General features: G+C 42.9%; 1 protein-coding gene across 1 annotated transcript; it reads left to right on the forward strand.

Moving 5' to 3' along the window:
• Window positions 1–30,823: 30,823 nt before the first annotated feature.
• LOC138249544 (platelet glycoprotein Ib alpha chain-like) lies at window positions 30,824–45,032 on the forward strand. Its single transcript, XM_069203494.1, has 2 exons — window positions 30,824–30,845; window positions 44,491–45,032. The coding sequence occupies exons 1-2, from the start codon at window positions 30,824–30,826 to the stop codon at window positions 45,030–45,032; spliced, it is 564 nt and encodes a 187-aa protein (XP_069059595.1).
• Window positions 45,033–72,089: the final 27,057 nt, after the last annotated feature.

Raw genomic sequence — 72,089 nt, forward strand, 5'->3', positions numbered from 1 at the left:
ACATGACCCCCTCCCTAGGCTGATCTCGACCCCGGGGACCCCATCCCACGGGGCCCAGACATCTCTCTTGGGTGCCCCGTTGAGCACCCAGTGTGCAAAAGGACCGTGGGGGAGCCTTAAGGCCTCCTTGATCCCAGCCGGCTCCCCACCTCCTTCCGTAGTCGGCATTGCTTTTGCACACCGGGAGATGCTAAACATGCAGCTCCTTGTCTGCAAAAGCAGTTGTTTCATCTATTTTCCTGCCCATGTGTCTGCAGTCACTGAAAGAGATGAAGCCTTCGCTTCCAGCAGTGAGAGCACTTTGACAGCTCTTGCCCGTTGGAAGCGAAGCATTTGCTTTGACTTGGTGGGAGCTGTCAAAATTCATGCCATGTCAGAGCAAACAGCTATGTCCCAGTGGTGGGCTCCCTGGGGCATAGCAGGAGCCGGCCCTGGGGGTGGTGGTCCCCAGGGCCATTATTGGCTTCATGAGGGGGGGGTCACCTGGCCCCCCACAACATTTTACCTTAGCCCCAGGGAGGTGGTGGTCTCTGCACATTTTTGCATCACAGCCCTGGGGAGGTGGGGATCTCCTCGCTGTTTGCGACATGCAAAAAGCACATCGCGATGCTCATTCCCATTCTGAGAGTCGGTAACCTGGTTACCGACTCGCAAAATGGAAATGCGAGTCGCAAATAGGAAGGGGTGTTTCCCTTCCTATTTGAGATTCGCATCACGATGCAGAATTGCTTTGTGACCGCGAACGCAGTCGCAAAGCAATTCGCAGTTACCACCAGTGTCACACTGGTGGTAACCCATTCGCAAAAGGGAAGGGGTCCCCAAGGGACCCCTTCCTCTTTGTGAATGGCCCTGAAAACATTTTTTTCATAGCAGGCAGTGGTCCTATGGACCACTGCCTGCTCTGGAAAAATGAAACAAAACCGTTTCATTTTTTCGTTTGTATTGCAACTCGTTTTCCTTTAAGGAAAACGGGCTGCAATACAAAAAAAAAACTACTTTATTTAAAAGCAGTCACAGACATGGTGGTCTGCTGTCTCCAGCAGGCCACCATCCCTGTGAGTGCTGCGAATCGCAAGGGGGTCTCAAATTGCGACCCACCTCATTTATATTAACGAGGTGGGTCTTTGCGACCCCCTTGCGATTCGCAGATGATGTCAGGGACACCATCCTGCATCCGGGTTTGCGACTCTCAAATTGTGAATCACTCAGACTCGCAATTTGCGAGTCGCAAACTCGGAATTTCATACATCTGGCCCTATGTCCCTAGTTATCTATATTTTTTAATCTCAAATTACTCCAGAACTACTGAATGGATTTACACTAAATCACAAAAAGAACACTTTCTAGGCCAAGAGCTAGCTTTCTGCCAAATTTGGTGTAATTCCGTTCCGCAGTTCGGGATGTAATTGTGTCTAAAAATCCTTATGGAAGAATAGTAAATCAATACCTCTGTCTGTGCCTTTATTTACTCTACATTTGTTTTCAATATTTTGGTCACAATATTGTAGCCACTTGATATTCCTTTCGTGATTCCAAACTACAACACAATTACTGAACTGCTACCAACAGAATCATTAGAGAGAGAAGTGAAACATTGGGAGCTATGGAGATCTGATTTTACAATTTTTTCTTTACTGTTGGAAGACATTTCCAGAATAGAGGAGTTTTTTTAATCTCCTATAGCGCCCAATAAATCTGTCTACTGCTCAGGGCCCCATTCTTTTTTTACTCATAAGTGACTAGTTTATGAATTCAATAACCTTTACTGCTAGTGACAACATATGTTCCTCATAGTACTTTCCATGCTGATGGACACACAGGCTTTGTAGCTTTCTGGTTGTCATCTAATCAGAAGCGCATGTCATATGAGCAATCTTCAGAAGCTAGAAGCGAAATTGCTTCCACGGGGTTGTGCATCTGAACATAGTTATTTGGTCAATATCTAAAAAATCACCACCTTCCAAAAATGTTGAATTCAGGCTATAGATATGTGGTAAGGTTTTCGACAAAACCATAGGGTCCCACTCGACACTTTTCAGATTAATAAAGGTCACTAGATTGATTAGACAAGTAGATTTACATTCACTGGAAAGGAAGTTTTGGAATGCAGAGGGTTCCATAGATAGCATTAAAGGTTCATGGGCACTGCCCACATGCTTTTGAGATGGGAGACTGCCCATAACTCTTGTTTTTAATGTGTCAAGTGTATACAATCACAATAATGTTCATATGAATTTCTAAAATTGTCAGTCACTAAAAATACACATCTAGGTTTCCTTCCAATCTACTCCCTACTTCTATGAATCAAGTCATCAGGTAAAGTTAGGACTGCGATTTACATTTAGTTTTGAGGCTTCTGTTGTAGAAACTAAACAATCTTATCTCTTAGCTTAATAAATGGAGCTGCTGGCTATCAGGCCACTTACTCGGTAGAACTGTGAATGAACAATTAAGATCAACACTAAAACACATGGTTAGTCCGCCTGATGGAACAGCTCTTCAGACTGAGGATATCGAACACAAGCCACATTCCAGGAAATTGTAACAACATAAGAGCTACAGAATCTGAACTAATGAGCTCTGTGAATGAAAGATCATCTAGAGATAATATATTGAAGTTTCCAGACACAAATGGGACAGGTAGTCAATGAACTTGATTTCAATCAGAGGGGGTATGTGGAAGCACATCACCCACAGCAATTCCCCAATTGTGACTAGTTGACAATGATCAAGACGGCTGCTTGCCTGGACGATATTATCTGAATTAGCAATGTTAGCAATACAAGTAGGGTTGCATTTCAGTTGTAATTTCGTTTGTTTGGGTGAGGTAGACCTGAAATCGATGCTCAGTAGACCATCTGATGTGACAGTGTTTTGCTGCTTACAAAGCTGGAGGTAATATAAGATGATCTTTAAAGGTCTGGCTGAAAGAGGGGTGGCTTATTCTAGCCACTTCCAAGTGCAGATGTGCCTGCGCTTGGCGGTGCCTATGCCCCTCCAGAGCTTCTAAGTTGTGCTCGTCTATGCTGGGCACGGAACATTCTTTGTTATCAGGAAAACCCTGAATGAGGAGCAAGCACAGGGAGAGTGGCATCAATGGAATCCTATTACATACAGGCTTAGCTCCTATAACATCTCAGACTTCAAGTAAGAAGAGTGATAGCAGATGGTAGGGGAAATCAAAATGACGAGGGCTCTGTGTCACCAATCACAGAAAAGGTTCTGGATATCCTAGTCTTCACTAGAAGTGCAAGCCACCACCTAGCTGCAATCAATGTTGAAAGCAGATAGCTGGACGGTTGTGGGATGGATGAAATGAATAAATGAATGATGAATGAATGAATGAATGAAGAGAGCACACAGCTAATCCACAGAGAGAGTCACGGCGCTAAAGAGGCATAGCAAGAAGAGACTGCAACCACCCACACTAGTAAGATGTAAATGGGTGGTTTTGAAGCACTTTCCTGGATGAAGGTTCATGAGATATGGTGCAAAGTAAGAGCTGGTTTTATTCTTTAATTGCACAGACAGTGAATGGATGCCCCCCTTCCTGATGTGATGGAATCTACGCACCTTACCTAACATGGCAGATGTTAACCAAACAGTTCCAGGCAGTCCTATCAGTGAGATACTACAGGCTACACTTATGAAAGGCCTGGGACATGTAGAGGCTGATTTATGAGCCCCTAGTGCCTCTTTGCGTCACATTAGCATTATATTTTTATGCTAGTGTGGCCCAATGAGGCCAAATTTGCTGCACCAAATTTACACTGTGGCGCAATGCATGCTTTGTGTCACTTTGTAACCCTTTCCACTACATTATGCCTGCACCGGGCACAATGTATGTAAAGGGGACATTCCCCCGTTAGGGGGGGCTGAAAAAATGGGGCAAAGGAATCTAACAAATTTCTTTGTGTCATTTGTTTCTGCACTTTTAACGCCTGCTCAGAGCAGGCGTTAAAAGGAGGCACACCATTGTTTACAATGAGCCTCAATGGGCTTTGCATGATTAGCGTCAACATTTTTGACACTAATCCTGTAAAGCTCCGAACTAATGTCAAAAATGTTGATGCTAGTTCTCTGATTACCGCCATGGTGCACCGTATCTTAGATACGGCACACACATGGTGGTGTTAGGGGTCGTGCTACATGGAGCAAGGGAAGTGGTGCTGCACTGGGTGCAGCACCACTTTTATTAAATCTGGTATTAAGTCTCTGAAAACTCAGCCTCCACTAAAGGTCTCTGGGCACAGAATGGCAGGAGAAATGGATGGGAGGAGCAAAGTGATCAGGGTACTACACCTCATAAACCACAACACTTGTTGCTCAGCTGAGTCATTGCTATATCATGCAAGACCCCCATTGACATGATAGGAGCATAAAGTCAGGAAGGAGCCAGATGTTGGGACATGTAGCTCCTGATGTTTGTCCTTCCAGCTATTTCCCATGAGTTCATCTTCCCAGATTAGTTATAGCTTCAGGCGTGGAGGCGGAGTGCAGAAGGCAGGGTTTAAATTTTACCTGCTGGAAGCTCATATAACAAGTTTCCGTTTGATCAAATATAAAATCTATGCACAGGTAAAACATGTGGTGAAGCCGTCCTCTGTAACAAGATATCTGAAGTAGTATTTACCCCCTATGGTCACCCATTTGTTGAAGCTCATTTGGTATGTATTATTTTCCAGGACTCTGCTTCCTCGTGCTCTCTAAAGAAGATCGGGAGGGAAGGCACAATAAACGGGCACTTTGAGAGAAAAAGAGTTATTAGGACAGGTTTGTAGACTCATATTAAGTTGACAAACATAATTAAACGAGCCTGGCCTCACTAATACAACATAATTCCTAACACCCCACCTACCTTAACCCCCCCAAACAAAACAGTACCCCAACTACCCCCAAAGCCAAGCAAACACTCATTCGTCCTAATTACCTTCCTTCCTACTCTGCCCCACAGAACTCCACCCCAACCATCTGTCCCCTGCATTCCCTGAGCCCCGCTAACCCAGCCAGGCCCCCAACCCTTCCATCCTGTCTTGTGCTCTCCCTTTTCTGCATCCTGTACTAAGTGACAACTAAGTCTGCCAACCTACCCAAAATCTAAGACTAATCAATCCTCTAATTTGAGGGAGGGAGTGAGGGGAACACAATTGGACAACGCATAACTCCAGGACCACCTGTGGTAGAATGGGGATTGACCTAAGTGATAGTGACCTAAAATATCACCCTAACCCCGCCCCTGAATCTATACTACCCAAAGGCAAACCCTGCATGCCCTGGCTTGTCCCACCTGCCCAAATATCCCTGGGGGTGGCACCCCAGGACACCACTTGGCAGGAAGGCATAATAACCAGGCAATTTGAAAGTAAAAGACTGCTTTATTAGGACAGGTATGCAGATTCATAAACAACCCAGGCCTCACTAATACAACAGAATTCCTAACACCCCCACCTTTAAATTCCCTCCCAGACAAAACAGTACCCCAAAGTCAAGCAAACACTCATTCCTCCTAATCACCTTCTTTCTTATTCTGCCCTGCAGAACTTCACCCCAACCATCTGCCCCATGCATTCCATGAGCTCCACCTACCCAGCCAGGCCCCTAACCATTCTGTCTTCTCTTGAGTTTTTGCTTTTCTGCCACCAAGAAAAAAACTTGCACAGATGTTTTTTTTTGTCCTCCCTGTCCCACAATCTGGTCTGCAGAGAATCTAAAGTGTTTTTGTAGGAATGACGCCATTATGGACTGTCGCCAAACAATCCTACCTAAATGAGAGAAGGAGAAAACAACTTAGGAATGTGACTGTCAGCAAAACAGCCTTTGATGTGCAAATTCATAAGCGTAGAACAAGGTATGTTTAAAGAAAGGAATATTTCATAGGAGGCTGTCGCTAAACAGCAGTCAATATCAGCCTTTCCTGTGCAGCAGACTAGTTAAGACATCTTTTATCTCCAAAATGTATGTCTTTATCTAAAAAAGATAAATGCATCCCATCTTGCAACAATTCAAAATAATAAATAATGTCTCGTTTTCTAACCATCCCAATCCTTTGGTCTTACAATTTCTGTGCATGTCCCTATTTACTTCCCTTCTTGCTTTCTCTACAGCTGCGTTTTTGAAAGCTCCCCTCCATATCCTCCATGGAACAGAAGGTGTTCAAATTATGTGCATTCCAGACCATGACCTGCTTATTATATCCAAATCTTCCCTCCTGGCTTTAATCGACCCCAAACCAGATTCCTTGACCAAATAATTTTCCCTGAAGGTATCAAGTTGAAACATCAGGACAAGGCCTGTTACCAATCAAGGAAGTAATTGACCCCACTTCATCCCCCCTAACTCCACCAATTCAAATGGACATCCTTAAATCAAAACCCCAAATTGTTCCCAGATGGCCGCTTCCCAGCATGCTTCTCCGCCCACTTCACAAAGGAATGCCTTATGATTCAAATAGTTAAGGTCGCCCAAACTGGTCCTGCCACACAACCTAGAATAAGCAAGAACAAATAGCCTTCCTTTTAAAACCTGTCTAAGCTTCTAATGTAGCACAGCCAGCAGTTAGAGGGCCATCTGTCCAACATTCTCACGGACAGAAAACCCCAATCTCGCAGTTCCTGATGCTGCAGCAATATGAAATGAGTGTATCCCAAAATTATCTGGGATTTCCCCACTAAACAATAACACTTTTCTCATACCTGCTAAAACTTGACCTGCTGTCAATCTAGTTCCATCCTGGTGCCAAAACCGAAAACCCCTTGAGTCCCTCTGTCTGAATTGATACCATGCCTCTACTGGGCATGTAAGGCCCCTAATGCTGTGAAACAGAATGTGGCTGCCCTTACCTGTTTGATCCATCTTGGAATGAGTTAAGAAGATTCTGATAGTCTCACCTGTCAGCTTCACAAGCTTGACCGCCAATCCGCCTTCCTTTTTGCCTCCCAACAGCAAAATTGGAGTAACAGTGCTAGTGCAAACCTTGAACTAACTTAATCAACTTACCCATGGTTATCGGTTCTCTCACCACAGACCTCTTCGGGAATTCCCTTGCCCACCCTGCCAATATTCATTTCCTCAACTCACCTGCGGACGATCCATAACCCCAAAACAGCTTGCCATAAAAAATAGTGGCCGCTAATATCCCGCTATGTTAGTGGTAAGTACCTTTTTGTCTATGTTAAATATAATGAACCTTACTTCTTCATTGTGCCACATCTGAAAAGCTTTATCACAATGAGGCCTAGAACAAGCTCCACTTCCCAAAACCTCAGCCTAGGCTCTTCTGTATGCATCCCGGGTACTTGGAGCAATAGATTTTTCTACTAGGTCCAATATCCTCATTGTGCCAGGTCTCAAACCTCCTGAGGTACCATTGTCTTCAGCAGAAACCGCTCTGGGCACCAAACCACAGAATCTCTGCCACTGCAAATGAGATTAAGCGTCCGCAATGTTATTATCTTTACCTGGCACATGCTAATCTCAAAAACAATGCTGTGCTTAAAGCATCCTAACATGAAACGCTGTATGAGTTTGAGCAACCTCGTGTCTTTCACTCTCTGGCCATTAACCTAATCAACCACTGTTCTATTGTCCACGTAGAAAAGCACAGATTTGTACGCTAGTTGCTCCCCCATACTGCTAGAGTGAACTAATAAAGGAAAGAACTCAAAGAAGTCAATACTCCTACCTTCTGTCTTCCAGTGTTGCAGCCATTGTTCCACACACCATTGTCGCATAGGCTCTCATTATTCTAATGAGAATACTGGATTTTGAGTGGCAGAATCACCTGCGGTGTGGGAGACTGAGTCTAACCCACTACAGGTGACACCTGTCGCTCCAATCTGGGTTCTGCTCCGGCTAACTAGCACTGCCTCATCTCTACCCAAGGGCAGGGATGATTGGGCAGCTGAGCGCATGACCTAACAGGTTTCTCAGTGAAGCCGTGGTCACTCAGGTCTCATCCGTTTCTCTCAGTTACATTAGTCTCACATACACAATGACAAACAGAAGCAGTATATATTTCAATAATGCTTTAATAAAGCGACTGCATCTTAGGTAGAATAGCGTGGACTGCAATAACCAGGACGGTACAGCATGACAAGATTAAAATTGTGACAAGGAGAGTAAAACATAAAAATAATGCTACCATATTGTCACTAGAGTTAACAGACTAATTCCTACCTAGGCTATGATAGAGCACAGCGTGTTAAGCTCTAATTCTGCCCTCCAAGTTCCCCTGGGAAGACATCATCCCCAATACCTGAGCAAAGGCCTGAAGTCTGTAAAGACAGCTGTAGCGAAGCATTCGGCAATCACCATACAGTCGTGGTTCTCTGGCTGGAATCTCCCTCTAACGTGTAAGGGACAGGGAGGTGTTTTTATAAGAAAACACCTGGTGTTCTAAGAAAATGTCCCTAAGTAAGGATGTGTATTTTCTATGAATGTCAGAGACTAAACTTATACCACGTTCACCCGTAACCTATCTCACTGCAGCCTTGAAAGAAGCACAGAGTGAGCAAGAATGTCTTGTTTGAGAACAGAGTGCTGGTCTGGGCAAAAACAGTCAGATAGGGAGAAAATAAAACAAGACTGTAAAAGTGGCTACTGTAACAAGAATAAAGCAAAGCCGAATAAAATACATCTAGGTTAAAGTGCACATCGACAGGCCTAGTATGTTAAAATAACGTGCATGAAGCTCTAAATAAAATGGCTACACAACACCCTCCCCTTGTCGGGTGAAGGTGGTTCAAAGCCTAAATATTCCTAAAAGCTACTAACCTCAACCCAAGATATATATGTAAAAATGTCAATAATGACAAGATAAAAGGACAATTTAAATCTGTTAACTTGTGGCATATAAGGGACCGAATTTCAAGAGCCAGAGTTATTTTTAGAATTTCCAATCGATTCCGGGACAATGGAGGACAGGAAATTTTCCACTTCGGCAGGTGTTAAAGTTGGAAAGGCATCGCAGAGAAGGACCAAGGAGCAGTCCTGTTCCATAGCCTGAGCCTCAGCCAAGGCAACATTCTGTGGTGTGCCCAATGATGAGTGAAGAGCCACATCCTCCAGGAAGGGCAACTCATAAGTAGCTTCCTGCAGCAAAAGCACCCTCAACGCGGATGTCTGGTAATGAGCCCTCAGCATGAATATCAACAGATCAGCATCCAAAGAAAGCAAGCGCTGCGTAGAAAGACAAACTTCCAGTGCATGTTCTAAAGAGCACCAGAGGCACCGAAACATGGGCTGCACACAATGTAAAACCGGAGGCAGTCACACTCCAATTGCTCCAGGAGTGTTGCTCCAAAATACTGCATCATGCGTTTGTGACACAGCTGCGCTGATGGGAGCGCTATCATTCCTTCTAGTTGCGGCGGGGCAGCCATTGCACATAAAGAATAGCAACAGCAAAACACCAACTATAATAGCCAAAGTTATTGGAGATCCCCTGAAAATACTGGAGAATATTGAGTGGATGGCTGATGGTATTAAACCGAATATGGAGGAGAAGGTGTGAACGAAACCAGAACCAACAGCCTTAAAGAAATGTGCGATTCCAGTAGTACCAGACGCATTAAATATACATCCCACAAGTTCACCAAAGTGTCTCGGAAAGTTGGTACTTAAAAGGGACTGTACCTCTGCTGACGACCTTGCCACCTGAAGTGCGTAGGTCTCGCGTGCAGATGTAAGAGCCACATGCTTTTGAAACAATAAAGCCTTGAGTCTGCTCAACTTGTCAAAATTAACATTAGAAATAGCAGTATGAGGCCGAATGTCTGCTACCTCTTTTGCTTTAGTGGGAGGAAAAAGTACGTTCCTGCAGCATGTAACAATCTTAGAGACCGAAATAACATAAACTATTCCGGCTCACATCCCACAACAGTCTTCCCCATTGAGGAGAACATAGCTGCTGTTTGAAAGCACCTGGAACGTAGGTCTAATCAAGGGGACCTGAACTCCCTTCAGATAACAAGCCAAGTTTGCTGCAGACGCGTTACATGCCTCATGCAAGGACAGCAGTTTACAAACCATCGAATGGCTGACAGAAGTCTTGCATTCATCACCGCTAAGAAAGACTTGTTTCATGCCACTGAGACATTTTTATGCGAAGGGTAGCTTCCACACCTCATGGATGCAACTATATCCCAGTTTTTCGTATCTGCCTACCGGAATGTGTTTTAAACAGGATGTGAATTGTAATGTGGAAATAGGCAGATTAATGACCCCGTGTATTAACCACTCAGCAGATGGTATTTCAGCCACAGTAAAAGGCATTTTTTCGAATTTTTCGATGTTTAGCATGACGTAAGTCATTTCTTTCTTAGCCATTAATTGCTGTTGTCGCGTTAAATTAAAAGAAGAAAATATTTCCCTCGCACTGACATATTGCTGGGGAACGTGACCCGCCTTCAGTGTTTGAAGCGTCCAACCCAACTGCATGATGGACCTTAGCTGACTCTGTTCATGATGTAAGGAAGACATATCTGTTTGTATAATGTCTATAGCAGAAGAAACAATGTTATTTAGGGTATATATTCAGTCGGACAGGATATTAATCCCATTATCTACAACAGCTAACACCTTCTTCAAATTTTCCTGGTTGATTTGCCTTAACCGGGCAGCTGTTCTTGTTCTGAAAGCTTTGAAATTTCATAATATACTTCATATAAGAAGCGTTTGCTCCGTTGTTTTCTGGGGCCTAACAGGAGATCTTGTAAGTCGGTGTTATTAGACAGGAGACTGGGGTGTTCTACAACTGCGTCTAGTGAGGAAGTCTTTAACCATTGCTGGCAGAGTTTCCCTACACTGTACGTTGTTACTATACCTGCATTTTCGGACGATATATAGTGAGGGTCCAGCCTATTTGTTCTAAAACCCCCAGAGGAGTTAATAAAACGTTTGTGATACCCATTGGTATCTATTGGCCACAATAACCACCCACCAAGACGTGTCAGTGAAACATTAAATGTGCCATTCTGGACCCATCCATCGAGCTGATCTTCAGTTACATTTATATATTTTTGCCATTTATTAAATTTTGCAGGGGTAGGTCTACTGGGCGTGTTCAATTCCTTAATCTTTGCGAAGCTTAAACAACTAGTTTGCTGTACACTTTCATTTAAAAATATCAATTGAACAGGTATCAGGCATGCTCCAAATAAAGCTTCCTTCCCCCGTATTTGCCAATGTCTAGTTCTCCACACACTCTTCAAGTCAATCGACTTTAGCCAATATTCATAGCCTTCTATAGTCAACCGGGAAACAAAGGAATCCGAAAATATTAATTTCGTATTTGTCAATAGTATGCGTATGTTTTCTGTAGGTGGCAATTTAAAATAATACGACTGAGCATTTTTAACATTGTGCCCAGAAAAATATATAAACTTTTCAGAATACATTTTAGAGCTCCCTTATGGTGGAGTCGGACAATGTTCCCATTGTGTATAATTAAAAACAGTATTTGGGCTGCTTGCTATGTGGATGAAATGGTGCCCATAATAATTATAGCAAAACATATCACCATAATTTTCTCTAGATTGATAAACATCTTCGTTTTCAATACAGTATAATACTGCAATTCAGTCATCATTGAATCAACTGTTTTCACATCCCAATCACCAGAAACAACCCCGGGTATTATTATATCGTTCATTGAAAGTTTAAACACATATGGTATTTGAATGACCTCCGTAGGTCCGTATATATCAAATATTACTTTATCCCAAACAATCCCATCAGGAATTGGTAGAGTGGAAATGTTCACAAAAGACAAGTCTCTGCGGACCTTGTGAGAAGAAAAATGTGGTTTTAGGACCTCATCTACCTGTTCAAATGCTGATTGTTCAGGAAGAAAATGACCATGTATTAATAAAAAGAAAGTGATGACAAACCCAATCCAAACCAGGAAGGCTAGTACAGTCAAAGAAAGCCACAGATAGTTCCATGGAAGAATGAAGTAAGTTACTTTAAGCCAATTTATCAGCTTACGTGGTTTTGACAGTTCAGGTGTCGAAGAGGTGAATGAGTCCAAAAAGTCATCATTGATGTTGGCAAAGTATCCAGAAGCAGTTTGTACAAAGGCTGGAGCCATGTTTGTTGGTGGAGTTGGTGTTTCCCGTGGTGCACCGAATAAATAGCACCATCCGTCTGTGTCAAAGCGGTATCAAATCGATCAGTAACTTCCGTACTATTTGATGTCAGTGGAACTAATGCAAAATCATTTTCCATCCTCCCCAAGCCCGGAGAGGTGTCAGTGTTGCTGCTTACAACTTGTAGAGGAACTTCTTGACCAGTAGTGAGAGGGATTCGGGAACTACTGGCTGTTCCTTTTGGTCAGCTTTGCAGGATCGGCCACATGGTGTAGTTTGACAAAACGATTTTCTTTGGCACCTGCCACCGGTGGTAGAATGACAGTTCTGGCACCATGTATTCCCAAGACTGGGACTGGTGCATGAAAACAAGGACCAAATTCCTTTTTCACAGCAACCTTTTCACGTACTAGATCTCCAAATTTAGGAGTCCAGTCTGTAGGCGTTACAGATACATCCTTAACTCCTATGGAGGCAGCACTGGCAGAAGAGTTGTCGTCACAGAACTGTTGTAATTCCTGTAAGACAGTGACACATTCATTTATGTCAAAAGATGTTTTTGCCACCTCCGCACTAGGACCATCAGGATCTGGAACATACATTTGAGTTCCAAACAGGCACTCATAAAAAGTACAACCCCTCCAGGGACCTTCTAGGCAGATTGTTAAGGGCTTTCTGTACTCCATACAGGTGATTAAGCCAACTAAGACCTGTACCTGACTCTGGCTGTTAAGGATTGCTTTAAATCACGGTTTAATCGCTCCATGACACTATTTCCCTCAGGATGAAATGGAGACGAGTACTGCAGTTGGACCCCTAACTAAGCCATGGCGTCCCTGAAAGCCCTTGAGGCGAAAGCAGGGCCCTGGTCCAAGTGGAAAGCCGCAACTGCATATGTACAGATAAAGACTCGCAAATCTTTAATAACAGTCCGAGCGTCAGACGAGCGTTGTGGCCACACCCATAGAAATCTGAAGCAGGAGTTAACAGCGACTAGGATATTTTTGTATGCACTATTCGGTGTTAGGGGACAGCAATGGTCCAAGTACACACATTGTAACAGTTTTATAGAAATTAGGAGGGGTGTCTGGGGTGTGCATTTAGCAGTGGAAACTTTGATTTGTTGGCAGATGTCACAACAAAGGACATACTGTTTGGCCTCCTTATATAGGCCTGGCCACCAAAAACGGGCTTGTAGCAATGATATTGTAGCTGCCACACCAGCATGGGCAGATGCTGCCCCTTCCTGCGCTGCTTTAATCAACTTTGGTCTTATATCTTTATTGGGAATTTCACGAAACCATACGCCTGGAATCTTAACTTTAGCATTAAGCCAGCCTCCCATTCGGTAGGAAAATTTAGCAGGAAATGCTTTTGGATAGGGTGTACCATCAGCCGTAGCTTTCAAGTCAGCCCATATGTCTGCGTCCTGTTTCGCTCCTGAGCGGGTTACTGCAGCAACAGTAGCCTTAGCAACTGCTGACTTTGCGGCTTCATCAGCCAGTGTATTCCCATCCATGTGTATTCCAACGCGCTGGTGTCCAAGTGTATGCACAACATGGATATTTGGTAGCGTTTCCTTCAGATCTGCTACTTTCCCCCACAGTAATCTGTGTTTAATGGTGTTGCCTTTAGAATCTCTGAACCAATTGTGGCCCCAATAATGCAGGTATTCATTGAGGGACTGGACACAATAATACAAATCACAAACAATCAGTGTATGAGGTGCAGGATCCGTATGTTCCAGTGCCATCACCAGAGCTTTCAGCTCTGCGAGTTGTGCTGTGCAATCCCCTAGGGTTTGCGTAACTGTATGTAAGGGACAAAATGTATTATCCTCCATGTAGCCACTTACGACTGCGCAAGCAGCGGAGTATTGGTGCTTTGTGCCAATTGCAGGTTGTGCGGAGCCATCGGTGTACATGACTCTATGATATTGTTCAATAGGCAGTGTGTTTGCCGGAACTGGATATTCTAGTTCGTATTGCAAAAATTCTTGAGTTTGTAATTTTGGGTCAAAAATGTAATCTACATCAGTGGCTGTCAAAGACGTGGCCCACTGGATCAAACGTGGATGTAATGCTTTTGCATTAAGAACGTTGGCTTTTGTGGAAGCCTCTAGGGCTGAGATAGGAGAAACAACAATAATGCTTTTGCCCTGGGCTAGAGGTCTTTCTTCAATTACAGCCATTTGAACAGCAGTGAGAACTTTCTCAGTGGGAGCAAAGAGTTGTTCTGCTGCAGAGAATAAATGTGATTTGTATGCTATCGGGATGGTCTCACCTTCATTAAAGGTTACATAGATGAAACCGATGGCACCAGCAATTACTTTGATGACCAAGTGTGTTTTTGTTGTCTCTTGTGTGTAGATGTTGTGCTTCAAGCATGTCTGTCTGTAAATCTCTGAGAATGCGTTGGTGTTCGACTGTCCAAAATTTACTTGAAAAGTCAGGACGTATTAAGTCATATAAGGGTTTTATGCGTGACTCATAATCTGGAATGTAAGTTCTGCCAAAATTTAGGAAACCCAATAGAGATTGGAGTTTTTAATTGTATTTGGAGGTTGTAATTGTGCGCATTTTTCCAAGAATTGCGGCTCTAGGCTCTTCCCTTCACTCAATAGCTCATATCCCAGAAATAGGACGCTGAGGAAGGCCATTTTTTTTTTTTTAAGTTTAATTTGTAGCCAAATTCAGCAAATCCCACAACAATGCGGGCTACCCGTCTTAAATGATGTAGTAATTCATCATCCGTAAGATAGATATCATCTACATAGGACAATTTTTCAGGGTCAATGTTGTGTAAAATTGCAGTCACACAAGCTGCGAACAGTCCTGTGTTGTTCTTGTACCCCTGAGGTAAACAACAGAATTTTTTCTGAGAACCTAGTGAACTGAAACTTGTTAAGTCTCTACTCTCAGGTGCTATATTCTGGAAGAAGAAACCATTGGAAATGTCCAGTGTTGTTTTGTATTTTGTGCACACTATGTTGTTCGTAAGTGCTGTGCTATATGAGTTTTGTATAGCAAATGTGCGTTTATGACTGTTTAAGTGTCTGTAGTCTAAGATTATTCTATATGAATGGTCCGGTTTAGCAACAGGGAATAGAGGATCGTTCATTGGGGGGGACGCAGAGTTCAATTACGCCCTGGTACTCTAGTTGTGTGAGGATTTCTCTCACAGGTGATTTCGCATCCTGTTTTATTGTATACTGAGGTTGAGGTTCATTTTTAATAGGTATTACGTGGTAGGGGGATTCTTTATCCCATCCTACATGGCTGGGATATATCGCAAGTGCCTGCGCCAATGCCCAATCAATGGCGTAGGATTCAGCAAGTTCCTCCAGAACAAGGGGCGAGAAAGAGGGTTTAATAACCTCTTCCCCATATGGGCAGGTACGGACAAATTCAGGTGGCCAATCTTGTTCAGCCAATAACATATCATATATATTTACCGTGCGATCCCAAAAGGTTGCATCTATTGTGCGTTCAATGTCTCCTTCTAACTGTAATGTTACTTTATACACCCTATCAGGCGTGGAGACTTGCATGTCCGCAGTTTCTACTTATAGAAAGTCATCAGTTGCTTTCACCTCCAGATGCTCTAGAAGACTCTGGCGAACTATTGTGACCTCTGCCGCACTGTCTAGCAGCACTAGTGCCCACTTCCTGTTCTTCAAGAGGACCCTCTTCTTGAGCGGCATGTAGTATTGCAACTGCTGCCACCTTTATCTTTTTAAATTGGGGTTTTTGTTGAGGAGGTTTCTCTTCCTTTTTTACAGAAACCACTGATGAGCGTTGGGATTCCTGTCTCGGTTTCACGTACTCTGTTCTTTGTTCCGATCGCCCATCAGATCTATCAGGTGTTTTTATACTATCTCTATTTTGGAGATTATATCTATTCTGTGGTGCCTCCATGCGAGAAGATTCTCCCCTCTTTTTTAGGGGTTTGCTGTTTTTTTATCCCAGCGTTTCTTATTACCCTCTGGAGCTTGCTTGGAAAAATCTTTATTAGATTTGCCCTGAAATTGTGGTTTAGTTGGACTGGACCCTAGACTATCTCGAACAATGCTAGAATAGGTCTCTGCGATAATCCTGGGCAGCTCCCATTCCTGATCCTGTTGAGGAATATCACAGAGCTGCATGCGCACTGCTAGTGCGACTGCTTCTTCTTTAAGATTGCTTAAAATAATGGAGGATACTGTGGCAAAATTGCCCATCAGTTGCATCCACAAGTCTAGGGCCGGGCCAGCCCCGTATTCATCTTGAATTTGCTTCAACACTTGCGGTAAATTGGCAAGTTTTGGTGTACCATGTGCAGTAGTATAGAGCACGGCAAACACTGTGCCCCAAGTATTACAGTTATCTACTGTGGGGACCATCCCAAGTGGCAAGCACATCATTAGAATTCTATGTTTATCCCAAGATCCTTATGGGGAAATACCTCTTCCAGTGCATTTATTTATGGTGCTAACCAAAACTGAGTTTCCTCTCGTTTGGCGGGTACTTTACCCATAATTGAATGTACAGTTGCAGGGTTAATACCTGGCATCACTGCATGTGGTTGCGCTGGAGCAGCACGTGCTGGGTTTGCATTCAATGTCTGCATTAAAAACTGTACTAATCGTCTGTATATTGCTGTCAATTCAGTATATAAACGACAAACCTCAGCTACTGATAAATTTGCTACTGCAGGTTGAGGTGTATAAGTGTACAATAAAAGCCAGGTAGGACCATCATTACTTAGAGGACATAACCGAACTGGTAAGATTGTGTGGGGTAGGGCACCATCAAGCTAAATATTATGTTCTTGATAAGATAGAGGTATTTCTAAATATGCATATGCTCTGTATTGTCCAGGTATGTTAGCAAGTGTATAGTGATGAAATGTGTTTGTGTTCCCATCCATATGGGACCCAAGAATAAAATAGTTCTGTTCTATAAGCTGCATCTGCGTCAACAACAAATGTGACTGGACCCCCTTGGGCCGGTAGGCCATTTGCCAATAAATGTGCAGTCAGTGGTTGTCTCATATTTACTGCAATTGCTACCTGTTGCGGATTCGCCATAATTGATGATAATTTTGTTCAGAGAAGGCACACCAAATAAGGATTATCCTTTTAGAGTTCAAGCTTGAACCACCTCCAGCATCAGATAGGATGACCTACTTAGCCAAGGAGGAAATCCTCAATACCACGGACGTCTCTCAGTAGATAGTACAGAGGTGTCATCAGATAGAGAGACAGAGATACTCAGGAGGACCTGATAATTAGAGCCTGACCAAACATTGGCGGCGCCATGTCACGTAGGCTCTCATTATTCTATGAGACTACTGAAGTTTGAGTGGCAGAGTCACCTGCGGTGTGAGAGACTGAGTCTAATCCACTACAGGTGACACCTGTCGCTCCAATCCGGGTTCTGCTCCGGCTAACTAGCAGTGCCTCATCTCTACCAAATGGCAGGGATGATTGGGCAGCCGAGCGCATGACATAACTGGTTTCTCAGGGAAGCCGTGGTCACTCAGGTCTCATCCGTTTCTCTCAGTTACTTTAGTCTCACATACACAATGACAAACAGAGGCAGTATATATTTCAATAATGCTTTAATAAAGCGACTGCATCTTCGATAGCAAAGTGTGGACTGCAATAACCAGGACGATACAGCATGACAAGATTAAAATTGTGACAAGTAAAACATAAAAATAATGCTACTATATTGTCACCAGAGTCAACAGACTAATTCCTACCTAGGCTATGATAGAGCACAGCGTGTTAAGCTCTAATTCTGCCCTCCAGGTTCCCCTGGGAAGACATCATCCCCCATACCTGAACAAAGGCCTGAAGTCTGTAAAGTCAGCTGTAGAGAAGCATTCAGCAATCAGCATACAGTTGTGGTTCTCTGGCTGGAATCTCCCTCTAATGTGTAAGGGACAGGGAGGTGTTTTATAAAAAACAGCTGGTGTTCTAAGAAAATGTCCCTACGTAAGGATGTGTATTTTCTATGAATGTCAGAGACTACACTTATACCACGTTCACTGGCAACCTATCTCGCTGCAGCCTTGAAAGAAGCACAGAGTGAGCAAGAATGTCTTGTTTGAGAACAAAGTGCTGGCCTAGGCAAAAACAGTCAGATAGAGAGAAAATAAAACAACACCGTAAAAGTGGCTACTGTAACAATAATAAAGCAAAGCTGAATAAAATACATCTAGGTTAAAGTGCACCTCGGCAGACCTAGTATGTTAAAATAACGTGCATAAAGCTATAACTAAAATGGGTATAGAACACCATCTGCTGTCCCAAAATACTCCGAAGCCTAGGGAACCTGCAGCATTAAAAAATATCTGAACCTGCTACTGAAAATCCTTCTCCATTAACCATATTGACACCCCATTGAAACCTTTAAGGAAGACTAACCACACTTCTAAATCCACCTTCAAGGCTGCAGAAAGTCGCACCCTGTGGTGAGGTGGATATGCACCTGCCATCACAAAACCTAATCTATGACAGAAGATTCTTCCTGCTCTAACTACCCGACAAGCAAAATTGAGATGACCCAATAACTGCTGCAGTGCCTGACTTGTATCTTGTAAGGCCTGGTGTAACAAACTGACCAATTCTTGAAACTTTGCAGCTAGCGAACTTGCTTCCATCCCGATTGTGTCTAACTGTATTCCCAAGAATACAAGTTATGCACTGGAGCCTTCCATTTTTTTAGGGGTCAATATGACCCCTAACTCTTCTGCCATTGCATGAAAAACCTGCATTGCAGATTCGTAAACATTGGTATGGGCCCCACCTATAAAAAGGAAGTCATCTAGATAATGAGTAACTCTTTCATGACCATTATGAGCACTAAAGCACCATTGCAAGAAGGAACTGAGCAACTCAAACCTGCAAGAAAAAGCACAACCCAGAGGAAGAACTTTGTCAATATAGAACTGTTGTTGGAAGTAAATTCCCAGTAGAGGAAAGGTGGAGGGATGCACTTGGAGGAGACAAAATGCAGATTTGATATCACATTTTGCTAATTCAGTACCTACTCCAGTCTGATGAATGAAAGCCATGGCCACATCGAACGAAGCGAACTGTACTGCCGAATCATCTCTCGCAATTAAATCATTTACAGAATCTCCATCAGGCCAAGACAGATGGTGGATAAGCCTAAATTCACATGCCATTTTCTTAAGTAATACCCCAAAAAGAGAAACCATAAGGTCAGGCAAAGGCCAAGAATTGAAGGAACCTGCCATTCTGCCTTTCAAAACTTCTTTTTTCAATTTAGCTTTATCCACCATCAGATGTTGTCTAGCTGAGAGCAAATTTTCTGCAAAGCGTCTGATCCTAGGGCCCTGATATCGAAGAAGACAAAAACACAACTCAAAACACCACTGTAGTGTCACCGCCGCCTCTCTGTATGGATAGAATGCCTGCCAGTTCTTCAATGTTTCTAATTTAACCGGAGTAAAAAAAACCATTTCTGAAACCAGTGAACCTCCAACATCTGCCATGGGTAGCTGGCCCTCTTTGTTGCTGCTACCCTAACACTGAGGTACCTTGTGTCTCCCACCACACTGTTGAAGTTCCAGGAAGCCCCAGAGGCACTACCTTGTCTCCTGTTCCAGTTTCCCACCCCTCCTGGGTGGGTTTCCCTTGAAAGGCTGGTTAGGTACTCCTAAACTACTGGCTGTATGCATGGTGGGTTGTGGCCTCTGTGGATACATGCACCGAACCCACAACTCATTATCAACATCTCCCCAGCGTTTATCCGGCTTCAAAACTATTCTAGCCCTAAGCTTCTCAACATAATGAAGCCAAGCATGAGCTTTTCTAATGGTATCCATGTATTTAAGTATGACCACTGACCAAACAGGGAGTTTCTCAAAGTAGACATTCACAAAGATAGAAAACGCAGCGGTCCACGTGTCTATGTTAGTTGGAACCCTTTGGCGTCTAGTTAACTCCTAAGCTTCTTCCCTAGAACCTTATTTTGCCTGTAGCTCCCTATGCAGTAGATTATATAGCTTGATAAACTCACCTTTCCAAAATGTTTTCCTTTGTTGCATTAGAAAGATGAGCCCCCAATCGCATGGACACACCCATGTAAGGAAGCCTACAGAAAATGGCTGTTTTATCAGACTCCCCTTTTGTCCCTTCAGATTTGCTGTCACACTTCAATGAGTCCTTTTCTTGTTTTGTATCCGTCCCTTTGGCCTCCCCCACAGCACCCCTGTCCTTCATACCTTTTGTCCTCTCTGCATGATGCCATTATCTATTTTATAAATATCCAGTTTTGATCCTGTCCCCTTCCTTTTCCCCCTCCTCAACTTCAGTGCCAACCCCTTGGTCAACTCCTAAAGGCACAGTCTAAACATCAACATTCATGGCATGTAGTTTATGTCCAAATGCCCAACCTTTCCACCACTGCAACTCACCTATTTGCAAACAATGCTTTTGCTGTGTCACATCTGTGTGGTCCTGTCCACGTTGCACTGAAAATGTTGATAGTTGCCCAACTGATTTGTTTTTCTAGATCCCTTCCTATAGAAGGATAATAGTACAAGAGAAATTAGTGTTCCCCTCCCCACCTAAACTCTTATTTTTTCCTACATCTCGGTGTTTCCAATGTGGAATTTCCCGTTCTTCCAACTCCTCTTCATCCTCCTCATTGTCCAACTTGCTTTCCATTTCCTGATCATCCACCATTGCACTCACTTCAGGCCTCTCACCATTCCTCGCCCCCCACTGTAAAGTCCCCAATCAATGTTAATGCCACTAGTTGATTTTATTTGTGGAACTCCATCCCTGGCCATCAGGAAGGTCACCTCAGACCTATCCCCCGCTTCATACCGGGTTCCAGAGGTTGCTCCCAACCTCCTTGGCTGCCTGTCGTCACAGCTCTGTAACTTCTGTGGCATCATCCCCAAGCTGCCCATCAGGTCGCCCCAACCTGTGGGATGGGTGGTCCTGGGTCCTAACTTAGGTTGTATCATCTGGTCACTACCTTGATCTAATCTGTGATCAACCTAAACCCATCTACCTTTTCCAGCTCCTTCTTTCCCTACATATTGTGAACCTACACTTCTACCTGTTGAAACTGATCCTGCCCACTATCCTCCATAACTCAATTTTTGTAACTGCGGTTCCATCATGTCATGTGGGCTGCCTTGCTGCAATTCTTGCCTCATGACTCTCGGGGAGATAATATGTGTTTGGAGCAAGCCAGAATGATCCTGCCCCATTATATTCATATCCTGGTGTTTTACAGTTTTTTGTCTTTCTTTTGTAAACTGTACCTCGTTAGTATTCTTATCTCTGGGCTCGTGCGCTGCTGATCAGCAAAAGACTGTAGTTCTTCTTCCCTATCAGTGGTTCTCACGTCATGTGTACTTGCGTCTGAATCATCGCACGAGCACACTGCTGCCACTCTGTTTTTTGTAAAGCGCTCAAGCCAGATGGCCGCTGCTTTACACTGGCAGATCTCTGACATTCCTGAGCGTGAACCGGAGCCCTGGGTTGCCCTCCTGTGTACTCTGGCTATTCCATGGTAAGCTGCTGTTTAATCTCCCTTCCTTCCACCAACACTGTCTCCTGGGGTTGATCTTTGTGCGCTATTTTTGCCCTGAGTGCTGCTTATGATAGGAGCATGCCAATACTGCACTGGCTACCCCACTCGACGCTGAGTGCTTCGGGTGGGTTAAGCCCAACCAAGCTTCTGAAAGCATGTGGGCTGCAACAAATCCTCCCTCCCTACCTCAAACACTGTTAATGTCTCCCTCATCGCCTGACTTCTGTCCACCATATTAACCTTAAAATGCAGCTTATTAAAACAGATAACATTTACCTCACCACCTCGCTGAGTCAAAAAGGCCTTAAACCAGAACACGGTGATGAACAGATGTCAGGGCACTCATGAATCAAAGCTCAATCCTTAATACATGTTTTTAGTCCAATATTATTGTTTAGTGCAGGTATCAACAGATTAGCAGTCGGACCGGGATTTGTGAAAGAAACAGAACTCAATTTATTGTTGAGATAGAAAGTTCATCACAGCAACAATAGCCGTCCTTGGAACAAATATCCATGGAGCAAAAAACAGCCAACACGTGTTTCATCCTATGAGACATTAATCTCAAAGACTTCATCAGGGCTTTACTAAAGAATCGTAAAGCTAGTGAATCCAAATCATCTGACAAGTCCAAGTATCTTATTTTGTCAAAATAACTGATTGTCAAGTAATATTGAACCGTAACGTGTAGAGCAATCTATCAGTCATGAAATCATAATGGTAAGAAGACGCGTTCAGATAATCATGCGGCGTTCCTGTGTATCAGTGAGACAAGTAGAACACAATTGGAAAATGATGAAGCAGAAAAAGAAAGGCTAACAAACATTCATATATCATGTAACAAAATCGTATAAGGCAATGTGATTTTAGTAAAGAAAAATAATGTGTGTAGAAAATGTGCCCACAAAGTAGTTCGCCATTGGTATAAACGAGCTTGATTAATCATGACGAATCGACAATGTAGTAATCCGTCATAATTGCAGATGTATTTTATGATTTTCTCGTTAAAACTGTTATATGCTTAGCTTAAATTTTGCAGAGGCTTTAGCCTAGTCGCCCGGTCTCAATTTTAAATGCGTAGTTTTCTCTTGTATTAACAAAGACATGTCTTATATCTTTAAAGCTGTATTTTTCCAGTAGAATGACTAATACACTTATCTCAAGGTTTCGTGCTAGGCAAGTTTCATCCCCTTTGAAGCAAGGTCAGTTTCTGCAGGTGCAGACAATAAAGACAGTGATACAGAATTAATTGGCAAACTTTGTTGCTACTTGTGTTCCAAAACTCCAAGGACACCTTATGCATAAATGAGTACTAAGAGAAAGACACTATTCATTGGTCAAAGAGAAACTACCCCATGGACCCTCCAAAGGAAGACCCTGAAGGATTTGGAACGTTTTCTTACTTAAACTCACCGGACAAAGAGAAGTCAGCCATTTTCTTTGATGCCATTTTGAAGTCAGATTCAAGACGCCATTTTAAATGACACTTTGATGCTTTTTCTCTATCCCAGAGAGAGAGAGAGAGAGAGAGAGACTTTAAAGAATTCTCACCCTAGAGACTTTAACTTTAACTTTACCCCGTCTTGCCCATACGATAACTTTTTGCCCCATTCTCCTTGCTGCTGCAAGGAAAACGTGACTTAAACTCTGCCCCTTTGAATTCTGCCCCATGCTGATCAAACGGGTACCTGAAGGACGAAGACTAACCTGGAATGTTGATTGTATTTGGTAATTATGAAAGGATAAATGTATTATTCATTGTATTTTCCTTCTTAGGTACCAACTGCTTATTTTGACAGAGCCTAAGCTAGAAGTTTTCTAAATTTATGTTGATTAAATTCTTTTGCATGAAGCCCCACATGCCAATGCTAGTCAGAGGGTAGTTGAGGTATTCATTTGATGCACCATGTTGAATTGAAATCTTGTTATGCTGACCAATGTATGCAATTAGTCAAATTCAGTTACTTTTATTAGTGATTTGCATTGCTATAACCGAGTGCATTATAATCCAGATTTTGCGTAGATTGCGTTTCTTCCGTCGTTATGGACCGCTAGTAATGTTCGTATACGTAGATCATTTGATTTTGAGACTTACTTATATTGTATTAGCTTTGTTAATATAGGGAAATAAACTCATTAACCTTTAATAAACAGGTGTGGTTATTCATGACTGAAAGGTCATGGTGTGTTTAATTACTGATTTTCAGTTTGAATAATTTGTTGATTGACTATTAATCGAGCATTGGTTATTGGTTATAAATGATTATTGATTATTGATTTGAGGGATCCGACAATTCTTTGGAAGAGGAGAACCCAACCCGGTCAAAAGGTTCACCGACCTCCGGCGTGTCCAAGTATAAGTAATTTATACGTAATAAGTAATATAAAAGGAATGGACGCGCTATCAGTAGATGGTAGCAGAGAATGGTTTGGCCCTTTGAGACCCCATCCGAACAATAGACGGATTCAAGTTAGAATTTTCTTGGATAAAACAAGTTGGAGAGATGATGATGCCCTAAATCGCCAATGACTTTCCCGGAATCTCGGAGCTTGCGAATGGAGGAAATGGAGGTGAGAGAATGTTTTCGACATTTCTAGTGACGGTATGAGTGAAGTTAGGGTTTTGCGCTTGCATAGCTTATGCCGCAGATGAATTGTGAAGTTTATGAGGATTTAAGGGGGTTAAGAACTCCAATCAAAATTTTAGAGGAGAGATACTCCAAAGTGTGAGAGTAGGGAAGTCGTCGAACTTCATATGAGTGTAGCGCTTTGTGCAGGAAAAATTGTCCACGTGTTGTTGATGTTGAGACGGGCCCTGCGAGGTCAAGAGACTCCGGAGTATGTTGAAAAGTGTATGAGACACTTGATTGATGTTGTAATTTGTTCGGTTTAATAGGTTGATCGGGCGTGGTCAACAAATCAGTACGAATGTTGAGGAATAAAAGAACATTTTTGACTTTGAGATTTGACGAATTCCTAGGTGCACTAGAATAGTTCATTGATCAGTTGAGAGTAAAGTTTGCAGGTCAAATTTTGCTTGCGAAAGTGGGAAACCGAGAAAGATGGAATAACTGCCGAGGCTAGTGAAAAATCCCTAAGGTTTCTGAAGCGATTGTATTACCTTCCTGTAGTAAACTGACAGATTTGTTTTCTTCTTTTTGGTTAGTGCTCGCGATATATTGCAGAAATTTGTTTTGAGTGAAGTTGAATGAAGGAGGACAAGCAGCGAGACCTTATCAGCCGCAGTGTGTGAATGTGACGTCACTAGGAGCCGCGCTGGGATAGGTTGGTTGGTGAGAAGGGTCGCGCACGGATTGGACGCAGTCCGTGAAGCACAATTGGTGGGGAAAGGCAAGCGAAGAGTATTCTGGGAATTAAAGTCACTTATTGATTACATTTTGAGAAAATAAAAGATAGAAAGATGACATTTTTCAAAGCACTTAAGAGTGCCTTGAGGGGAGATGTATATATTAAAGCAAATGTAGGAGAAGAAACACCGCCTGAGGATACACCGGCTTACATTGTAATTGAAGAAAAGGGTGTCGCACCACGTCTTTGGTTAAAGCAATGGTGTAAATTAACAGAAAAGCATGGAAGTGTAGCGTTTCCTATTCATGGGACGTTTAATTTAAGAATTTTGGAGAATTTGAGATTTGCGCTATACGACATGAAAATACCCCCAAGACCAGCACAGTTTGAAGCATTAGCAATTTGGGAACAAGTGGCTAGAAGGCAACTACAAAAGAAATTTGAGACAAGTGAGAAAAGTAGAAAAGACACTAGCGGATGCTAGATGGGATAGTACTCAAAAGGTTTGGAGATCAGACATATTGCAGGGAATTAAATTGTTTCCAGCAATTACTGACAAAGCAGAGATGGAAGGAAGGAAAGCTACCCATAAAATAAACAGGAGTCAGTCCGGAGATAGAGAAAACAAGAGAAACTCAAAAAGGTCAGACAAATCAGACGATGAGGAGTTCATTCTGCAATTGCTAAATGACCGTCCACCACCATATGTGGAAAACGAAAATGGCCCAAGCACTAGTACTGCCCCTCCAGAACCAATACAGGGTACTGTAGACCCGAATTTGAGAATATTGCAGAGGCAAAGTAATCCCGATATGCCTTTTATACCAGAAATACCACAAATTCAGAGAATATATCCTGACATGACTAAACTGAAACCTGTTAATGATTATCAGCCACAGGTCCAAAGACGCTATTATGATGAGCATAATTTGGAAATGACTTCTAATTTAATGGTGCAGGGAGGACAGAATTACCAAAGACCGACATTGATTCAACCCAAATCAACACAAATTTTGATGCCTCAAAAGCAGATGTAAGAAGTGCCAAAGTACATTCAAACAGCAGAAAACCAGTTATACATGCCAGCAATGATGAACCATAATGTAGGAATTAACATGCCACAGAATTTGGGGAACAGACAGAATCTGGACGCAATATCTTTGCCTATCACTGCAGGTCCACCAGTACCATTATATATACAGGCAAAGCCGAGTGTGTGCGATCAAGGGGTAATAACACAAAATAAGACAGGAAGGAGATACATAGAAAATACTCAAGAAACGACTCCCGTGGGAACAATGTCAAACAGATCTGGGTCTTTGTTGGAATTTAGTCCAATTCCAATCTGTGTTCCGTCAACTGTGGTAAGTCCACCACTGATAGTACAGTTAACTTCAAAAACAGAAACATTACAGAAACCATCCTTAGCAGTAGACGTAGATGCTACATTGATGGGACTGCACGCACAACAGTTAACACAATGGTTGAACAGCCTGAACTCCCCACAGAGTACACCCAGCGGGAAAGGAGAAGAATATTTTAATCAAATAAGATTGGGCATGGAAGCAGGTGAACTCGTAGATGGATCAATGGGTCTGAACAGGTTAGAATCATAAACAGAAGAAGAGCTGAGGTACATTTGTCCTAGAATTACAAGAGAAGTAAGCAGCATACATAGGAGGTTACAAGAAATTGCAGACAGACACAAAATAGACATAAGTAAAACCAAGCATTTGAGCAGAAGTTACAGGTTAGACTTTGAGACAAAAGATTTTGAATACATGAGGTCTGCAGGAATGAAAACACACCTTAAAGAGATACTGCAAAGCGTGCAGGTTTGGAGATGTTTAGACAAATGGGAGAGTAGGTGGGTTAAGAAAAAGGATAAGAAGAAAGAAAGTACCCCAGATCGGAATGAGAAAGCACAACAGAATGATGATCTTATAACGATGTTACCAATGAGAGAAACAGCAGGGGGAAAACTTGTCCATGTACCATGGCACAGGTGTGATATTCAATCCTTTACGGATGATTACCCTAAGTGAAGAGAGAAACCGATTGAATGGTATCAACAAACAGATAGATTTGTGAAACTCTCAAAATGTCTTTGGGAAGACCTGAATACTTTATTCGAAATTGTAGTTCCGGCAGATTTGTGGGAAGATTGTAAGAGGGCTGTAGATTGGCCAACAAGTGAACCAGAAAGAGATAGAGACACAGGTGCACCATCGCCTAGGGTAATGAGCATGTACCATAAAGTGATTGAGTACCTGAAAACTAAAGTTGCGTCGAAAAATGTAGATTGGCAGAAGATTGACAGAACAGCACAGGAGGTCAAGGAGTCGATAAATGCATACTATGAGAGATTGTTGAAAGCATTTAAAAATTACAGTGGCACGGAAACGATTGAGGCAAAGGACATGCTCCATTTTGTATTCAGATTTTTGGAAGGATTGAGACCAGAAATTAGCCAAATGATTAAAATGCATTTGATTTGTTGGCAGTCAAAATCGATCGATGAGGTGTTGAACTATGCAAAATACTGCAGTGATGAGATTGAGACAAAGCAGAAAAGGTTGAAAGAGAAAGTGATGGTAATGCAGATTAGAGCAGCTCAGTCAGGTTTACAAGGTTTCCAACAACAGTTGCCGCAGCAGCAACAGCAGGGAAATGCTATGTTTCAGCCACAGATGAGAGGCAGAGGCCGAGGAGGTTTTGTGAATAATGGTCCTGATTTAAATACTGTTGTGATTCCTAATGGTATACAGGCAATGAAGATGGTGATGCCATGTCACACGTGAGGAATCGTCGGACATTGGAAACGGGAGTGCCCAATGTTGGTGCAGGAAGGTGTAGGTCATCAAAACAATTATGTCAATACATTTCAGAATATGAGAGGACCAAAATTGAGAGGTCCAAACCCAAATTTCCAGAAAAATGTAAATCAGATGCAGGGTCTACAACCCATACAACAACAGCAGGTGCAAATGCCCCGTGTACAAATGGCACAGTTGCAGCCAATGCAACAGCAGTTTCCTTTGGTACCTAATCAGCAAATGCAAGTACCCTTAGCACCAATGAATCAGCAACAAGTAATGCTTCCTCAACAGGTCACGGGTCAAGGAATGAATCAAAATGACACAGTACACCAATTCCCGTTACACAGTGAGAATGGAATAAACAATGTATGGGAGAGTGAAAGTTCAGATGAGGAGGGAAATTGTATGCTTTCAGCATCTTTGGAAGTTGATCAAAAGAGACCATATGTGGAAGGAAGAGTTATGGGTCACAGTGTTTCATTTTTGGTTGACACAGGAGCTACACGCTCTACAGTTAGAAGCATCGAAGTACCAAATTTGCCACTTTCAGGGAGAACAGTTCAAGAAGTAGGAGTAGCAAATAGGTATCTGACAAACCCAATTACAGATCCAGTGCAAGTCAAAATTGGAAACTGTCAAGGGTTGCATAAATTTGTGGTGTGTGACTCAAGTCCGATATCACTGTTAGGGAGAGATTTATTATGCAAATTAGGATGCTCGATTATGTGATCACATAATGGAATAAAAATTCAGACAAACAGTGATGAAGAAGAAGAGTACAGTTTAGAAGAAGACGAAATGGAAACTGTTGATGAAGAATATCCCCTGATTACTCTTTATCCTATGTTCACTGAAGCAGATATTCCAGCTGATTTACAAGAAACAGTTGGAAAGGAAGTGTGAGATCTGTCAGGGAAAGAAGTAGGATTGGTCAAAGGAGCAGAACCAGTGAAAGTGACTGTAAAACCTAATGTGAATTTTCCTCAGACTCCGCAATACCATATGTCACAAGACACTGTCATGAAAGTCGCCCAACTCATTGACGAGTTTGTGAAACAGGGAGTACTGAAAGAAGTACTAAGTATTCCATGTAATTCGCCAATCATGGGACTAATAAAACCAAGTGGAAAGGTCCGAATTGCTCAAGATTTGAGAAAAATAAATGACATAATAGTCAAATGTTGTCCTGTAGTACCAAATCCAACTGTAATAATGTTTCAAATTCCCTGTGATGCAGAATGGTTCTCAGTCATTGATTTGTCACAAGCATTCTTTTCTGTGCCTCTTCATGAGGACAGCCAATTTCTCTTTTGCTTCAAATTCCTGGACAGAGTCTGCAGTTGGTGTCGAATTCCTCAAGGGTTTTCGGAGTCACCATCAATTTTCAATCAGATTTTGAAGAAAAATCTGGAATCATTGGAATTACCCTTTGAATCAAACTTAGTACAGTATATTGACGATTTACTGATCGCATTCAAAACAGAAAATGACTGTACAGTTGACACTATTGCCCTACTGAACCATTTGGGAAGGAATGGACACAAAGTGTCTCCTTCGAAATTGCAATTCTTCCAGAAGAAAGTGAAATATTTGGGTCACCAAATAGAAAAAGGGTCGAGAAGAATCATGAAAGAAAGAATAACGAGTGTACTTCAAATGAGTCCACCCAAAACAAGAAAAGAGGTGAGCAAGTTTTTGGGAATGGTGGGCTACTGTCGCCAATGGATTCCCAATATCTCGACTCTAGCCAAACCTTTACTGAAACTGACCCAGAAGGATGCGCATGATGAAATAATGTTGAAAAGAGATGAAATGGATGCCTCTATTGAATTAAAGGAATGCATGTGCAGAGCTCCAGCTTTAGGTATGCCTGATTACACAAAACCTTTCATGTTGTTTTGTCATGAACGTGATGCATGTTCCTTGTCTGTCTTGACTCAAACCCATGGTGGCGTAAACAGACCAGTAGCATATTTTTCAGCTACTTTGGATCCAGTCACAGCAGCCTTACCAGGATGCTTTCGTGCTGTAGCAGCAGTTGGTATAAGCTTAAATCAGAGTGAGGGAATAGTAATGGGACATCCCTTAACAGTTATGGTCCCTCACTCAGTCTAAATACTTTTGACATGTTCCCGAACACAGCACATGACTGGTGCTAGGCTTACAAGGTACGAGACAATAATTTTGGGATCACCTAATGTGCAGCTGAAAAGGTGCACTACGTTGAATCCAGCAACTTTGTTTCCCAGTGAAAATGTTGAAATTGAAAACGCCGAAGACATCGAACACGATTGTCTTCAAGTGACTGAATTTTGTACTAAACCAAGACCTGATATCAAAGATACTCGATTGGAAGAAAATGATCAAATTATTTTTGTTGATGGTTCATGTTTAAGAGATGCACTAGGAATATTGAAAGCAGGATATGCTGTATGCACAATAACTGGTGTTCTAGAAGCATCTTGGCTTCAGGGAGTTTACTCTGCACAGGTAGCGGAACTAGTAGCCCTTACTAGAGCTTGCCAACTTTCCGCATTAATGAAAGTCAACATTTACACTGACAGTCAGTACGGATTTGGAATAGTGCATGATTTTGGACAATTGTGGTCACAAAGAGGCTTCATGACCTCTCCAGGATCACCAGTGAAAAATGGTGAAAGAATAAGAGAATTGTTACATGCTATCCAGTTACCAGGAGAAGTAGCAATGGTAAAATGCAGTGCACACTGAAAATCACAAGACTTTGTTTCTTTGGGAAATGGATATGCGGATCAAGTCGCAAGGTTTTGCGCATTGAACTGTATATTGCTCAGAGACTAATGGAATTTGATAAATGAACCAGAACTTAAACCAAGTGAAGCCTTTGCTCTAAAAGTTGTAGACACAATAGAAGAATTAAAATTCCTACAAAATAATGTTAGTAAGGATGAAAAGCTCTCAAGGAGTAAATTACAATGCGTAAAGAAACCAGACGATTTGTGGGTTTCAAGTGAAGGGAGATTGGTTTTGCCAGACAGTGTTTTGATGCAATTAGCCAGGCTATATCATGGACAAGCCCACCTTGGAAGGTATGCCATGATTAGATTATTCAAAATTGATTGGTTTAATCCCAAATTTCGCCAAGTTGCTGAAGCAGTTTGCCATCGTTGCGTCATTTGCCAACAAATGAACGCAGGAAAGGGAACCGTAGTAAATTTGAGCCACATTGGAAGAACAGGTGGGCCATTCAGCAGGATGCAAATGGATTTCATTCAGATGCCTATGCATGCAGGCTTGAAATATGCGTTGGTGATTGTGTGTATTTTTAGTCACTGGATTGAAGCATACCCTACACGCTGAAATGACAGTCTCACAGTTGCAAAACTACTCTTGAGAGAACTAATACCACGTTTTCGGATTCCCGATCTCTTTAGAATCAGATAGGGGAAGTCACTTCAATAACGAAGTAATCAAATTACTATGTGCAGCATTGAACATTGAGCAAAAATTGCATTGTAGCTATCACCCTGAAGCATCAGGACTAGTGGAGCAAATGAATGGCACGCTGAAATCAAGAATGGCGAAAATATGCGCATCCACAAATTTCAAATGGCCTGACGCGTTGCCCTTGGTGTTAATGTCAATGAGAAACACACCTGATAGAAAAACTGGACTATCACCGCACGAAATTCTCATGGGCAGAGCCATGAGACTTCCAGCAGTTCTAGCAAATGCTCTTGTAAATATTACAGATGATATGGTATTGGACTACTGCAAAGGTCTGGATGATGTGGTCCGCTCTTTCTCTCACCAGGTGGAGGCAACCACCTTGCCACCGATCCAAGGTCCAGGACACGCCCTGAAAGCAGGTGACTGGGTGGGGATAAAGAAGCACGTGAGGAAGTCGTGCTTGGAACTCCATTGGAAAGTACCCTTTCAAGTGATTCTGACAACTACCACTGCTGTGAAGTGTGCGGGAGTTCCCAACTGGATTCACGCCAGTCACACGAAAAGGGTGACGTGTCCCACAGAAGAGGAAATTGAAGCACTGAAATCATCAACAGCTGACAGGAAAGTACCAGGCACTGAGACAGAACGAAGAGAGCCTGAAAGCGAACAAGAAGAAATTGAAACAGAAGAAATATTCTCTGAGGAAGACTAAGTCGATCCTTTTGAGGACAACAGGGAAGAAGCCTCAGGAGGTGACAAAGATCCTATCTCAAGTAAAGAAGCAGGAGAGCCTAATAAGAGGAGGGCTTTCCCAGAAGCAGACGATACAGGAAAAGAAGGAGAAGACCTGACTGACCTCCCAGGTGAAGGAGACAAGACAGAGCTAAGTGAAATTGTTCCAATTCTTCCAGAACCGGTTGCAGGTCCATCAGGTGAAAACACCGTGAAACGGAGACAAAGCATATCAAAGACTAAAGAAACATTGAATGAAAACAAATGGCCAAAATTGAATGAGAAGAGAAAGGAAGTGTCTATCATAACCACATCGAATTAAGAAAAAGACACAGCCAAAGAACAAGACATAAGCGAAAGGGAATCGAAAGGAGATGCAAAATTGAAAAGGAAAAGAATACCGAGCAGAAAATATTCTGGTCCAGAATGGGCATACACAGCCACTAACGATTGGTCAGACAAATTTCTATCTCTTAGTCTTGAAAACGAAGAAGCAGAACGACACTTTGGTACTTGAAAAGTGAAATTTCATGAACATTACCGAATAAGACATTGATAACCTGATTGACTTTTGAAACCGATTTTGAGACAAAGCTGCTAAACCGATAAGAGACTAAGCTGCTAAAGAAAACCGTATGAACTTTGACCTCGTTCATCTTTATATATATATATATATATATATATATATGCGAATTTGATTTTATAACGTGTCTTCAGCTTTCTGATTCTATATAGATCATGCCAGGCAGTACTACACAAGGACATAAAATGAAGTATTGTAAATACATGTGTATAGGTCTAATAATTGCATGCGTACTAATAATTATGGCAATAATTCTTGGAATGCATGGAGGGAATGAAAGAGATGCGAATGATGCTTCTACTCTTAAAACTACTACTGAATTAGCTCCTTTGAAGAAACTCGAACAAGACGAAAAATATTTACATGACAAGAAAGAACTTTCTTCTAACGTTTTCTATCGCTTGCTGAATGAGTATGTTGAGACAATGGACGCGAAAGACTGTTATGTATGTACACAAATACCTACCTCAGTAATAGAAGGGGGGACATATCATAGCATGCCTCTTACGTATGGAATAACATGTAGCTTGCTACTAACCAGATTTTATGGCCAGGAGTATATTCAATACTTCTATTCCAATCATGATGTCATATTTTCATAGGTCCCCATAATTGAGTACTTGAGTAAAGTAGCAAGAGATTATTATATAAAATTAGTTAGGGGTTTCTTTGAACCATTATCACCTTTTTCCACAGTTCACAATCATAAAGAAAACCTTACATGCTTGCTTTCACCAGTAGAGAAAAGCTTTTTAGATCACACTGAAGATAGAAGGAAAATGGTAAAGGAAAAATTAGAAAAAGAATTACACAAAAGGACATCTGTAGATAGCTATGCTTTTGCCGCAATAAAGACACAAGGGAAACTAGTTTTAGATGCAATACACATCGGGAAACTTTGTATATATAGACCTAAATCATACTATGACACAATCTTTGTAGGAACGAGTGAATGTAAACATGTATTTTTATTCCAGAGTAAATGGACGTTCATGTTAAATGGCCTAGATCCAGCTACTCCAGGAGTATATTATATTTGTGGACTCAATGCCTATTATCGTCTTCCAAAGGGATGGTATGGGAGATGTTATTTGGGAATAGTATTTCCAAAGAATTATCAACTAGACGACTTAAAGAACTTTCCAAAGCTGTCTGAATTACATCGTATTCAGAAAAGGGAGACAGCTTCTGGTGTGGTAGGAGATATATTTGGAGCAATGATTCCTTCGATAGGAGTTATATTGAATTCAATCAAAATACGAAAGTTGTCTACTATTGTGGATAACATGCTGACAAAATTCTCAGGAGCAATGATCCTGATGGATACTGAACTTGCTGCAGAAAGAGCTATGACTCTTCAAAATCGGCTTGCTTTAGACATTCTTTTAGCAAAGAATGGCGGCGTTTGCAAAATGCTTAGTGCACGTCACTCTTGTTCATGTATACCAGACAACAGTGGGCAAATTAGAAATATGCTTACAAATTTAACTAACGATAGTGCAGATTTGAAAGAATTGAAAGAACCAGGAGTATGGGAAAAGGTTGGAAAAGGATTTGCTTCCGTGGGAAATTGGCTCAGCAACATTTGGAACGGATTATTACTGAAAATAGTAAAAGGAATATTAATAATATTTATTTGCTTAATAGGTATTTGGAGAATATGGAAAGCTATTAAAATATTAAAATCAAGAAACAAGAGAAGAATAGAAAAGAAAGAACAAAAGAGAATGGTAGAAATCTACAGGGAAAAATCAAAGGGAGTGAAGAGAAAAAGGGAATTGACTGAAATGGCAAATTACTAAAACAGAATTTTAATGAAATAAAATTTGTTGTGGGAGATTTAATGTGATGACATAATTAGTCATCAGAGGAGGGATTGATTAAGCAGAAAAAGAAAGGCTAACAAACATTCATATATCATGTAACAAAATCGTATAAGGCAATGTGATTTTAGTAAAGAAAAATAATGTGTGTAGAAAATGTGCCCACGAAGTAGTTCGCCATTGGTATAAACGAGCTTGATTAATCATGAAGAATCGACAATGTAGTAATCCGTCATAATTGCAGATGTATTTTATGATTTTCTTGTTAAAACTGTTATATGCTTAGCTTAAATTTAGCAGAGGCTTTGGCCTAGTCGCCCGGTCTCAATTTTAACTGCGTAGTTTTCACTTGTATTAACAAAGACATGTCTTATATCTTTAAAGCTGTATTTTTCCAGTAGAATGACTAATACACTTATCTCAAGGTTTCGTGCTAGGCACTTTTCATCCCCTTTGAAGCAAGGTCAGTTTCTTCAGGTGCAGACAATAAAGACACTGATACAGAATTAATTGGTAAACTTTGTTGCTACTTGTGTTCCAAAACTCCAAGGACACCTTATGCATAAATGAGTACTAAGAGAAAGACACTATTCATTGGTCAAAGAGAAACCACCCCATGGACCCTCCAATGGAAGACCCTGAAGGATTTGGAACGTTTTCTTACTTAAACTCACCGGACAAAGAGAAGCCAGCCATTTTCTTTGATGCCATTTTGAAGCCAGATTCAAGACGCCATTTTAAATGACACTTTGATGCTTTTTCTCTATCCCAGAGAGAGAGAGAGAGAGACTTTAAAGAATTCTCACTCTAGAGACATTAACTTTAACTTTACCCCGTCTTGCCCATACGATAACTTTTGCCCCATTCTCCTTGCTGCTGCAAGGAAAACTTGACTTAATCTTTGCCCCTTTGAAATCTGCCCCATGCTGATCAAACCGGTACCTGAAGGACGAAGACTTACCTTGAATGCTGATTGTATTTGGTAATTATGAAAGGATAAATGTATTATTCATTGTATTTTCCTTCTTAGGTACCAACTGCTTATTTTGACAGAGCCTAAGCTAGAAGTTTTCTAAATTTATGTTGATTAAATTCTTTTGCATGAAGCCCCACATGCAAATGCTAATCAGAGGGTAGTTGAGGTATTCATTTGATGCACCATGTTGAATTGAAATCTTGTTATGCTGACCAATGTATGCAATTAGTCAAATTCAGTTACTTTTATTGGTGATTTGCATTGCTATAACAGAGTGCATTATAATCCAGATTTTGCGTAGATTGCGTTTCTTCCGTCGTTATGGACAGCTAGTAATGTTCGTATATGTATATCATTTGATTTTGAGACTTACTTATATTGTATTAGCTTTGTTAATATAGGGAAATAAACTCATTAACCTTTAATAAACAGGTGTGGTTATTCATGACTGAAAGTTCATGGTGTGTCTAATTACTGATTTTCAGTTTGAATAATTTGTTGATTGATTATTAATCGAGCATTGGTTATTGGTTATAAATGATTATTGATTATTGATTTGAGGGATCCGACAATTCTTTGGAAGAGGGGAACCCAACCCGGTCAAAAGGTTCACCGACCTCCAGCGTGTCCAAGTATGAGTAATGTATAAGGACTGGACGTGCTATCAACAGCTCCTACCTCCAGGACCACCTGTTCTAGGAAGGGGATAGACCTACGTGACAGTGATCTAAACTGTCACCATAACAATGCCCCCCCCCCGAATCCAAAGTACCCAATGGCAAACCCCACTTGCCCTGACTTGTACTACCCACCTGAATTTCGCCGGGGGCTATGGCACCCCTGGAACCCCACTGTGTGTTCAGACCTAGTCACCAGAATGGCTGCAAGTTGAAGGTGCCTTCCCCTAATAAATTGCTGACTGGAGATATCTCTGTCCCTAGGGACTCATGGGTGAGCTGGGAAGGTGAAAAGAATATTAATGTAAAATAGTGCAATGTTCGGCATAGGGGCAATTCGTAACGGTATTAACGTTGTCTGTGCCACCCTCGTTGGGAAGTACCATAATGAATATATTGAACCGAGGCGCCATCTTAGAGGAGTTTAAAACCTAACCTTTAGTGGGTAAATATCAACACGGTCCATGTGCTAATCGTCCAAACTGCAACATTAAACGAAAAATTAAAAAATGATAACCTTAACATAAAGGGATGGTGTACTACATGTGAGGCGTTATTATCTCTTATTAAATCTCTAATATTTACAGCAATTTACTTTAAAAAGCAATGCAATTTAGCAAATATTAGAAGCCCGCAGCATAATTATGCACAGCATGAAAAATGGTGGACGCTAGCTCTCCATGAATTTAGCACAAATGAAATGCTCTGCTGACAAACATTAAGAAATTGAAATCCAAATGATTCGCCTTTTTCCTTGATCGTCTAGAAGCACAATGTGTGTGAATCACGTTTGGTTTATGCTTAGCATTAAGAGAACATAAATACTGTGTTATATTTGATATGGGGTTTAAAACAACAACGAAATGAGTTTCATTAGAGTGTTCAAATATGCCTTTACTATTTAGGATTTTTAGTATGCCAGAAACTCATTTTTTGTGTGAGGTATTTCATAAACAAACTGAGCTTTGCTCTCCTTGAGGTACTCGCACCACTCCTGAATTGGCAGATATGCAAAAAAGTGCCTTGATAGTGTACTATGGAAGCCCATCCTCATATGAATTAGAAATTTACTGTCACTGTAGCAGGCTTGTCATATAGTTGTCTGTATATATGGTATAATAATGTATTCACACCGTATTGTACTTGTATTGCGAGCCACCAAAATGATCTGTGACCTTAGAGAGGTACGAGGTTGGAGGCCGTGGACTCCAAAGTGACTTGCAATGGCCTCACAAAGTAAGGAAGGGTGTATTTGATTGATCATAATGCACAGTGATACCATCATCTTTCAACAAACCACTCAAATCCATGATGTCTTGTTCTTCCAAATGAAAGAGGTAGCATTGTTGCTGACATGAAGAGTAAAGGGGAACTTTGAGATTCAAAAAAAAGCAGTTGGCAATTGTTCCAGAAAAGACATTGGAATGATAGATTAAAAAGGTGCTGATACTTGGAATGTGTAGCAAAGGGAAGACAGAGTTTTATTTTTACTGTAATGACCTGCAGTGTGCAAAAGATAAATTTGTTGCCATAAATACACTCTTTATGCTACTAATGATTTGATTTAGGGAAAAAGATCAAATGAAAAGACAGTTTTCCTTTGTTTTTCACCTTTGCTGCTGGCCCTAGCTGGAGGCAAATAATGTTAGAGTTCACATGTAATTGCTTATTACAGTTGGTGCAGCTACGTCACTGCATTATTACAGGCAACTCAATAATCGCCTGTGATAAGGAAAGTAGAGACCAGTTTTTATACATCGGTTGAAGACTCCAATGTATTATAAGTTAGTAGGCACATTTCTACACATGCACGTACACAGCACAGTTCTTAAATTAGTGAGATGTGTCATTTACACATTCTCATCTCAAGTTATAATTTTGGGAAGTTATCAGGAACGTGTAGGAAAGTACCATCTTTCACGGCATGTTACCCCCAAATTCTGCCTGATTGTCAGTGTGTTTTGACTGTGTCACTGGGATCCTGCTAGTCAGAACCCCAGTGATTATGGTTTGTGGCTTGCTTGCCAGTGTACTTGCACTATTTTCTAAATTGTCACTGGAGTCCTGCTAATCAGTACCCCAGTGCTCATGCTCTCTCTGCTTTTTGTTGTGTCACTATAGTCTAATGACTCCATATTTCACTCCAAATTGGCATACTGGACCCCCCTTATACGTCCCTAGTATATGGTACCTAGGTACCCAGGGCATTGGGGTTCCAGGAGATCCTTATGGGCTTCAGCATTTCTTTTGCCACCCATAAGGAGCTCATACAAACAATTCCTCAGGACTGCCATTGCAGCCTGAGTGAAATATTGTAAGCACTATTTCAGAGCCATTTTCACTGCACCTGGTCACTTCTAAGTCAAATATATATCTAACCTTCAGACCCTGAAGGCTAGGTGCATAGTACCTGTGTGTGAGGGCACCCCTGCAACAGTGGATTCAAGCTAGCTTGGCTGATGAAGGGTGATACTCTGAAACTGGTGCCAGGATGCTTGTTTCCTGTCCTTGGAGAACCTGGCCTAGCAGTTTGGGCTGGACTGTTCCCATGGGGAACAGGGTCAAGACTGATTTACATATGGTTGGGTCCTAACAGGGGTGATGTGGTGACTCAAATAATGATGGATTGAACCCAGATCTGTGATTGGAGATGAGTGTTTGAAAGGTTTCAACACTCTCTCCATCATTTTATTTTGCTTTGTGATGTTGCCATGTGAGGTGTCTAACAACTGGGAATTGTACCCCAATACTGATTCCGGTATTGGTTGCACAATCCCATGCACCCTGGGGGATCCCCCATGGCCCCCAGTACTGCCATACCAGCATTCTGAGGTTTCCAATGCAGCCCCAGCTGCTGTCAACTCAAAGACAGGCTTCTGCTCTCCTGGGGCTTGAGCAGCCTCTCCCTTTGGAAATAGGTGTTACAGGCATTGGAGGGGTATCCTCCCAGAGCCTCTGGAAATGCTTTTAGGGCACAGATGGTGCTGTCCTTGTATAATCCAGTCTACACTGGTTCAGGGATCCCCAGTCCCTGCTCTGGCACAAAACTGGACAAAGGAAAGGGGAGTGACCACTCCCCTGTCCATCACCACCCCATGGGTGGTGCCCAGAGCTCCTCCAGAGTGTCCCTGGGTTCTGCCCTCTTGTTTTGAGGATGGTAAGGAACTCTGAGAGCATCTGAGTGGCCAGTTCCAGCAGGGGATGTCAGAGACCCCTCCTGATAGGGGCTTACCTGGTTAGGTGACCAATCCCCCTCTCAGGGCGATTTAGGGCCTCTCCTCTGTGTGTTTCCGCAGATTCGGATTGGAAGACTCCAGCAGGACTCCTCTGCATCCTTTGCTTCACCTTCTACCATCGGATCAACCGCAGAACTGCTCCAGGAACTCTACAACTTGCAACAAAGTATCCAAGACAGCTACTGCAACTCTGTAACTCCAGCTCCTGCCACCAACTGCAACAGTTTCCAGGTCATGCATGCTCGGAGGACTGCCTGCCTTCCTCCTGCACCCGAAAAGCTGAAGGGTACTGTGGGTCCCCTCTCATGACAACGAGCGTGGATCCTGGTACACAGGTGGTGGACCAAAGGGCCCCTGACTGTCCAAAGGTCCAACTGTCCAAACTTGGTGGAGATAAGAGCCTGCTGCCCCGTGCCAGACAGTACCCCTGTGCACCACATGTTTTGCAGCTCCTAAGGCTTCTGTGTGCTTTTCCAAGGAATTCTTCATGCACAGCCAAACCCAGGTCCCCAGCACTCTATCCTGCGATGCGATGCTCCCTGAGTTGTTACCGGCATTGTGGGATCCCTTTGTGTAGTGCTGCAATGACCACTATTTGTAACTCCTTTGTCCCCGTGTTCTGGGACTCCTGTGGGTGCTGCCTGATCTTCCGAGGGCTCTCTGACATGCTGAAAGGCCCCTCTTTCTCTTTAATCCGAGTTGAGACCCCGAGATCCCTCCTGGGCCCAGGCAGCATCTTTTCCCTCCTAAATGTCCCTTGCGTGAGCCAAGGCTTGTTGGTGGAATCCAATGACAAAAACCAGCCTGCATTCATCTACTCGATGTGGGACATCTCTTGCACCAAGCAGGAACCCACAGCTGTCTTCTTTGGTGCATCTCTGACTTTTTCTTCCAACCTGAGGTTTCACTTTTGCAACTTTATCCGGGTTAGCAGGGGCTCATGTTCTCCCTGGACTCTTCAGCAGCTCTTGGACTTGGTCTCCTCTCTCCGCAGGTCTTCAGGTTCAGGAATCCATTGTTGGTATCTTTCAGTCTTGCTTGGTTTTTGCATTATTCTTTATCACGACTTCTAGTGTGTTCTTAGGAAACTTGCTGTACTTTACTCCTGCTTTCCTGGTCTCTGGGGTGGGGTACTTTACTTACCTTTGGTGTTGTTGTACACTCCCAGTGCCCCTCTACACACTACTGTTGCATAGCTGGGAAAACAACATTCACATTCCACTATTTTAGTACATAGTTTGTGTTCCCCCTAGGCCCATTGTAACCTAAGGTGTTTTGCACTATTTGCACTATAGTATGACTGTTTACCTACCTGATTTTGGTTACTAGTGTACATTTTATGTATAATACTTACCTCCTAAGGGAGTATAGCCTCTAAGATATATTTGGCCTTGTGTCACTAAAATAAAGTACCTTTATTTTTGGTAACACTGAGTATTGTCTTTCATGTGTGTAAGTACTGTGTGACTACAGTGGTATTGCAAGAGCTTTGCATATCTCCTAGTTCAGCCTTGACTGCTCTGCCTACAGCTACCTACAGACAGCCTGTCTTCTAGACACTGACTACATTTCACTAATAATGGATAACTGGACCTGGTATAAGGTTTAAGTACCTTAGGTACCCAGTACAAACCAGGCCAGCCTCCTACAGAACCATTTGCTGTCTCCTTTAGAAATATAATTTTTTTTTCACAAAGAATCAAAACAGCCGCATTTTTCAAAAAGAACTTCGTCATATATAGTTTTAGATAATCTTACTTTAATATGACAATTTATTTGATGTAGAGCAAATTATGTATGATGGAATAGTACAAACGTGGTATCTCAAATAAATAATACAAATAGATGTACTTTTTTCTTACTGAAAAACTGATGTCCGATAAACACATTTGCTGTAACTTGACTGATAGCTATAAACTAAAGCATTACATTTGTGGGGCGAGTATTGCAGCAGCTCGGATTATGTATTGCCTTTTTGTCTCGAGTTGTTTGACAGTCATTAGCAACCTTTCGCACCCTGTTTGTAATGCTGAAAGCTTGATGATAAGGTGACATTAATACTTAAGCAACCGGACTGAGTCAGAGGAGCGAACGCTAGCAATATAGAACAGTGAAGTCCAGCTGAAGCATAATAAGCATGTTATTTTATAAATGTTTTTTGGATATAAATCATTAGTGTTAGTTAGCACTTGTTTCAGGTAGAAGAACGGCGTAGTAACTTTTTCTTTGTATGTCTTCCCCTCTATTAACTCAGAAATAATGGGCTTCTTTTTTAATTGCTCATTCTTGCCCACTGCTCGAATTATAACATACTGAAGAGAAAAAAATAATTGTTTTTTAAAGTCGTTCCCCACTCCATTGTCACAACACCTGATTATCAACAATTTTTGCATATTTTTGCTTGCTAAGATTTAAGACTTCGAAGTAAGCACCAGTAGCAGAGTAATGGAGCACTGGCCCCTAGTACAAACAGAAAATATGCCTCATGTCATTCTAGTGAGGTGTTGAAATGAGACAAACTAATGTTAAAACAAGCAGAACAAAACACTGAAAAACACCAGCTGTAGTTTAGTCACCTAACTATAAGTATAAACGTTAAAAATAATGTTTCTTAACATGTCATGAATGATGTGTAATATGTGAGCTCATAAGCAGTGCATGACGAGGGCATATATTATAGATAGTTGATTAAACTGTAACTGGAGCAATTCAGTAGATTTTATGGTAAGACCAAAGGCTAACATTTTTGCAATCTCCTTTACTGCTGCCCCTCACAGCAGCTTCTTTAAAGAACTTAGGGCCAGATTTACAAGAAAGTGGCACATTTGTCCCAATGCACCACTTTTCTTGTGCCGCCCCTGCCCCATCTAACAACACCATGGTTGTGCCACAATTACAATACAGCGCACCATGGCACTCGTTTCCACAATAGTGTCATAATTTATGATGCTATTGTGGTGCTTTGCGCTAGTGCAGCAAAGCACTTTGGAGGCCCATAGATTACTATGGGCCCGTCACTCTAATGCAGGCGTTAAAAGTGATGGAAAAAATGTTGCAGTGAAATCTTGTAGATTTCAATGCGCCCGTTTTTGTGGCTTCCCTGGGTGGGAAAGCCCCCCTTGCATACATTATATCTGACGCAGGTATAATGTGGCGCAAGGAGTTACAAAGTGGTGCATTGCTTGCATTGTGCCACTTTCTAAATATGGCCTGTGGAAATGCATCCATTACTTACGTTAATGGCATTACTCCTAGTCCTACTCCCTCGCCTTCCTCATTATCCAATGAGGCTCCCTGCCGCCCCCTAGACCCCTCCCTTCCCCTTAAACCCCCCCCATCCCCAACACCTCCTGTACATAAACAAGCACAAGCAGCAACTCAGACGGTTTGTACCGGGAGGGCGGGAGGGAACGGAAAGACAGGCGAGGGAGTAGGACTAGGAGTAATGCCATTAACGTAAGTAATGGACGTATTACCTCCCATCCCTCCCTAGCCTTCCTTATAATCAATGAGACATAGCAAGAAAAAACAGGAGACGGACACTGAGTTGCAACAAGTTTAATCACAACCAACAAAGGACACCGAATAACCACCCTCCTATTACATCATAGAGGACAAAACACAGTGATCCAATACCGACTCCAAACTGCCCAAGTCCGCCAGTCTGTAATGACGAACAAAGGTCGAAGGTGAGGCCCAAGTAGCAGCCCTGCAAATTTGCACCACAGAAGCGCCATGAAGCTCCGCTACTGTAGCAGACATACCCCTGGTAGAATGGCCCTGAATCCCTTGGGGCGGAACCACCCCTTTCAAAGAATAAGCCATCAAAATCAGAGAGCAAACCCACGACTCAAGTAAGCCATGGACGGCTTTTCCCCTGTTGGATCCGGACCGAAATTCACAAACAGCGAATCACCTTTCCGGAAAGGAGCAACCACCCGTAGATACTCCACCAAGGCCCGTCACACATCTAAGGAATGCAACCGAACCTCCTCATCGGAGGAAGGCTCTGGACAAAAAGAAGGAAGGATAACCTCCTGGCGAGCATGGAAAGACGTATTCACTTTGGGAACAAACGAAGGAACCGGGATAAGCACCACCTGATCCGGAAAAACCTTACAAAAAGGAAAAGAGCAGGCCAAGGCCCCCAATTCCCCCAAACGGCGAGCCGAAGTTATGGCCACCAGAAAAAAGTTTTCAAAGAAAGATGACGCAAGTCACAGGAACCCAGAGGTTCAAAGGGAGACATAGTCAAAGCATCCAACACCAACGAAAGATCCCATGAAGGAAAGGACCGCACCGGACGAGGAAACAAGTTAAGAAGGCCTTGGAAAAACCGAGGCATCAAATGACCCTCATCAGACAGATTACGCCATGGATCTCTAAAAGACTGAATCGCCGCCCACTGCACCCTCAGGGAAGCCACAGACAAACCCAACTGGGCTTCCTCCTGTAAAAACTGCATCACCTCAAATAGAGAAGCAGACGTAGGATCTAACCTATGCCGGAAACACCAAGAAGAAAAAACTTTCCACTGCCGACCATAAGACATCAAAGTGGAACGCCGCCGGGAAGCCAGTAAAGTAGAACTCAAAGCTACCAGAACCCCCAAACCCGTCAAACCCCTTCGTTCAACTTCCAGGCCGTCAAGTGCAACCGCCTCAATGACCCCATCGGGAGGCAAGGAAACTCCAGAGGTGACGGACAGAGAGGAAGAGTCCACACGTGATCCGAAGCCATCAACCGAAGCAACGGAAACCAATTTGCCCTCGGCCAGTGGGGCGCGATCAAGAGAACCCTGGCCTTCAGAAGACGTACCCTCACCAGAAACGCACGGAGCAACTGGAAGGGCGGGAATGCGTACAAAAGACCCTGAGGCCAAAGACACGACAACCTGTCCACCGCCCAAACCTGAGGACAAGGAAACCGGGAGCAAAAGCTGCTGAGTTTCGCATTCTCTGGAGATGCAAACACATCCACCACCGGAAGACCCCACAGGTGAAACAGGTGACGAAACAGAGACAATCGGAGGGAGAAAAGCTGAGATGAAGGAATGACCCTGCTCAGAAGATCCGCCTGAACATTGAGCACCCCTTGAATGTAGGTGACTCGCAGGGAAAGAACCCATTTTTGTGCCCAAACAAAAATCTTCCTTGAAATGCGGAACAGCGCCCACGACCTGGTCCCCCCCCTGCCTGTTCACGTAAGCTTTGGTCACCAAGTTGTCTGTATGAATAAGAACCGCTAAACCTTTCAGGGAGTCCTGAAAATGAAGCAGAGCTAGAAGCACCGTCTTCAACTCCCGCCAATTCGAGGAACGTCTGGCTTCCAGAGGCGACCAAAACCCCTGGACCTGAGCCGACCCCATCCAAGCCCCCCAACCTGAAAGGCTGGCATCGGTCTTCACCACCACCGGGAGAGGAGGAGATAAAGACACCCCTACACGAAGATGAGCTGGCACCAGCCACCAACCCAACTCCCTGCGTACAAACCCCGACACCGGAATCCGTGCCCGAAGAGAACTCGACCCCGGAGACCAATGAACAAGGAACCAGTTCACCAGGCAAAGAAGATGGAACCGTGCCCATGGCACTAGAAAAATCACTGACGCCAAATGACCCTGCAGGCGCAACCACTGAAGGGCTCTGGGAGCTGGCTGCGACAAGATCGACCCCACCAGAGACTGGAGGCCCACTAACTGCTTCTCCGACACAGTCACCATGCCTTGAAGATTCAGAAACCGGGCCCCGAGAAAAACTAGATCCTGGGAAGGAACCAAATCTGACTTCCCCCAGTTGACCAAAAAAAACGTGGTTTTGTCGGACCAACAGAACCCGGGCCACATGCCTCCGCAACATCACCTGAGAGGGCGCTTGGATTAGAATATCATCCAGATAAGGATGTATAAACACCCCTTCGGAATGTAGAAGAGCCACCAGAGGGGCCAGCACCTTGGTGAAAATTCGGGGAGTGGACTTGAGGCCAAATGGAAGAACACAAAACTGAAAATGGTCCTGGCCCACCGCAAAGCGTAGGAACCTCTGAGAAGACAGAGCCACTGGAACATGCAGGTAATCATCCTGCAGATCCAGAGATGCCAGGAATTCCCCTGGACTGACCAGAGGAAAAATCGCCTGAATGGAAAGCATACAGAAATGCACAGTCCTGATCCAGGAATTCACCCTCTTTAGATTGAGGACAGGACGAAAGCCCCCTGACACCTTTGGAACTAGGAACAAGACGGAATAAGTGCCCAGACCTCTCTCCCCCACAGGAACATGGGAGATGGCGCCCTTGAGAAGCAAGTCCCAGACCCCTTCCAACAACGCCTGCCTCTGGGCCCCTTCCACAGGCAGTGGAGTGGGACGCACCCCGGAATCTGGAGGCACAACTTCGAAATCTATGGCGTAGCCATTGTTCACAATGTCAGGCACCCAGCGATCGCTGACCCTCTCCTGCCAAACGGAAAGAAAGTGCCTCAGCCATCCCTCAACCGGCCCTATGCCAGGCCCACAATGATTGTCAGGACCCCTTCTTGAATCCTCCCCACCCCAAAGGAGCTGACTTTTTAGGAGAAAAACGGGGCTGAAAACGACGTTTCCTGAAAGAAAAAGATTTGGAATCCATTTTGGGAGAGGATCGCGAATGCTTCCGCCAACCCTTGCCAGAAGAAGGACCACCTTTGTAAGGCAAGGCGTGTTTCCTCTCCTTAAAGGCTTCGAAAGCATGGAAGGCAACTCATCTCCAAATAAATTGCACCCTTCAAAAGGCAGTCTCAGGAGAGCAGATTTCTCCCCAGGATCTGCCTTCCACATCCTCAACCAGAGGGACCTACGAGCCCCAATCAAAGCTCCCGACGCCACAGCCGAAGTACAGACAACATCAGAAGACATGTCCGCCAGTAACCTGGCCTGTTGCTCCATAACAGCCAGAAGTTCGGAGCACTCCAAACCGTCCTGAACAGCCACCGCCAGCTTGTCAAAATCCTGCACCAAAGATTGTGCCGAATAAGCAGAAAAAATACTCGCTCTGAGGGCCAAATTCTCCACCACAAATGCCCTTTTAAGACCAGAATCCACCTTACGGTCAGTGGAATCAGTAGGAACACAATCCTCCGGATTGACCGCCGTCTTGCCAATCAGAGTTGCCAAAATGGAATCCAGTTTAACTGAGGGTGACAACACATCTTCCCCTTCCAGCAATTATAGCTTCTGAAGGAACCTTGGAACCAGAGACTTGTCCACATCCTTCCACTCCCGGAGTACCATATCCTTAACAGGGCCCTGAAAAGGCATGGCAAACCTCGAAGGCGTTTGATGCTGAGGGAACAAGTGCAAATCCGTCCCCGTAGGTTGAAAACAGGAAAACCTAAATGGTCCCGAACATGAGACATAACCTCCCACATCTCTTCCCTGGAGACATATTCCCCCCCAGAAGAAGTAGAAGGTGCGTCATCATCATCACAAGAAGAGGACCCTTCCGCAGCCCCAGGAGGACGGGCAGTCGAAGAACGTCCAGGCCTGGCCGCACCAGCTTGGAGAGCATGCGACACAGCCACCTCAATCATGTCCTGAACCTCTTCTCTGGACATGTGAGGCTTTGGAGCCCCCACCGCTCCCTGGCGACCCCCAGGAGTGGAGAGGGGAACCTCAATATCCTCCCCTGAAGAAGAGGAAGAGGAAACAATCCGTCGTCGCTTTGCAGGAACCTTCGACATAATCCCAACAAGAAATGCAGGCCAGAGGTCCCAGTCCCCACTAAATAATGGAGAAAGCCCCCACCCCTAAAAAAAATTGCAGCAAATGAAAAAGCGGCAACAATTAGCCTCAAACAACTAAAACGCGGGCAGAACGCCCGTCCTACCGTAAGAAATGCCGAAAAACCACAACCGGCACATCAGCTCATCCCTGTGAGCCGAAGATCCGGAAGTACAGCCCCAGCCACAAAGAGCTGACCGACCTCGTCAGCTGACTCCCAGGACGCGTCTCCAAGGCAGCAACGCCTGCCTCCAGAAGACGCGACCGCCGGGAACTCTCCACGAGGAGCTCCGCGCTTCGTGGAGAGTATAGCCGATGTCCCCCAGGCCTCGCTGTGGAGGAAGAAGAAGGTAAGTCTAGTGGGGCTAGACAAAAAAGAACAGGAGGTGGTGGGGGTGGGGGTGTTTTTTAAGGGGAAGGGAGGGGTCTAGGGCGAGGCAGGGAGCCTCATTGGTTATAAGGAAGGCGAGGGAGGGACGGGAGGTAATGGTCCTTAATGTCACATTACCATGAAAAAAATGATGCTAGTGTGGGGCAAGGAGGCATAAGGGCCTTGTAATGCTGGCCCTTAGAACACTAACAACAAAAGCATTATAAAAGGCTAGAACCCCCAGCCGTCTCCCTTCTTTTTTTGTTGCAACTCCATGCAGATAATTATAGTTTTCTATAAGTAAACTTATGGCCTCGTAGCGGCACACTGCGCACCCGAAGCATCATTTTTTTTTTACGCTCCGGTGGTGCAGTGTGCCAGCCCACATTTACAAGGCCACGCAAAGCCACCTTGCGTGGCTTTTCACGGCCTTGTAAATATGGATCACTTTCATGCATAACACTGCGTGAAAGGGGCATTCCATGGGTGTTGCTTGGGGTGTTCCCACGCAACACCCATGGTAATCGGGAGGAATCTAACGCATTCCCAGATTTGCAAGTCTGGAATGCATCAGATTCCTATACTACCTCAGGGGTGGCGTAAGAATGACGCAATGGGGAGAAATACCTTTATTTCTCCTCATTTTTTACGCTTTCTATGTGTGCTGCAGTATGTAAGAAACATGGATAGTGTTTGAAATTACTTTTGATGGGTTTATGTGTTTAAATCTCCCCACTACTCCTTCCCCTGTAGGTCAGATTAAAGGGGGTCTGACGGCCTGGTTTAAGGTTAATATTGGATGTAACATTGTTCCTATTATGACAGAAAAAGACGGGGTTCATGCCTTGACCTACACTAGGGAGCTCGATTTAGGGTGTTGCATTGAATTTTTACAACAATGATTTTGCAACTGGGGCAATTCAAACTTTATGGTATTATTTTCCTTAATTGAATCTTTAGTCGAGAAGGAGGTACATGGAGGGAGATCACTTAATCTTCTTTGCTAGGGGATTTTAATGCCAAGCTGGGCATCCAACCTCACCTAAAGTCACTTCTTTTTGATCCTGTTAATAAGGTAGTGAATTTGCAGCTAGGGACACTAGGGGTCGCCCTTTATATTCCCTCCTGCCGTTCTATGATTTAGAAAGTGTGATTCCTAACTCTCACACATTAGCAATTCCCACATTCACTGTGATGGGTAATGGCACAACGATTGACTATGTTTTCGCCTCTCTGAATCTGCAACCATTGATCACAGGGGACAGGTCATCCCCTCAATCTACAGTGATCATAATCCTCTAGTTTTTCAAAAAGCATCAGCAAAGTACTATTGGGCCTTGACAGGCATTAACTACCAAGGTAAATGGGCGAAGGCTGGTTTGGCGCTCTGTCTACATGAACTTAATTATGAATCAGGTCTATAGCAATTGTATGGAACTAGTAGCGCCCTGTCTCATGAAAGAAGGTGATCCTATTATTATGTTATACAGCTTGGTCAAACTCATGACTCGCATAAAAGATTTGCTGACCAGATCCACTGAGAAAACCCCTCCCTTTAGCAAGTCATGGTTCGACAAAGACTGCAGACAGGCAAATATTATCTTGAGATAAACCCTAAAGCAAATTCCTAGGGTTCAGGGTGTAATTTCGGACTTTACGAAGGCTTATACCCTAGCCTTGAAAAAAGGAAGCCAGCTTTAAAAGAGGAACAGTGGGAGGCCATTGTAGTTGCTTGTCAAAATAAAGATCACCATGAATTCTGGAAGGCGTTTTTTATATCAGCTCTTCTAAAAAGTCCCCAGGCCTGGGTCGGATTACCCTAGATTTATTTAAAGCAGAGGCCAGGTTCTGTTCTCCGGTTCTTACCAGTATTTATAAATCTGTCTGCTGGTGATGAAGCAGAAATGAAGGTTTTACACTTATTAACGCATAAACGTAGTGTTGAAATAATCATGTGTGACTTTAACCGAACTAATAAAGATTGTACGGGGACAAAATGTGCCCTTAGAGTAGTTTGGCAACATTTATAAGCGTGCTTTATATAACGTGGTGTATTAGAATTGCACTAATCCGACATAATCGTAAACGTGTGCTATGATTTGCTTGTTTGAAATGCTTTAGCTTAGCATAACTTTAGTAGAGGCTTCGGCCTAGTTGCCTGGTCTCACGGTTTAGATGCTCGTATTTTTCCAATGTGCTATTAAACGTGTATTTTTGCTTGAAGCTGTACTTTTCCACTGAGATCGTTCACATGCTTATCTTAAGGTTTCGTGCCAGCCTGGCATATTTTCGCTTTACTCCAAGGTCGATCTGCAGGTGCGGACAATGGAGGCTCTGAAAGTGAGCTAATTGGTATAAAATGTTGCAACTTGCGTACCCATCTCCAAGGATAATGTATGCTTAAGTAAAAGCTTGAGAACTGTCGTTTTTGATTGGACAATTTGAAGCTAACCTATGAACCCTCCAATGGAAGACCCTACTGGATTTGAACTGTTGTCTATTTAAACCAGGTGCACGAGAAGAAGGTAGCCATTACAGCCATTACCAGCTCGATACCCGCCATTTTGCAGACTTCGTAGCTATTATGGCCCACCTTGCTGCGACGCCATTTTGAGAGACTTTGATGCTTTCTCTAATCGAGAGAAAGAGACTTTAAATGATTCTTGCACTAGAGACTTTAACTTTGATCCCTTGCATGAAGTAATAGTTTTACCTTGCCGCCGTGAGGCAATTGCCCCGTCCACCCTGCCCCTTTGCCCCGTCCCATGCTGATCGAGAAACGGTACCTGTGAGACGAAGACTTCCTTGAATGCTGATCGTAATTGGTAAATATGAAAGGAAATTGTACAATTGCATTGTGTTTCCTCTAGGTAACCAACTGCTGATTTTGATAAGAGCCCTAGTTAGGAGTTTTCTAAATTAATGTTGCTAAATTGTTTTTGCATGAAGCCCCACATGCCGATGCTAATTTGAGGTTAAATGAGGATTCCTTTTGTCGCACGATGCAATTTGAGATCTTGTTATGCTGACTAAATGTATGCAATTAGTTCATTACAGATTATCGTATTAGTGATTTGCATTGCTATCATCGAATGCCTCGTTATTCAAATGCTGCATAGATTGCACCTGTTTCGCCGTTATGGACAGCTATTAATGTCCATATATGTTTATCATTTGGTGTTAAGACACATCTATATTGTGCTAGCTTTGTTAATATAGGGAAATAAATTCACTAACTTTGAATAAACTGGTATGGTTATTCCTGACTGGAAGGTCAGGGTTCGCCGAAATGTATTCTGGATTAATTGTTAAGTGTTATGTCGATCAGGGTATTGCGTATGTTCGTTATTGATTATTGACTTGATGCAATTGATCGATATAGAGTACGGAGAGTTCCACTTAGTCAAAAGATTCATCGGCCTAAAGAGCGTCCAAAAGTACCGGTAAAATTACTAGTACGGAACGCTCTATCAGTAGATGGTAGCAGAGGACGGTTTCGTCTTTTGGGACCCCGTACTATTAAAGTACATGGTGTTGAATTAACGGTTTCGATTTGTGAGATCCCTCTTGAGAAGTTGAATTAGATTTTTTTTGGATAAAACTGATTGACAGAATGATGATGGGCTAGGTCCACCGCGACTTTCCCGGGATCTCGGAGCTTGCGAATGGAGCGAACGGAGGTGTGGAATCAGCGTTGGCGGTACTAGTGATGGTATGAGAGAAATTAGGGTTTTGCGCTTGCACAGCTTATTGCCGCAGGGTGCGTGAAAAGGTTGCGAGGAATTTTTTTCTTTTAGAGTACAGCGGAGGTGCGACTCCGAGTGTAGAAGTAGGGAAGTCGTCGAACTTCATAGAAAATAGCAGAGGTGCGACTCCGAGTGTGAGAGTAGGGAAGTCGTCGAACTTCATGTGCGTGTGGCGCTTTGTGCATAAAAAGGTCCACGTGGTTGTTGTTGTTGAGACGGGCCCTGCGAGGTCAAGAGACTCCGGAGTATGTTGTTTTATGTTGTGGTCTGGGCGGTTTAGTAGGTTGATCAGGCGTGGTCAACGAGTCGGTACGTGTGTTAAGGGAGTGAAAGAAACTTCGACTTCGGGCTTTGACAAAATTCTAAGTGCACTAGAATAGATCATTGACAAGTTGAGAGTAGGTCTGCGGGTCAGATTTGCTTGCGAACGTGGGGACCGAGAAAGATGGAATAACTGCCGAGGCTAGTGAAAAATCCCTAAGGTCCTGAAGCGACTGTGTTACCCTTCCTGTAGTAAACCGACAGATCTGTTTTATTTTTGGTAGCTCGCGAAACATGCAAGAAGTTGTCACGAGAGGAGGTGAGTGAAGGAGGACTAGCCGCGAGGCTTTGTCAGCCGCAGTGTGTGTGAGTGTGACGTCACTAGGAGCCGCGCTGGGATAGGTTGGTTGCAGAGAAGGGTCGCGCACGGATTGGACGCAGTCCATGGGGCTCGATTGGAAGGGGAAAGGCAAGCGAAGAGTATTCCGGGAATTAAAGTCACCTATTGATTGCAAACTTTGTGAAATAAAAGACGAGAAAATGAAATTTTTTAAAGCATTAAGGAGTGCGATAAAGGGGGAGTCTTACATTAAAGCGAGCGTAGGAGAGGAGACGCCGCCCGAGGGTACACCAGCTTACATTGTAATGGAGGAAAAAGTGGTAGCTCCGTGCCTTTGGCTAAAGCAATGGCACAAGCTGACAGAGAAACATGGGAGCGTAGCGTTCCCGATTCATGGGACATTCAATATAAGGATCTTAGAGAATTTGAGATTTACGATGTACGACATGAAGGTACCTCCAAGGCCAGCACAATTTGAGGCTCTAGCGATTTGGGAACTGATGGCTAGACAGCAACAGCAAAATAAGTTCGAGAACAGGATAAGAAAAGTAGAAAAGACACTAGCGGACGCTAGGTGGGATAATGCACAGAAGGTGTGGAGGTCAGATGTATTGCAGGGGATAAAATTGTTTCCCGCAATTACTAAGGAAGAAGAGGAGACAGGTAAGAAAGCTACCTGTAAGACAGACAGGAAGTGTTCCAAGGATAGAGAGGACGAGGAAAAGTTGAGAAGAGAAGAGGAGTTAGAGGATGAGGAGTTGATAATGCAATTGCTGAACGACCGTCCACCACCTTATGCAGAGAGTGGACAAGGTCCAAGTACCAGTTCTGCCCCTCCGGCACCGGTACAGAACAGTGAAACCCAGAGTTCAGGAGCATCATCGGGATCTAAGGACCCGAGTCTACTGTTCACCCCGCAGATACCGCAGGTTAGGAGAATATATCCAGATGTGCCCATGTTGAAACCAGCAGAAAATTATCAGCCGCAGATCCCAAGGTACTACAGCAGTGACAACGGTACGGGAATGATTCTAGATCCAACCACAATGGGAGGACAGAATGGTCACAACCCAACATTGGCACAAGCTGAATCAACCCAGTTTTTGATGCCTCAAAAGCAGATGCAGGGGGGAACAGCACATGCTCAGATGACGGGGAGTCAGATGGGCATGCCGGCAATGATGACCCGTAGTGTGGGGATGAACATGCCTCAGAACATGGGAAATGGACAAAACCCAGATGCGATATCGCTACCCATTACTGTAGGTCCACCGGTACCTTTGTACAGTCAGCCTAATTTAGGTATGAGCGGTCAGGGATCAATGCTGCAGAATGGGACAGAGAGGAGGTGCATAGAAAACACTCCAGGGATAACTCCGATAGCGGCTCAGCCAACTGGATCTGGGACCTTGATGGAGTCTAGTCCCATATGTGCTCAGTCAACACTGGTGAGGTCGAGTCCCCCACTGGTGATACCGCTGTCATCGAATACTGAAAAGTTGCCGCAACCATCAATGGCAGTCGATGTGAATGCTACACTGATGGGGTTGAATGCGCAACAGCTGACACAATGGTTCAACAGTCTAAATTCCACACAAAGTTCAGCCAGTGGGAAGGGAGAAGATTATATGAATAGGGTCAGGTTGAACATGGAAGCACAAGAATTGGTGGAAGGGACTATGGGTGTGAATAGGTTAGAGTCCTACTCGGAAGAAGAGCTGAGATATCTATGTCCCAGGATTACGAAGGAAGTGAACAAGGTACATAAAAGCTTGCAGGAAATAGCTGACAAAAACGGGGTTGACATAGACAAGACAAAACACCTGAGCAGAAGCTACAGGTTGGATTTTGGGACCACAGATTTTGAACACATGAGGTCAGCAGGCATGAAGGCGCACCTTAGAGAATTGCTGCAGAGTGCACAAGTGTGGAGGTGTTTAGACAAGTGGGAAAGCAGGTGGGTAAAGAGAAAGGAAAAGAGGAGGGACAGTGCTACAGGGCACAATGAGAAAAGACCACAGAGTAGCGAGGCAGTAACCATGTTACCAATGAGGGAGACAGCAGGGGGAAAATTAATACATGTACCATGGCACAGAAGCGACATTCAGTCATTTACGGATGATTTTCCCAAACTGAGAGAGAAGCCGATTGAATGGTATCAACAGACTGATAGGTTTGTGAAGCTTGCAAAATGTCTCTGGGAAGACCTGAACACCCTCTTTGAGATTGTGGTTCCGGCAGATTTGTGGGAGGATTGCAAAAGAGCTGTAGGTTGGCCGACAAGTGAACCAGAGAGAGACAGGGAGACGGGTGCACCATCACCTATGGTGATGAGCTTGTACTACAAGGTGATTGAGCATTTGAAGACGAAAGTTGCCGCGAAAAATGTGGATTGGCAGAAGATCGATCGAACGGCCCAAGAGGCTAAAGAGTCGATTCATAGTTACTATGAGAGGTTGTTGAAGGCGTTCAAGAACTACAGTGGCACAGAGACAATAGAGGCGAAGGACATGCTTCATTTTGTATTTAGATTTGTGGAAGGGCTGAGACCAGAAATAAGTCAGATGATAAAGTCGCATTTGATTTGTTGGCAGTCGAAACCTATTGATGAGGTGTTAAATTATGCGAAATACTGTAGCAATGAAATTGAAGTGAAACAGAAAAGGTTGAAAGAGAAGGTGATGATGATGCAACTTAAAGCAGCTCAGACAGGTCTGCAAGGTTTGCAAGGGATGCAAGGGTTCCAACAGCAGGCACCGCAATCGCCGCCGCAGTTGCAGGGAAATATGATGTTTCAGCCACAGTCCAGAGGCAGAGGTAGAGGAGGTTTTGCGAGTAATGGTCCGGATTTGAACACTGTTGTGACTGGTGTGCAGGCAATGAAGAAGGTGATGCCGTGTCACGTGTGCGGAATTGTCGGTCATTGGAAACGCGAGTGCCCGATGGTGGTGCAGGAAGGTGCAGGTGCAGGTGTTGGTCAGCAAAACAATGATGTCAATGCATTTCAGACAATGAGGGGACCGAAAATGAGAGGTATAACCCAAATTTTCAGACCGTAAATCAGTTGCAAGGATTACAACCTATGCAGCCACAGCAGATGCAGATGCCTCGTATGCAGATGACGCAAATGCAGCCAATGCAACAGCAGTTTCCCATGGTACCTAATCAGCAAATGCAAATACCTTTGGCACCAATGAGTCAGCAACAAGTGATGGTTCCTCCACAGGTCTCGGGTCAGGTAATGAGTACAAATGGCACCGTACAACAGTTCCCACTACACAGTGAGAGTGGAATAAACAATGTATGGGAGAGTGAAAGCTCAGAAGAGGACGGAGATTGTGTGCTTGCAGCATCCTTGGAAGTTGATCAAAAGGGTCCGTACGTAGAGGGAAGAGTAATGGGTCATCGTGTCTCATTCTTGGTTGACACAGGAGCCACACGTTCAACTGTTAAGAGCAGTGAAGTACCAAATTTGCCACTCTCAGGGAGGACAGTTCAAGTGGTGGGAGTAGCAAACAGGCACCTGACGAACCCAATAACAGATCCGGTACCAGTCAGCATCGGTAACTATCAAGGGGTGCATCAGTTTGTGGTATGTGACTCGAGCCCGATAGCACTGTTAGGAAGAGACCTATTGTGCAAATTGGGTTGTTCGATCATGTGTTCGAACGAAGGAATAACAATCCAGACGAGCAGTGAGGGGGAAGAAGAGGACAGTGTAGAGGGGGATGAGATGGAAACTGTCGATGAAGAGTATCCTCTGATTTGTCTTTTCCCGATGATAACTGAAGAAGATATTCCAGCCGAACTACGGGAAACAGTCGGAAAGGAAGTGTGGGATATGACAGGGAAAGAGGTGGGATTGATGAAAGGAGTGGAACCGGTGAAAGTGACTGTAAAGCCCAATGCAATCTTTCCCCAGACCCCACAATACCACATGGCACAAGACACCCTCATGAAAGTTGCCCAACTTATTGACGAATTTGTAAAACAGGGGGTACTGAAAGAAGTGTTAAGCAGTCCATGTAATTCACCAATAATGGGACTAATAAAGCCAAGTGGAAAGGTCCGACTTGTGCAGGACTTGAGGAAAATAAATGACATCATAGTCAAGTGTTGCCCTGTCGTACCAAATCCAGCTGTGATAATGTTTCAAGTCCCTTGCGATGCTGAATGGTTCTCAGTCATCGACTTGTCACAAGCATTCTTTTCGGTGCCTCTTCATGAGGACAGCCAATTCCTCTTTTGTTTCAAATTCCTAGACAGAGTATACAGTTGGTGTCGAATTCCTCAAGGGTTTTCTGAGTCACCGTCAATCTTCAATCAGATTCTAAAGAAAGATTTGGAAGCATTAGAATTGCCGTTCGAGTCAACCCTAGTACAGTACATTGATGACTTACTGGTTGCATCAAAGACAGAAAGTGGCTGCACAGCCGATACCATTGCTCTGTTGAACCATTTGGGAAGGAATGGGCACAAGGTGTCTCCTTCCAAATTGCAGTTCTGTCAGAAGAAAGTGAAATACTTGGGTCACCAGATAGAGAAAGGGTCACGGAGAATAATGAAGGAAAGAATAACGAGTGTACTTCAAATGAGTCCACCAAAGACAAGGAGGGAGGTGAGGAAGTTTTTGGGAATGGTGGGTTACTGTCGCCAGTGGATTCCCAACTTCTCAACTCTAGCAAAGCCTTTATTGAAACTGACCCAGAAGGATGCCTTGGATCAAATTGAGCTGAAAGGAGATGAGATGGATGCTTTTGTTGAACTGAAAGAATGCATGTGTAGGGCCCCAGCTTTAGGTATGCCTGATTACACAAAGCCTTTCACATTGTTTTGTCATGAACGTGATGCATGTTCTTTGTCTGTCTTGACTCAAGCCCATGGTGGCATAAACAGACCAGTAGCGTATTTTTCAGCTACTTTGGATCCGGTCGCCGCAGCACTCCCAGGGTGTTTGCGCGCCGTAGCAGCAGTTGGTATCAGCCTCACTCAGAGTGAAGGAATAGTGATGGGACACCCAGTAACAGTCATGGTCCCTCACTCAGTTGAGATACTTTTGACCCGCTCCCGAACGCAACACATGACCGGAGCAAGACTTACAAGGTATGAAACGATAATTCTGGGCTCACTGAATGTGCAGCTGAAAAGGTGCACTACGTTGAATCCAGCAACCTTGCTCCCTGGTGAAAATGCTGAAATTGAGAACGCTGAAGACGTCGAGCATGACTGCCTTCAGGTGACTGAATTTTGCACAAAACCTCGACCTGACATTAAGGATACTAAGCTTGATGAAAATGACCAAATTGTTTTCGTTGATGGTTCATGTCTAAGAGATGGGATGGGAATTTTGAAAGCAGGATATGCTGTATGTACTGTAACAGGTGTCTTGGAAGCGGCCTGGCTCCAAGGAGTCTATTCTGCACAAGTAGCAGAACTTGTAGCCCTTACAAGAGCATGTCAACTGTCTGCATTGATGAAAGTCACCATTTACACTGATAGTCAGTACGGGTTTGGAATTGTGCACGACTTTGGACAACTATGGTCACAGAGAGGTTTCCTGACTTCTTCAGGATCCCCAGTGAAAAACGGGGAGAGAATAAGGGAATTGTTACATGCCATTCAAATGCCAGCTGAAGTTGCAGTGGTAAAGTGCAGTGCTCATACAAAAGGACAGGACTATGTTTCTCTGGGAAATGCATATGCGGATCAAGTCGCAAGATTTTGTGCCTTGAACTGTATATTACTCAGGGATGAATGGAATTCGATAAGTGAGCCAGAACTCGAACCAGCTGAAGCATTTGCCTTAAAGGTCGTAGATACAATAGATGAACTAAAAGCATTGCAGAATAACGTCAGGGAGGATGAGAGAGATTCCTGGATTAAATCACAGTGTATAAAGAGACCAGACGAGTTATGGGTTTCGAATGAGGGAAAATTTGTTTTGCCAAACAGTCTCTTATCACAGCTTGCGCGGTTCTATCATGGGCAAGCTCACCTAGGGAGAGATGCCATGATAAGATTGTTCAAAACTGATTGGTTTAACCCCACATTGGCAGGGCCAGTGGGCCATTTAGTAGGATGCAGATAGACTTCATTGAGATGCCTGTGCATGGAGGTCTAAAGTATGTGTTGGTGATTGTGTGCATTTTTAGTCACTGGATTGAGGCATACCCCACACGTAGAAATGACAGCCTTACAGTTGCAAAGCTATTGTTGAGAGAATTGATACCACGTTTCTGATTCCCGATCTCTTTAGAATCAGATAGGGGAAGTCACTTCAATAACGAGGTGATAAAGTTACTTTGCGAAGCGCTGAACATTGAGCAAAAACTGCATTGTAGCTATCGCCCTGAAGCATCAGGATTGGCGGAGCAGATGAATGGTACACTGAAATCAAGAATGGCGAAAATATGTGCATCGACAAATTTGAAATGGCCTGACGCATTGCCCTTGGCGCTAATGTCAATGAGAAACACCCCTGATAGAAAGACTGGATTGTGTCCGCACGAAATTCTCATGGGCAGGGCTATGAGACTTCCTGCAGTTCCCGCAAACGCGCTTTTGAATATTACAGATGATATGGTGTTAGACTACTGCAAGGGTCTGGCTGACGTGGTTCGCTCTTTCTCTCACCAGGTGGAAGCGACCACCTTACCACCGATCCAAGGTCCAGGACACGCACTGAAAGCAGGTGACTGGGTCGTGGTAAAGAAGCACGTGAGGAAGTCGTGTCTGGAACCCCGTTGGAAAGGCCCTTTCCAAGTGATCCTGACGACAACTACTGCTGTGAAATGTGCGGGGTTCCCAACTGGATTCACGCCAGTCACACAAAGAAGGTGTTGTGTCGCACAGATGAGGAAGTTGAAGCGCTGAAACTGCCAGTGCCTGATAAAACAGTGCTGAGTGCTGAGACAGAACAAAACCGAACTGAAAGCGAACAGGCAGAAGCAGGAGAGAGAGAGATATTACTGGAGGACGAAGAGACTAACTCACTTGGGGAAGACCAAGGAGAAAGTTCAGACAGCGACGAAGCAGCTGAAGGTGACGAAGAACCTGAAGCAGCTGAGGGTAGCAAAGAACCTGAAGCAGCTGAGGGTGACAAGGAACCTGAAGCAGCTGAAAGTGATACAGAGCCTGATGAAAGTAACGGTGACGAAGGGCTCGAAAGAGGTGAAAAGGCAGGAGAGCCTGATCAGAGGAGGGCTTTCCCAGAAGCAGACGATAGAGAAAAAGAAAAGGAGAACGTGATTGATTCCCCAGAAGGAGGGGACAAGGCAGAACAGAACGAAGCAGTTCAAGCTTCTACAGAAAAGGTTGCAGGTCCAACAAATGGACATGGTGCAAAGAGGAGACTAAGTATATCACCAGTAAAACAAAGGACTGAAGAAAGTTTGAACGACGGAGAAAGGCCAAAAGTGAAAGAGAAAAGAAAGGAAGTGTCTGTCGTGGTACCACCCCCGAGTGAAGAAAAGGACTTGGCAAAAGAGGAAAGTACCAGCGAGGCAGAATCGAAAAGAGAAGCAAAATTGAAAAGGAAAAGGATACCAAACAGGAGATATTCCGGTCCAGAATGGGCATATGCAGTCAATGACGATTGGACTGACGAGTTTGTATCTCTGAGCATCGAGAACGAAGAAGAAGAGATACCAATAGAAAAGAAAAGTTTTATGGACAGTGTTGATTGAAAGGGTGATAAATGTCATTGCTTGCTACAATCTAAAGTGATAAAACCAGCTGAGACATTGCTAAACCGGATGAGACATTTGCTAAACCGATAAAGACTGAGTTATTGCCGAATTGAGACAAATGCTGCTAACCGACAAGTGACTGGCCTCTTGAAGAAGACGGTGTGAACATTGTGCTCGCTCAGCTTTGTAACTGAATTGCTAAATAGTTTCTTTTACAGGTGCTTCTAGCTCTCTGATTCTATACAGATCATGACGCAAAACAGTAGAAAGAAATATTGTAAATATGTGTGTGTAGGCTTGGTAATTGCATGTGTACTAATAATAATGGCAATAGTGCTCGGAATGCATGGAAGCATCATGAGAGAATTGATGCTTCTACTTTTGCTCCTGTTACTATCACTGAACTAACCGCATTGAAAAGATTAGAATTAGATGAGAGACTCTTGCATGATAAGAAAGAGCTTTCGTATAATGTTTTCTATCGCTTATTAACAGAGTATGTTGAGACTATGGATGCGAAAGATTGTTATGTGTGTACACAGATACCGACATCAGTAAAGGAAGGGGTGACATATCACCACATGCCTCTTACATACGGGATTACATGTAGTATAGTAATGTCTAGGTTTTATGGTCAGACTAACATACAGTATTTTTACTCAAATTATGATGTTACCTTTGCATATGTTCCTATAATAGCGCAACTAAGCCAGATTGCTAAAGATTGGGATGCTAAAATAATGAGGGAATTTTTCGAGCCAATGCTACCTTTTGAAACGGCTCACCCTCATAGGGAAAATCTTACCTGCTCGCTCTCTGCAGTAGAAATAAGCTTTTTAGATCGCACGGATGATAGAAGGGCACAAATGAATGCGAAATTAGAAAAAGAGCTACATAAGAGGACTTCAGTAGATAATTATGATTTTGCCGCAATAAAGACACAAGGGAAAATTGCTTTAGATGCTTGGCATGTAGGGAAATTTTGTATATATCGAGGTGAATCTTATTATGACAACATTTTTGTAGGAGCGAGTGAGTGTAAACATACGTTTATCTTTAAGGCCAAATGGACATTCATGATGAACGGACTTGACCCTGTCATTCCAGGTGTATATTACATTTGTGGGTATAATGCCTATTATCGTCTTCCAAAGGGATGGTGGGGGAGATGTTATTTGGGTATAGTGTTCCCAAAGGTTTATCAACTGGATGACCTATCGATGATTCAAAAGACATCTGGATCCCATCGTATCCAGAAAAGAGAGACCGCAGCTGCTGTGGTAGGAGATATATTTGGAGCCATGATTCCTTCATTGGGAGTTGTGTTGAATTCCATCAAAATAAGAAAGTTGTCTACTATAGTGGATAACATGTTGACAAAGTTTTCAGGAGCTATAATCCTGATAGATGCTGAACTTGCAGCGGAAAGAGCTATGACTCTTCAAAATAGGCTTGCTTTAGACATTCTTTTAGCAAAGGATGGCGGCGTTTGCAAAATGCTTGGTGCACGACACTGTTGTACATATATTCCCGACAACAGTGTGAAAATTAAAACTATGCTTGCTAATCTAACAAAAGAGAGTGCAGATTTGAAGGAATTGAAAGAACCAGGAGTGTGGGAGAAGGTTGGAAAAGGACTTGCTTCAGTGGGAAATTGGATTGGGGGAATTTGGAATGGAATATTACTGAAAATAATACAAGGAATATTAATTGTACTGATTTGTATATTTGGAATTTGGGGAATAAAAAGGGGAATAATAATGATTATGGAAAGAATTAAAAGAAGAAAGGAAGAGAAAATAATGAAAAGAATGGCAGAAGAATACAAAGCGAAAACTAGGGGAATTAAAAGGAAAAGAGAACTGACAGAATTTTCATGGAATAAAATTTGTGGGCATGATTTGGTGTGATGACAAGTAGTCATCAGAGGAGGGATTGATGAAGCAGAAATGAAGGTTTTACACTTATTAACGCATAAACGTAGTGTTGAAATAATCATGTGTGACTTTAACCGAACTAATAATGATTGTACGGGGACAAAATGTGCCCTTAGAGTAGTTTGCCAACATTTATAAGCGTGCTTTATATAACGTGGTGTATTAGAATTGCACTAATCCGACATAATCGTAAACGTGTGCTATGATTTGCTTGTTTGAAATGCTTTAGCTTAGCATAACTTTAGTAGAGGCTTCGGCCTAGTTGCCTGGTCTCACGGTTTAGATGCTCGTATTTTTCCAATGTGCTATTAAACGTGTATTTTTGCTTGAAGCTGTACTTTTCCACTGAGATCGTTCACATGCTTATCTTAAGGTTTCGTGCCAGCCTGGCATATTTTCGCTTTACTCCAAGGTCGATCTGCAGGTGCGGACAATGGAGGCTCTGAAAGTGAGCTAATTGGTATAAAATGTTGCAACTTGCGTACCCATCTCCAAGGATAATGTATGCTTAAGTAAAAGCTTGAGAACTGTCGTTTTTGATTGGACAATTTGAAGCTAACCTATGAACCCTCCAATGGAAGACCCTACTGGATTTGAACTGTTGTCTATTTAAACCAGGTGCACGAGAAGAAGGTAGCCATTACAGCCATTACCAGCTCGATACCCGCCATTTTGCAGACTTCGTAGCTATTATGGCCCACCTTGCTGCGACGCCATTTTGAGAGACTTTGATGCTTTCTCTAATCGAGAGAAAGAGACTTTAAATGATTCTTGCACTAGAGACTTTAACTTTGATCCCTTGCATGAAGTAATAGTTTTACCTTGCCGCCGTGAGGCAATTGCCCCGTCCACCCTGCCCCTTTGCCCCGTCCCATGCTGATCGAGAAACGGTACCTGTGAGACGAAGACTTCCTTGAATGCTGATCGTAATTGGTAAATATGAAAGGAAATTGTACAATTGCATTGTGTTTCCTCTAGGTAACCAACTGCTGATTTTGATAAGAGCCCTAGTTAGGAGTTTTCTAAATTAATGTTGCTAAATTGTTTTTGCATGAAGCCCCACATGCCGATGCTAATTTGAGGTTAGATGAGGATTCCTTTTGTCGCACGATGCAATTTGAGATCTTGTTATGCTAACTAAATGTATGCAATTAGTTCATTACAGATTATCGTATTAGTGATTTGCATTGCTATCATCGAATTCCTCGTTATTCAAATGCTGCATAGATTGCACCTGTTTCACCGTTATGGACAGCTATTAATGTCCATATATGTTTATCATTTGGTGTTAAGACACATCTATATTGTGCTAGCTTTGTTAATATAGGGAAATAAATTCACTAACTTTGAATAAACTGGTGTGGTTATTCCTGACTGGAAGGTCAGGGTTCGCCGAAATGTATTCTGGATTAATTGTTAAGTGTTATGTCGATCAGGGTATTGCGTATGTTCGTTATTGATTATTGACTTGATGCAATTGATCGATATAGAGTACGGAGAGTTCCACTTAGTCAAAAGATTCATCGGCCTAAAGAGCGTCCAAAAGTACCGGTAAAATTACTAGTACGGAACGCTCTATCACTGGGTGGGGCCACTACCCTCTTGGCATATGTCTATAGTCGTATCAATCTTTAAAAATGGAAATGCTCAATAGCCAAGGTGTTGCCACTCAATATTTTACTTGCCTCCACTATCAAAATAATTGGCAGAGTAATTTTGGAGCGATTGATTTCTTGGGTGCACGATAATAAAATTCTCTCCCAGGTGCAATATGGCTTTAAGAAGGGCCTAAGAACAATCGAGCAGTGCCCTAATTTACACCTGCTCATAGCTAAATACAAATATGTGAAGGGCACTTCTACCCACCTTGCATTTATGGATTTATGAAGTGCGTTCAACTATGTTAATAGATCAATGCTCAAGGGTGTGTTCTTGTCCCCATTTTAACTTTATTCCATATCAATGACCTGGAAAGAACCCGGGTGTCTGCTGGAGCATATGTACCTTGTATTGATAAAAAAGCTGTCCCCGATCTACTTTACGCGGATGATGCGGTACTGCTGGCTAGAATGGCTAATGGGTTACAGAAGTTGGTTTCCAGTTTTAAAGATTTCTAGAGCTAGAGACAAACTTCTCAAAGACATTTATAATGGTGTGTGGCCCTAAAAACACCAGATCTTGAACACTATGCATAGGAGGACAGAAATTGGGCAGGGCAAGCTCTCTTCCGTATCTTGGTCTGGACTTCGACAATGCTTGTACCTGGTCTCCTTGTCTCAAAAGCAGGTTGTCCCGTTTCTCGCATGCAGTGGGAACTACTTTCTCCCTTGCTGCCAGTATTAGGGAAAGAACCTGTAGCATCAATCCTCATAATATATAAAAGGAAATGCCTAACAATTGTTTCCTATGGTAATGGAGGTGTGAAGTTGCAGGGATGTTGGTTCTCTCCAGGTGGAAGAGAATAGATTTTGCCGTCGGCTGTTTGGGGTCCCTCCTTCAACACCCCATTTTTCCTCACACCTGTAATTAGGCTTAGATTATGACCAAGATATTATAAATGCAGCTTCATTGGTACTTTGGTGTTCGATCTGGACAAATAAAGAAGCGGAATTTAACCGGGCAATAGTGATTGCCTTTCCTGTGGTCTTGGGTAAAATATCCCCTGGATAAGCTACATTAGGGATACTACAGTAGCCCTGGGCTGTGCCTATTTTGTTTGACAAAGCAGAATCTATTACAAAAAAGAACAAAGTTTGGGTTCAAGACTGTTTTATTAAGCACAGGCAGGCTGCCAGGCAGGCTGCAGAGGTAATGAAGGCTATTGTGAAAGCGTATTGTGTGCTGCAGATTTCCATTGGGACTGTGCCATATTTGTTATTGGTGCAGAACGTTTACAATGAATGCTATTGACTCAGCGTATATTAGCGTCGATCTGCATGTTATGTTTCCCACAAGGGCAATTTCCAACAGTTGACATATGTCTTTGCTCGTGCGATGAGCAATGACCTCAATATATACTGTATTGTGCTTTGTCTTCTTTTGTAAATATCACATTCCTTATACAAGGACCTTTTTTTTACTATGAAAGCGAAATTACAAGTTCACCAAGTGCATAAATTCACCAAGTGCAGGGCCACTCTTCTTTTCCTCCAACAACTAAACGATTGTGAAACCTGTTTTGCAGTTGGCTGCTTTTTTAAAAAGTATTCCGGGCTGAGGAGGACTATGTTGTTTTGGCCAATTCCCCATCATGATACTGTTTTTCATGACAGATCATTATATACAAATCATCGTTTTTTTATTGATGTGTTGCACCCAAATGGCCAACTTATTGTGGCTGTTTTTATCGAGTTTAATCGTTTATTTACATCTGTTATAATTTATTTTTAATTACGCAGTTTCTTGTGTTTTCCTTTTATGATCTATTTTTTGATCGCATACAAATTAAATTAATGAATGAATGAATTGTGGTAACATGCAATTTAACAGTCGTAATTGAACTGAAAATGCTGTTCAGTTAATAAGTAATATATAATTGGGTAGTTGGCGTGATTTGTATGTGATGTGGTAAGGTGCACTGACTGTATGACTGTTTTGAATAATTTGTTGCTGATTTGAAATTTATTCATATCTCATAGTTTAACATTTGAGGCTTTATATGATTATTTTTAGCACAGTTGGAATTTCATTACATTTGATAATTACTGTTTGAAAAGAGGAAGATTTTCTTTCCATCGGGGTGCGAGCCAGGGCTGCGTGCTGCGATGCATAGTCATGCATAGATGCAAATGCGCTTGGAAGCTATAGCCGCATGCTCGACACATGGCCTCCAGAGCGCTCTCACTGCCAGGCGGAGTTGTGCTCTGAGCACGTATTCTCTTGCTCAAGGCAGATGAGGCTGCTGCCGATAATCCACATACGGTAGGTGTTATCTGAGTTTCTAGCTGCTCTGTCAGCGTGATTTGCCGATCGGAGCTTTACACTGAGATCGCGCCCGCTATCCAATCTTGTAGCCTCTGGCTGCTTGGGCAGCGTGATTTAAATAAAAGTAATGGACCTAGGCGCATTAGACCAAATAGTAAAAGTAGACATAGGGCAATTAGGTTTAGGGAATGCCCTCATCACGTATTACATGATGCGTGGGTGGCCATTTTAGAAGTTTAAGATACTCGAATATAACTTAATAGTACCTTGACCTTGGCAGATTGGGGTAATTTAACGGTTGGAAACAGCTGTTTATTTGTTTTTCTTACAGACAGCTAAGGAGAATAGTTATTCTGTTGGTATGGAGGAAAGGAGTTGGGTTAGCATTCGTTTTTGGATTAGTGATTGGTTTACCATTGGGTTTTGGATTAGTGATTTAGGTAAAAATAGTTTCCATGCAATTCATAAACCTTTTGGAACGTTGAGGTTAGGTGGTGATAAAAATTGAATTTTATCTTGCTGGTGAGACAGGTGAATTATTGGGAAAATGACAGAATCTAGTAATCAAAATAGTAAAGAGATGCCATCAGAGGGAAAAATTCGTAATACGTTACAAAAAGTTTCCATTGACCTTTATGGCACAATAGAGGAAAAATAGGAGGCAATGTTTCAGACCAGGAGTACGATGTTTGAGGAGGGGAGCTTTTGGTCGGCTGGTGAATGGTCACAGGTTGGGAAAGGCGGAAAAGTAAGTAGAAAAAAGGAACATGTTGATTCAAATATGACAAAGCAAAGAAAAATAAATCTGCTGAGGCAGATATAGAGGTAGGTTAGTGCACAAAACATGGTGGTGTTCAGGAGATACATGGGGAACAACAAAAGGGTCCAGAGAAATAAAATACATTTTTCAGAAGTGCTAGAAAACATGAGTGGTTCATTGTGATGAATCTTCTGGTAGCACAAAAGTGGAATTAAGCTGTTCTTCTGAATTTGATTCAGATATTGATGACAGGGATATGACACAAAATTCAGAACAGAGAGCACATGAAGTGGAGAAGTTGGGGCTTTTATAGACCCTTTATGGAATTTAATGTTTGATCCCATGTTATTAAAACATCTGATTTCACCAGTGGTTCCCGGCAGCAATTGTTGCTGAATATGTACAGACATGGTATAGGATGTTAGACTACACTTAAGATTCGAATGTCTGAGGCCAAACTTGGCAATTAAGATAATGATAACACTTGATTTGAAAGCCAGGATTCTAGCTTTTACTGGCAAAGGGAGCAGTGGGATACCAAAAAGGGACTGGATAAACGCCTGAAAATGTGTCAGGATGCACTACTGGACCTCAAAGGACCATTGACAAAGATCTTTGATATTGCTGAGGAGGCTTATATAAATAAAGAAATTTCAAATGCAGAGGAATTAAGTGAATGGATTCAGAGGGCAGTTTTTCGTTTAGGGAATGCAAATACGGTCATTTCAGTTGAGCGCAGGCAAAGTATTTTCCCTAAAATATACTCAAATTTGGTGGAATTAGACGATAATGAAGCAGGTCAAGCTGCTAATGGGTCGTTATTTGGAGATAAATTCATAATGTGGGGGGCATTCAGATACCTACACAAGTCTCAACGTGAGATCAGAAAAGTTTTTAACCGACATATTTTTGATTGGGCTGGGCGAACAAGAGGTCAGTCCCCTGGCTGTGGTCAGGGCATCACAAGAACCTTGTTTTCACAAGGTATTAGGACCAACCAATATCAGACCTGATACCAAGCAGAGATGTTTTACCCTAAGAAACAAACATCAAGAGTGAAAGGAAATTATAGAGAGTGTCGTTCCCCGGGCTCAGATAAGAATGTACCCTTTTGTTACCCCATTAAAATTGGGTGGTAGACTTGCTGAATTTTTCAACAACTGGACTCAGGTAACAGGGGATACTTGGGTGCAAGAATTGGTGCAAGGTTATCACATAGATTATGTGAAAGAAGTAATGCAGCTCCATCTCCCAGAAAGAATAAGGTTCAGTACTGAACTAGCAGAATTGGTGAACAAGGAGGTTTAGAAATTGCTGGCAAAGAGGAGCAATTATGGAAGTAAGAAAATGTTTGAAGGGATTTGTAAGCAATATATTTCTGGTAGAGAAAAAGGACAAGAGTATGAGACCAGTGATAATTCTGAGGAATCTGAAGGATTGGGTGGAGTACCACCATTTCACGATGGCAAGTATGCACTTAATGGGAGACATATTGAAGATAAGGTATTTGGGACCATATGTACGAAAGCTTTTTCCCATAGACACAGAATCGGTAAAATCCTTTGGTACATCTGGCCCTTGTTGACCAGGATGGATTTGAAGGATGCCCATTTTACAATTCTGATATGGGAACCCCATCAGAGATTGTTGCAGTTCAGGTGTGTTGTGGCACGTCCACTCACCTGAAATGCAGGTTGTCTGCAGGGGTGATGACCGTCCCCCCGACCTCCTGAGCCACCTCTCGGTGCTACTGATTGTACCAGGAGTCCCAGTAGGTGTCCCAAAAGAAAAGGGGATTTGGAAGAAAGACAAAGAAAACATTGCAATCCTTGTCGCCAGGTCCAGCCAGGTGTCCGGATTTTCAGATTATGGAAGATTGTCACTGTAACCTTTGGGGGGAATGCTTCTATGAGATGCTTTTCTGAGATGGACAAGAAGAAGCAGATTGTTAGTGCAGCTATGGGCCACAGGAAGACTGTCAATACAAACAATATAAATTAGAACATGCACTGATCAGTTTTGTAATAAACACATCCTATCCAATAATCTCAGTGCATTTACCTGGTAATCGCAGAAACCCTTAACGGCTCTCTCTTCTCTTGGATTAGTGTGTGAAAAATAAAGGAACCTGAATGTCCCAAAACTGTTTCGGTAGTTCACAAAGTCTCTTGTGTTTATCCGACACTTTCTAAATAATTGGGATAATAATCCACTGCACAAACGAGTAATACATTAAAATATAGTGAAATAACAAACATCAGGTATTCTCAGTACAGGGTAGCAAAAAAACTACTTTGCTATACAGAAACCAATAAACAATTGGAAGTCTGTGGTGCCACACTCACAAAACAAATCTTGTCAAGGTCCTCGGGCTAATAATGTTAACCAATCCTTATCAAGGCCCCTGTGCTTTAAAAGAGGCTTTCAAAGTAGAAAGTCACGAAAGAAGACTTGCGTTAAGTTTCAAAGTCTTCACCAACATGAAACAAAAGATAAATCCCACAAGGCAACTCCCAGGAAGAGGGCTTCCACTTAGCTGACAGACAGAAGTTTCTGCTCAGCTGGATCTCCGGTGAATCTTCTGCTGAAGGGAAGTCAGGGGGTCAGCAGGTGGGGCTGGAGGGAATTCCAGAGCTCTGAAGGCCTTCCCGAAGGCCTTGGGCGTGGGATTGCCTGGTAACCGGTAAACAAGTGTTCAAGGAATTAGGTATTTGATAAAACCACATGGGTGACACAAAATAAACAAAAATTGGTAATAGCAAATATCTAAGTGCAGCCTTGGCACACGGTGCAACAAGCATTGGCAAAACCAAGTAAATTTTGAAAAAGTATTGGCAACAACCAGCATGTTTTCACAGTTGTACAGCAAGATTACAGACAGCCTAGTGGTGCAATATGTGCATGGTTAGAATAACATCCCTGAGGATGCTGGTGGATTAGGCAGAGTTGTTGGGTTTTTGTCAGGGCCCTCATAAGATAAAGTTTGTTTGCTTGCCATTCGGTCTGTCTTCTGCCCCTTAATGTTTCACAAAGGTACTTTGGCAGGTAGCTGCGTTTCTAAAGGAAAACTGGCGTGCATTAAAAACCATATCTGGAAGACATACTGTTTATGGATAAGTAGAGGTCGAAGATAGTGAAATACACAAATATGTCAGTGTTCTTGTTGGAAGATCTGGGGTTTTCTGTGAACAGACAGCAGTTGTGTCTTGTTCTGAGTCAGGAAACACAGTTTTTAGGATTTATGATAAATACAGTAGAAGGGCAATTGAAATTGCCAAGGGAAAAGTTGAAGTGGATTACAGAGTAAATACGTAAGGTTTTGAGTTCAGAAATAATTTCTTTGAGAATGTTGGCGAGAGTGGTAGGTCTGTTATCTTCAACGATCCAAGCTATTTTCCCAAGGCCTTTGAATTATCTAGCGCTTCAGAGATTGAAGCAAAACATTTAATATATGGGTTGAAGTATTCAGAAGAGCTTATGCTTACAGAGGAAGCCGAGGAAAAACTTGGATGATGGTTAAGGAATATGGAGAAGTGGAATGGAAAAGCTATTTTTGCAGAGAATCCAGAGATGATTTTAGAATCAGATGTGAGTTTAAAAGTTTGGGGAGCACATTCTGGAGCAGCTTCAACAGGAGGAACATGGTCGGAAGAAGAGAGCAGGTTACACATAAACTGTTTGAATCTACTGGCGGAATCCTTTGTATTAAGGAGTTTTACGAAAAACAAGGTAAAGTGTTCAGTCCTTTTACAGATCGATAATATCTCACCAGTGTGATATGTGAACAAGTTAGGGGGTCCTCGGTCAAAGGATCTAGTGGATCTGCCAGACGTGTTCTGGGAGTATTGCTTGAAATTGAATATTTTAGTGCAAGCGGGGATCATACCAGGATTGAGCAAGGCAGAGGAAGATTGGTTCTTGAGGAATTACAGGGACTCGAGTGAGTGTATTCTGGACAGATTAATTTTCCTAAAATTTATGGAGTTTTGAAGTTCATTTCAGGTGGACCTGTGTGCGAACAGGTTAAATGCTCAGGTGAAGACATTCTTCAGTTGATGTCCAGACCAAGAGTCTGTGGGAATAGATGTATTCAGACAGGATTGAAGGGGTCTCAGTCCATATGCTTTTCCTCAGTTGTATATAATTACTCGAGCAACTGTGATGGTACGCAAGTGGAAGTACACTGTGGTGTTGATAACACCTCTGTCGAAATCTCAGGTTTAGTATCCAATACAATATTTCAGGCAGTTTTGGTAGGTCTAACAGGAGAGAAACACAATATGGTATTGACGGGGCAGCTGAGGCTGGTGGCATGGAACATTTCAGGCATGTCTGGTAGGTGGCAGGGTTTTCACAAGGAGCTCCAAATCTTATTAAGGAGTCCTGGGCACCAAGAACTAGGAAAATGTATTGATGGCATGGCAGAAATTAGTTTGCTGGTGGGTGGAGAGGGATTTTGATCCGATTTAAGTAGATGCTGTAGAAATAGTGAACTATTTATCTGAAATGTTTGAGAAGGGATTAACTTACAGTATTATTAATGTTCATAGATCAGCAATTGTCACTGGGTGCGTTTTGCTTAATGGCATTACGGTAAGGCAAGATGTTTGATAATGAGGTTGAGTGAGGAGTATAAGGATATTGAAACCACCGATTTTAAGGTGTAATTCCATTTTGGATGTTACTAAGGTGCTGCATTATCTGGAGGGAATAGGTGCTAATGAAGTAATGAGTTTGAAGGTGATATCACAGAAGTTAACAACTATATTATGTCTAATTTCATTTAGAAGGGCATCAGAGTGCGGGCCATTGATGTTTCAAACAAGATTCTTTCACCAGAGGAGTGTGCTTTTAATTAAACAAAAGGACAAAAATGAATTCAGTGTCAATATTTTATCCATTTCTTGATGAACGTGAGAATTTGAGTGTGGTGCAGTGTGTCAAAGAGTATGAGAGAAGAACATTTCAGATAGGATCTGTGGGTGTGAATCAAGTGCTCATTTCCTTTAAGCAACCTCATAAAGCTGTATTAACTCCAACTCTTGCTTAATGGGTAAAGGAGGTGATGAGAAATTGCGGTGTGGATGTTAGTTTGTTTGGAGTACATTCTGTGAGATGTGCATCTGCCTGAAAAGCTTTTATGCTGGGGGTTCATTGCAAGACATTTGATGTTGTGCTGATTGGTTAAATGATGCAATTTTTGGTAGAATTTATTTTAAGCCGGTTGAGAATGTGGCATGTTTTTTGTTAAAGAAGCATTAAACTTGCAATGATGTTAGCTCCTGTCTTGCCATAAAATGTAGATTTTCCCCAGCTCCATTGGAGAGAAAGTCTGGATTTATTAAAACCATGGAGGCTAATATTATCTTTTCCGTTTTCCCAAACCTGCTTGCATTTTATTGTATTTATCTTGTAGCTTGTGGACAACAATAAAGGAAGCAGGTGGAGTCAGAATCATTAGATTTACTTGGAGAATTTGGATCATTGGAATACTCTCTTGGATGCGCAATATGAACTTAGGTATTATGAACTTTTGTTGTGTTATTGAGATTTGAAATGTATTTCAGTACTACATGTTATATGTTATGTTGCAGCAAGCTAAAAAGAAGGAAGACGTTTGGGGGTTGTAGCCTTTTATTATGGTGGAGCGTTTGTAGTTAGTGTCCTAAGATCTTTAAGAGACTGCTGTGAGTGGTGACAATAAAGGATACTGGAATAATATTAGCCTCTGTGTCTTTATTAAAATCCAGATTTTCTATCCATCAGCGGGGGAAAATCTACATTTTGGGTTGTTTAATGTTAGCTCATGTGTTATTCAAACACTTAACTATACCAACAGTTTAAACATTTTCAGTTCATTTCGATTGATTTTTGTCATATTCTGAATTGAACCAACAGCCTACCCTATGTATCTAGCCAACTACGGCTGTGCACATATTTTGGTGCCAAACCCCTGTGTGTGGCCAAACCCTACTGTGCATGGCCTTCACGAGTGGGGTAACATCAGACTGGGAGTTTGAGGGAGCATTATTGGTAAACTAACCTTTTTAAAAATGCACCGGTTTGCAGACTC

Source organism: Pleurodeles waltl, chromosome 8 (assembly GCF_031143425.1).
Source record: "Pleurodeles waltl isolate 20211129_DDA chromosome 8, aPleWal1.hap1.20221129, whole genome shotgun sequence".
NCBI lineage: Eukaryota > Metazoa > Chordata > Amphibia > Caudata > Salamandridae > Pleurodeles > Pleurodeles waltl.

Excerpts from the sequence above, each read along its gene's own strand:
- LOC138249544 (XM_069203494.1), top strand. The coding sequence starts at position 30,824 with ATGGACAAGCCCACCTTGGAAG. Across the intron at positions 30,846-44,490 it reads GGACAAGCCCACCTTGGAAG|GGAGTCCTGAAAATGAAGCA; the intron begins GTATGCCATGAT and ends TAAACCTTTCAG.